General features: G+C 36.5%; 3 protein-coding genes across 3 annotated transcripts in view; all 3 read left to right on the plus strand.

The window, feature by feature from the left end:
• Positions 1–4,432: 4,432 nt before the first annotated feature.
• LOC122800401 (putative protocadherin beta-18) lies at positions 4,433–32,847 on the plus strand. The gene is made up of 2 exons (XM_044069849.1): positions 4,433–7,003; positions 32,800–32,847. The coding sequence occupies exons 1-2, from the start codon at positions 4,499–4,501 to the stop codon at positions 32,845–32,847; spliced, it is 2,553 nt and encodes an 850-aa protein (XP_043925784.1). The 5' UTR covers positions 4,433–4,498.
• Positions 32,848–33,318: 471 nt separating this feature from the next.
• Positions 33,319–42,441, plus strand: LOC122800402 (protocadherin beta-13-like). Its single transcript, XM_044069850.1, has 2 exons — positions 33,319–35,820; positions 42,193–42,441. The coding sequence occupies exons 1-2, from the start codon at positions 33,319–33,321 to the stop codon at positions 42,439–42,441; spliced, it is 2,751 nt and encodes a 916-aa protein (XP_043925785.1).
• A 22,258-nt stretch (positions 42,442–64,699) lies between these two features.
• Positions 64,700–72,089, plus strand: part of LOC122800403 — a 104,330-nt gene continuing 96,940 nt past the window's right edge. Inside the window, exon 1 of the mRNA XM_044069851.1 lies at positions 64,700–67,309. Within this exon, the coding sequence (XP_043925786.1) occupies positions 64,808–67,309 (2,502 nt within the window). The 5' untranslated portion in view covers positions 64,700–64,807. The remainder of the gene's footprint in view (positions 67,310–72,089) is intronic.

The following is a 72,089-nucleotide window of genomic DNA, read 5'->3' on the forward strand; positions in this document are numbered from 1 at the left end:
AGTAAGCTAATAATGGTTATTTTTCTGGATAGATTATTATAACCTGTCTGTAGCTGCTTCAACCTGTGTTTATTTGTTTTAAGTTTATTTATGTATTTATTTGGGTGTTTGAATTTGTTTTCTTTTCATCTTATTGTCCTGGCATGTACTCTGCTTCAAATGTTTGATGCTGATCTGTCTTTATCACCAGTACAGTATGACAAGTTTTGTCAAGTAAATAAATCAGCCTGACGTGACTGTAATTTGTCTTTCTGTGTAATTAGCCCCTGTCACAAAACACTATGTTCAACATAAATATATTTCATTTTAAAAAGCTGAGCATACAACTGCTGTACATGCCCAAGGAAGCAAGATTCATTATTAACATATTGTCATTTTAGAACTTCACATATATATGTATGAAAAAACATTTACAAAAAATGGCACCTTTGTCAGTTTATTTTTGTGGAGTATTTTAGTGTAAAATTCACTGTTTAGGATTTGTATTTTGTTCTTAATATTGAAGATGTGTAACCTTTTTTAGATCGTGACACTGGAATTTCCTGTTGCAAATTATGCCCTCTTTCCTTCACATCTCATTGCAAGTTGTGATGTTACATGGATGTGAAATCCACTCTAGTGGCACCAAATATTGTGTGATAAATAGGTGTAAAAATTCCCAGTACCACCAGTAATTAATATGGAATACTTGGGGATAAGCTTTCCTGATCCACACTGCTGCCCACTGAATACTATATGAAGGACAACTCTCTTTAAAAGCAGTGCACACTGCTGCATATGCAACTTTTGCTACAATCAAATAATAACTCACAGCTGCAGATAAGTGTTATAATCGCTGCCCTCCTAACACTGACTCCGTAGCCTTCTAATAGAGTCTGACTAGGAGAAACTGAAGCTTATTGAGTATCATTTTACATAGTCACTACCATTCTTTCTTTACTTTCCACAGACTGGATTATAGATGTACCCAAGGTAGTTCTCTTTTCATCCTTGGACATACCAGCAAATTAGATTATTTTCAATGTGCATTTATATCAGCTTTCAGAATCACAAATTTTCTTCTCCGTTTTTGCCTTTTTCCTAACGTCAATGCCAAGAGAGTAAAATTATTGCTGTACATAGTATGATGCTATATATTTTCTGGTGGCATTTTTCTGGCTATACAAGTTTAGTTCATAATACCCCACAACCAAAAAGCATTTTATATGCTGTGCAGTGATCTGTTTTTTTAAATACAAACTAATGCCACAAATTGTGATGTAAATCCATCTCATCACCATCTGTTAGTATGGGATGGTCAAGGAGCACAGTCTCATGATCTGTTCCACTGGCCATCAAATTAAGTGCTAGGAGAGAGACTATTTTTAAAAGTGTGCAGTAAATGTGTATTGCAGCCTCTTGTAATAGCTAACACATGCCACACTAACATCAGCCTTATACTGTAGACTACAGGTAAGAGTCAAAATCATCAGTTCATCAGAATGTCTGTCATCTCAGATTGCACTAGACACCATTAGGGCAATCTTACCAAGAGTAATTTAAATTTTGCCAAGATAAATTTGCACAGAAGCATCCACAATATTTTTTTCAGGAGAGGTTAATGATATCTCTCCAGTACCAACATTTCCTTCCTTGTCTTTCTTGTAAAACTGTCACCACCCTAATCGCTCTGCCTCTAAGAACCTAAATTACTGGTTACCCGTAAAGTAGGTCAGCTGTTTAATATTCACAAGGCTCTAATAACCTGATCAGTAATTTTTCAAAAGGCATGCTCCAATAATTAATCAAATCACTACACGTATCCTTTATTAAATAAACCACCATCTATGAGCATGTAAAACTGAATAACAAAAAAATATACATTTACGCAAGCAGATATAGGCTTGCATAAAGTGAATGTATTTAAACAGACAGATGACATAAAGAAGAATTCTAAAATTCTAACAACTTTTCTGGATCTAGAATTTATCATCTCTCTCTAGCACACACACACACACACACACACACACACACACACACACACACAAACACACACACTCTCACACACACACACACACACACACACACACACACACACACACTTACTGAATTTCTGTTGACATTTGACTAGTAAGTCCAAACAGTAGTTGTAAAATTTCAGGGGCACACAGTATTTGTCTTGAGCTCTATCTCAAGAGTGCAGTCACAGTTCAAGTCTAGAAGGAAGGCAGTAACTATACTTGTTTTTTTGTACTTAATAGAGTACAACAGGTCCTTTCTGTCTGTATTCAATATTGGGTTATGGTGTTTGCTGTTTTCAGAGTCCTTTAGCTCTGGGATGTCCAAATGAATTAGTGTATTGCATTCAGTGAGCTGAAAGCACTTGCAAATGTTTATATATTTGAGAATCAAGTTTAGCTTCTTTTCCAGTAAAAGCAGTTTAATTCTCAGTCAAGTGACATATATTTTCTATGTTTTAGATATTTAACTGCTGCAAGGTTTAAAATGCTCACAGTTTTCATGATTTTTTTTTATAAAACAATGTTATTAAACTTGCTGCAGCTCCTTCATAGAGACTATTAAAATGGAATTTTTAAAATGATACACCTTGACAAATTTCAGCTTGCCACTATTGACTTAATTTCCTTTCCGTAGAGGGGTTACTGTGGCTCACAAAAAAAGAACACTTAAATGGTATGAAAACTGCTAAATTGCTATTGGTTACATTTTCCATTGTAAATACATTTAGTACAGTGTAAATTGAAAACCTCCTGCAACTTTCCAAAGAAAATGAAAAACTGATAGCAGGCACATTTTTCGAACCCACTTCCATGGTATTTACAACTTTTGTCTACTTTATATGCGTGTGTGTGTGGGGGATGCTCCTGTTTTTTCTCATCACATTCCCAGGTGCCATGATCAGTAGTATTTTTTTTTTTTGGGGGGGGATATTGGCTGCATACTGTATATTTGCCACCTCTTACATGTTAGTGAGTTTAATGTGTGAGGTTAAGAAAACTTGCCAAACTGGCTTGGTGAAGAACCAGTATTATATACATTTTTGCGGATTTTCGAAGTATCACTTCCAGATTCATTTCAGTTGTTAAAGATATGTCCTTCTCCCGTATAATTAAAATGGATAATGGGTAATTCGTAAGGATTTGGAAGTGTGTAACTTCGCCCGGCGATCTGAAGTAGCGCTGTCCTCAGCTACTCGATGGAACTGGCTTTAAATATCCGAGGAAAATTTAAAGAACCCTAAGCAACTGGACCAGACTGGGACGGTATATGGATTCATTGAACATGTACCACATTATTTTGAGATGCGGGACCACACCAAGGCACCTAGTTAGTCATACAATCTTTGGTCAGGTTTTTATTTATAAGATTTTAAAGTATGCATCTACACCTTGCTGACTGGTAACAGCTTAGGGGTGCCACCATTTCAGATGCCCAAAGTGGGATATTTTTTGTAGAAACATGAGATTTTGCAGGACAAAACATATCCATGCCCAGTAAAAAGAACAGAACTTCACTTTTTTGCACAAATAAAAGCTCTTTCTTATAGCATTTGACTTGTTTATGCTGTGTTATATAGCATTTAGGTGTTTCAGACACAAAATAATTGTTGTATGCAACTATTAAAGAAAACTTGGGAGATATTTTTTGTCCTAAAATCTCAGGACATTTGCCATTTTGTAGTTTTTTTTTTTTTTTTTTTGCAGGACACAAGTGCCCAAAGAGGGACTGTTCCTCGCAAAGAGGGACAGGTGGTAACCCTATGCGTTTCTTATATGCCTAGGTTACGACCTGTCATTCTTTGGGCAGTTGCGTGGGGGGGGGGGGTCAAGAAATGACAAAAGTCCTGAGATTTTAGGAAAAAAAATATTTCATAAGTTTTCTTTAATAGTTGCATAAAACTGTTATTTAGTATCTGAAACTCCTAAATGTTATAGCACAATAAACTCAAATGCTACAAAAATGAGCTTTTATTTAGCAAAAGTGAAGCTCTGGCCTTTGCACTAGCCACAGGTGCATTTTGCCCTGAAAACTTGATATTTCTACATAAAATGCCCCACTTTAGACATTTGAAAATACGGCAACCCTAGCTCTGCCTTTCTTTTACGTCACGCTCAACCTACTCCCAATTTTTAGGTCGGCAGAGGTCGCATGGTGCACATTAGCATATTGCTCTGAATAAAGCTAAGAAGATAGATATTGATAGACAGATAGATAAATAGATAGGTAGATGGAAAAGCAGACATAACCACTTGACCGTGCTGTGTGTTGCTAACCAAAAATTGAGTGAGCACAACCTGCGCTATGAAATTGCATTGAAGAAAATATGCTTGCTAATCCTGCACTTGCCTGTAGATGTCACTGTTGACTAGATTATCATAAAAGTCCTATTCACGCAGCAATTTATGAGCTACAGTAAGGGTTACAGATTTAATTTCCTATTCCTTCTGTGTATTTGCACTAACAAAGGGAAGTACAGATTGACATATTCATTTTAACAATGGAACTGGGAGTGTCAGTGCGTGCGTCGTGGAAATTACTATATTTTATTATGCTGCAAAATGCAGTAGACTCCCAGGGAACACAGCTAAGGTTGGCCGTATTTGGCTTTTTCATGGTCTGGCCTCATTCTCGAGGAGATATTATTTTTACCCTTCCAGAGGAATTACCGAATGGTGCGTTGGTTGGAAATGTAAACAAGGATTTGGGGATCGGTAGTGGAAAATATGCCAGTCGGGAACTTAGTGTGGTCTTTGCTGACAGTAAGCAATATTTATTTATAAATCCAGAGAACGGAGATATGTTTATTAATGAAAGAATTGACAGAGAAATGATATGCGGTAGCAGTTCGCCATGTCATGTTAACCTAAGAGTGGTAATGAAGCATCCATTTCAATTATTCAGTGCTAAAATGGACATACTAGATATAAATGATAATGCGCCCACGTTTCCGGTTAATGATTTGCAGATCAGTATTATGGAGTACGTCCCCGTAGGGACCAGGTTCCCAATTCAAAGTGCCAGTGATCATGATGTGAGCTTCAACGGGATAAGGCTTTACAGGCTTAGCAATAACAATCATTTTTCCTTGAACATTTACAACTCCACCGATGGTGATCTGATGACACAACTTATCTTAGATAAAAGTCTGGATCGCGAACAAAAAGCTGTGCACCATCTAGTACTAACAGCAATTGATGGGGGTGAACCAGAAAGGAGTGGTACACTTCGGATTGTTATTAATGTCTTGGATGTCAATGACAATTCTCCAAACTTTGAAAAGCCTGTTTACAAAGCCAGTTTAAAGGAAGATGCCCCTATAGGGACACTAATAATTCAAGTGAAAGCTACAGATCTGGACGAAGGAACAAACGGTGAAATTATATATTCATTTAATAGCCACACACAAAAGAAACTGGGAGACAAATTTGATATAAATCCCTACTCTGGTGAAATTCGTCTGAAAAATGTAACAGGCATGGATGAAACCAAATCCTATGAATTGCACGTACAGGCTGCAGATAAAGGTCCGTCTGCACTTTCTGGGTATTGTAAAGTCCTGTTGGACATTACAGACGTCAACAATAACCTGCCTGAGATTGCAGTAACGCTGGTCTCTGATCAGATCATGGAGGACGCAGAGGTAGGAACAGTGGTGGCACTGATCACTATAACTGATAGAGATTTCGGGATAAACGCTTTGGTGAGCTGCCATATCACTGACAACATTCCTTTTAAACTTAGATCAGTTGCTGAATATTATACTTTGATAACCGATGGTCCTTTAGATCGAGAAACCGTTGGTTCCTATAATATCACTATCACTGCCATTGATTCCGGGTCACCCCCTCTTTCAAGTGAAACAAATATTATTGTCCACATCGCTGATGTAAATGACAATCCACCACGTTTTTCACAAAAATTATACAAAGTGTACATAAATGAAAATAATTCAATAGGGGATTTCATCTGTCAGGTTATTGCACTGGATCCAGATCTGGACCAAAACGGTAGAATTACGTATACTCTTTTAGAAAAGGATCTCAACAGTCTGTCATTCATGAACTTTGTATCCATAAGCAATGAAAATGGAAATGTATATGCTAGGTCAATTTTTGATTACGAGAAACAAAGGGATTTTGATATATTGATCAAAGCTAGAGATCACGGCAACCCACCCCTAAGTAGCACTGCCACAGTGCAGGTGTCCATTGTAGACCAGAATGACAATCCTCCCATGTTCTTGTATCCCCCCACAGCAGAGGGGTATGTAGCAGTAGAAATGGTCCCTCGTTCTGCAGAAGTAGGATTCTTGGTGACCAAGGTCATAACTGTGGATGCGGACTCTGGCCAAAATGCCTGGCTGTCGTACCAGTTATTACAAGCTAGTGACACCAGTCTTGTTAGTATACATGGACAGACGGGAGAAATCAAAACCTTACGCCACATCAGGGTCACTGACCCGAACAAGCATAGAATTGTTATTGAAGTAAAGGACAATGGTATACCAAAGAGGTCTGCTTCAGTAACCATTGGGCTTTGGCTGTACGACACATTTCCACAAGTGTTGCCTGATTTTGAAGATGCCAGCGAAAATAACAACCAGATTTCCAACTTAAACGTTTACTTAATGATAACGGTGGTGTCCGTTTCTTTTCTTTTCATTGGATTTTTAATTGTCTTTATATCTTTATTGTGTTACAAGCAGGAACATGCAAACAACTGTCCATGTTCTTCTGTTTGTTGTGAATTTGAAATGAGTAGCCAAAGACTGAAAGGAAACTGTCCACTTAATTATGCCGCGCCAGCTGACCTTTTGGATATCGCTGGGTCTGAAACACTTTCTCAGAGTTACCAGTATAAGGCATTTGTAGGATTTATTCCTCAAAATGACAATGTGTTACCAGTATATAGCTCGGGAGACAGTGGAAATCATGTCACATCAGAAGGGCGCTATATTCAGATAGTAAATACAGAAGAAAATACGGCAAAAGGAGAAAATGTGGTACGTGATATGCATACACTGCTCTTTTGTTTACCTATATTGACTTGCAATAAAATTAGAACGTATGTGAGTGAGTAGGTTTTATATTTTATATATATATATATACATAGATAGATAGATAGATATAGATAGATATATATCAAAGTATGTGAGTAGGTTATTTATATACATACATATATATATATATATATATATGTATATATATATATATATATATATATATATATATGTATATATATATATATATATATATATATATATATATATATATATATATATATGTATATATATATATATATATATATATATATATGTGTATATATATATATATATATATATATATATATATATAGTATGTGAGTGAGTAGGTAGTGTCGTAGTAGTCTTCTATAGTCTACCATAACCCTCAGAAAAATTGGTGGCTTCCAATTTCCTTAACACAACTGGTGACTCCCAAAGCTAAATGACTGTTGCAACTATTTAAGTCAAAGTACGCAGTGAAGTTCTTGAAAGATGTAAATGTGTGAACCGTGTACATTTAGCGCACTCAAGTCTAAAACGCCTTTTTTGTATAGTTCTAGTTCACACCCATACCGCCTTGAGGCGTCAAGAAATTGTTTGGGTCTGGCTTCTTTAACTTATTGACTTGCCAGATAATAATCGGCAATGTCAACATCACACACAGATTGTTAGTCTATGTAGTCATGCTGTGGATAAATTAATCTTTGGCTGCTTATTGTTGCTATTTTTTTATAAATGAGAGACCTACATTTTATTGAGATGTATGGTGTGAAACATCACGTGGGGGACATGATAATGCACTGCTAATGCTGGTTTATATCACATTTTGCCATTTATTAGTAATTATAAAAAAAATCCATATGTAGTTAGTACTTTAAAAACAAAGTGACTTACAAACTTTTGCATGACATCAGGTGAAACCTTAGATGTTGTTGAAGAAAACTGTCTTTGATTGTTGCACTGTTAAGTGGCAGATCTTGTGAGTTATCCAGTATTGTTTGTATTGCTAATTATGCAATTAAACACGTTTTCATATTTCTGTAAATACCTCAGTAAACATGCACTGGGTATCCTTAAAGCTTATGTCTGGTTAATAAAAAAAAAAAAAATTAACAATATGTGTCTAGGATACACAATTTTCATGATATGAAAATTTGTGTGTGAAACTTTAGAAAAATGCAATTTTGGGTTTGTGTGCATTGTAATGTACTACAGTATTTATGGAAAAGACTATGAATGCACTGATTATTATCACTGTAAAGAATACTTCTTACTGATAATGCTGTTTGTGCAGTTAGCTTTTATTGTTCACAAAGTATTTTGCATTTATTTATCTCATGCTTTTTAAGTTTATTTTTTACGAAAATGCTTTGGAATGCAAAATGTGTGTAGGCTGCTAGAGGTGTAACATTCCACATCCCATAGGTGTTTAACTGGTTTTATATTATACAGATAACTCCTTTGTTGATAGTTTGTTCTCTTAAGAAATTTAGCACTGAGATGATGAATAGTTTGTGCAAGAAGACCATTTAAAATGACCTCTTAAAAAGCAACCCTAGTTTACACATCAGACTTGGAAAAAGTGATTTGATGTCCTACCCACAGAATTTCAAATGATCCTATTTTGAAAGTGAAGCTCCCACTTTTTACAAATCTTGGGACCAGAGTGATGAACACTTTGCAGTCTATATATATATATATATATATATATATATATATATATATATACATACACATATATATGTATAATATGTATACATAAGCAACACTTTTCATTTTTTTTAAATATGCTAGTGAACTGATCAATTGTATACTGTTTACCATGCCCATCCACAAGGCTAAATGTATTAAGTCAATTATTTTTATTATTATTATTATTGGGACATTTTAAGGTAGTCAGTCAAGTAGGGCAGTTTTTTTCTGATGTGATAGAAAAGCACATTACCTGGAAAATGGGATTTTGTTGTTTCATTGCAGTTTGATATCTCAGTGATGACTTGCCTGGCTAACTTGACCAAGCTGTGCTGAAAGGCTTTGTTTTTTTGTCTTTCTTCAAGGTTTGGAAAAGTAATCAAAGTTTAATATAATAAGCAGAGGGGCAGGCCAGCGTGTAAGGCTTTGACCCCCACATAAAGAAGCAATAGCATTTTTTTATTAAACATCAGTCATGTACCCTGTCTTAAGCAAAACACATTTAATTTATTCAGTCAATGATGAAATTGCCAATATTTGGAAAAAAAAAAACAGATGTGCTTGTATGAGGTTAAGATGCAGGATCCACACATGCAGTAATAAAAAGTCAGGAATTAACCTCATACAGTGGATCTATGAGACAGAGACCTTATAATCTGATCAACTGTTGTACCTTTTCATTACTTATGGTTTGCGTCATAAGAAAACTGCAGACATTTGTGGCAAATACCTTCTAACCATCTATATGGCTAGCCTGTCTCAGAACTGCAAAAAATGAGTATGTATTTGATGCCATATCCACTTGGAGAACAGTCAGAAGAATACCTGTGTCTTTTCTTATTGCAGTTTGCTTCATTTTTTTCATTCTATAAACGTGTGCTAATTTTTAGCTACCAATTCCAAGAATCGAACCCAGCCAGGAAACTGGACCCAATAAAGGCAAACACCTCTTACAAAATTAACTAATGACAAACTGTAAAAAATAAATTGAAATAAATTCAGGAACGATACAATAAAACACTTTAATAAACAGATTTAGTGCTTTCGTTCCTCCTTAGGGAACTTCATCAGAATGAACAACCATCTCTAACGCTTTGTTAAAATAACAGCAATCCAGCTATCATTGGTCATGACACAATTAAATAAAAAAATTTCATTGGTCCTGAAAAAAAAGTAATAATAAAATCAAACAACAAGAATTGGTACCACAGTTAACACGTATTAACAAAGTCAGTGTATCTCTTTCTTTGTACTAAAACACTTAGCATGCTCTACATTATATAATACTTGTGTTAAAAATACATATTTGTGCATATAGTCTATCTAACGTATGCTGAAAAAAACATAGCTGTAAAAATAGGGGTAAAAAAATTTCATTTTATAAATATATACATATATATATATATATATATATATATATATATATATATATACACACACACACACACACACACACACACACACACACACACACACACATACATACATATATATAGTTTGTAACCCTCTATTTCACAAGCACTCAATACTTCAAAGCCCTCCTTTTTAGGGCTGAGACAAGAGAACAATGATCATTTAACCAGGGGGGTACATAAGCTTCCGGGCGTGTTTGCCAAATTAACTTGCTGTACTCCAATCTGGTTTCCCAGCCACCTCCCCTCTCAAAAGGTTTAACTTGTTCAAAAACCCAGAACTTAAAATTGGCTTCAACACAATAACTGATATGCCTAAACAAGGCATTAGTGTCCTTCCTTTTATTATTTCATATAAGTGCTCATATATACCCTCTGTTTCAATCTTATCTCTGTCTTCCCAACATAATATGAAAAACAGAGTGTACAACAGACCAGGTACACCAGCTCCTGAGTGTAACAACTAAAATACCCATTTGACAGTAATTTGTTCCGTATTCCCTGTACTTGCAATTCAGAGGTATTTGCAATGAAGGGACATTGGGGGCACATTCCACACTTAAACATGCCTCTTCTACTTTTACCATTAAGGGAGGTTCCACATGATGTCCCAAATGAACCAAGGCCATTTTCCAGGATGTTTTTCAAATTAGGACCCTTTCATTGGTCTCAAAAAAACTTTTAAACTATTCAGCATATTAGAAAAAAGCTCTGAATACTTGATAATAATTTTCTGCACCATCTTGGTGTCCCTATTAAAATTTAATACAAAAAATAATTCATTATTATTACATAAACCAATGCCTTTCAGACATTCTTGTACTTTCATAAAAGGGGAATCCATTCCTTCTTCATTATCCTTTGGACTAATTAAAAAAAGTATTTTTTACCCAGCCCTGTAAAATATCTTCTTTGGTGGACTCCGTAAATGCTTTAAGACATCCTCTAGTAATAAATAACCCTTTGGTGAACTTTAACTCCTTGACTAAATGTTCCCTCAGGGTGGTTGTGAAGATAGTTAAAGGCTGCCAGCCTAGCCAGATAGAATTATGAAGATAATTCTGTCATTTGTAAATAATGTAAGCCATAGGCTTGTTCTCTTAAATGTGAAAAGACTGCATTGGATATTGAACTGCAAGAATGTAACAGCAGTGCTCTCTGCTGTAAGAAAGCTAAGTCAAGCATTTCATGACTGTCTTTGATGTTAAAATTTGGAGCCGATATGTCTAGAGGGAGGCATCCTGCCTATTGTTTTAAGGCCAGAGTTAATGGCTAGAATTTACATGTATAAATGTCCTTTATTGCTCTGGTCTCTGACCATATGTATAGAATGTAAATGTAGTTTCTGTTAGCCTGGGAATACCAGAGAAGTGTGAAGAATTATGTCATGTGAAGCAGCTCTGTGTTATCAATTTAAAGAGAGAAAATCAGAGAGCTCTGAGCATTTTGTGTTGAGGATATCAACATCACCAGCACTGCCTGTTTCTATATGTAAGTTATTTAGAACTGTGCTTTCTCTTAGAAATAGCTTTAGGAAGGTTAGACTAAGTGTTTTTCTGTGATGTCAGAACTTTTCTACGATATTATTTTAAGTATTTCTCTGTGATCTCTGAACTCTTGACTGGCACGGTATAGTAAGAAGTATTATCTTGTGTTTTTATTATTTATTATTCAATATTTTTAAACATTCAACTGTGGCTGTTTTGTGTACAGATAATGTAAGCTCTAAGAGTGCATTGCATATATATAGTGATGCTGTACCAAGTCACTCAAAATAAGTCTTGACTGTTAGGTCATACTTACTATTTGGATAATAATATTGCACATTAATAATTAGACCTCCTTTTAATGGCCTATGAGTAGCTGATAAATATTAGCTGGGTGGTGGCAGTGATTTCTACCATATAGTCTGGGTAAAAGGGGCACAGCTGGAGAACCTGTCCCAGCCTTCTCCAGGAGTGTCTGTGAGGTTGTATAAACTCTTATCTCAAAGTGTGTCTGTGTCAGCTACTTGGGCAGGGACACAAATCACTGGTTGGAAAGAGAGGGTGCTGGAGGTTTTAGCTTGCCCACTAGGCTGAGATCTGGACCCTATAGCTGTGCCAGTGGGGAGTCTTATTGGAGACCTGGAGAGAAAGGGAGCAACCAGCCCCAGACTGACTGCGATCTCTGTGTGCTCTTAAGGGAAATTGTTCTTTACTGTGTGTGTATTTATTATCCTTTCCCCTATATGGACGCCCCTCACTGGTGTTGGTGGTGAGGATTGAGGCTCTTTGATTGCTGGGCCAGTGCACAGGCATCACATATTAATTGTTTGGCAGTGGTGGGATATCCACACCACATATTAATTGGTTGCAAATACTAATTGGCTTGTAGTGGTGTGGGTAGAGTGAATTCCTGTAGCTTGTGTGTACAGTGATCACTGAAGGTGTTTTGTACTCTAAATCAGCCATGCAGTGAATACTCAGAGTTCAGATCACAATTGTTTTATTTCTTTTGTTAGCTTAGTTAGTCAGGGAGAGCAGGCAGCATGTCAGCAGAGGAGTGCAAAAAGCTGACAAGGAGCCAGCTGTCTGAGATGCGCCAGACTAGGGGACTGGTGCATGGAAACCTGACTAAGGCAGACATGATTGCAGCTTTGGTCACAGCTGCATATGAAAACAGCAACCAGGAGGATGATCAGACTGGCAGTGGAGATGTACCACCCTCAGAGAATGGACAGCTCAGCCTTTCTGTAGAGGACTTAAAAATCCACCTGGAGCTAAAGAGACTTCAGTTGGAAGCCAGGCATATGGAAATAGAAGCAGCCGAGAGACTGAGATGTCTGCAGGCTGAGGAGAATGAGAAACTGCTATGCCTGGAAGCTGAGGAAAAGGAGAGGCAGCATGAGAAGGAGATGCTGAATTTTCACCAGAGTCATGGAGGTAATGGGAACAGGAGTAACTGGACCCCAGAAGCACAAAAGATCAGTAAATTTCTTCCACAGTTTAAAGAGGGGGATAATTTTGATAGTTTCATTCATATGTTTGAGAGGGTATGTAAACAGTATGATGTTGACCAAAGGCTCTGGGTACAGTTCCTGACCCCCTTACGCCATGGTAAAGCTGTAACTGTGTTGTCTAAACTTGCTGATTGTGAATAGTTTGCTTATACTGCTGTTAAAAATCACTTGTTAGAATGTTTTAAGCTAACACCTGAAATGTATAGGAAAAAGTTTTGTGAGCATAGACACAAGGCAGATAAAAGTTTGTGTGAATATGTTGCTGAACTGACCACTTATTTTCATAGGTGAGGAAACAAGCCCTTAGCAGTTTGCCTGAGGACATGAGGATCTGGTTAGCTGGTAGACATTGTGCTGCTTCAGACGAGTTGGGGAAGAAGGGAGACCTATACCTAGCAAGTAGGGCATCCCTGCACATGAAAGGAACCCCCAGTACTGCTCATGGTCTAAAGGAACCCATGGTGGGCAGCACAGACTGCTCCAACAGAATCTGCCAGTAGCAGGGGAAGCCACTAGTCCAAGTATGCATCCAGGACCTAAGGTTAAATGCTTTGAATTAAACCAGTGCGGCCATGTGCCATACAGATGTCCATGGAGCAAGGTGGGGAACAAATGGTGAGAGAGCCAGTAAGTGGGAAAGACACAATGCCAATAGTAGGTTGTCTGGAGACAACAAGGGTACTAAACTACCATTCTCCAGATGTCCTGATAGGGAAGAATTTGGATGAGGCAGTACTATGTGCTTATGCAGTTACACGCAGTCAGGCTAGGAGATAAGCATGTGGGTCTGGTAGCCTGGGGGAGACCCAAACAGACTGCATACTTGCAGCCAGGAAGGGTGAGGTGGTTACTTCAGGGAGGGAGCTACTCTGTAGCAATGAAACTGAAGGTGAGCCACAGCTGCTTAAGGGTACTGATGTTTCCTTGGACAGAGGGACTGCAAAGGTAGAGGCGAGTAGTAGTACCCAGGCTGACAGTGAGGCACCACTGTCAGAGGATGCCAGACTTCCTGTGGAGGGGGAGCTGGGAAGGGTTACAAAGAGAGAGTTGAGACAGGCTCAGCTCTCAGACCCTACATTGCAAGGCCTGAGGCAGGTAGCTAGGGAGGCACCTGATTCTCAAGGGAAGGGAGAATCTGTATACTGGGACAAAGGGTTACTGTATAGAGAGTGGACTCCTGAGGGAGGGCAAGAAGGTGAGAGGGTACAGCAGTTGGTAGTGCCTAGAGCTTACCATCTGGTGCTTCTAGCCATAGCCCATGATATTCCCTTTGCAGGTCATATGGGCATAAAATGTACAAAGAGACATATTATGCAGAACTGCTACTGGCCTGGAATTTCCAGAGATGTAACAGGGTACTGCAGGACCTGTGAGCAGTGCCATAAGGTAGGCAAGGCAAGAGACAAGGTGAGAGCTCCTCTAATGCCTTTGCCTGTGACTGAGGAGCCATTTCAGAGGGTAGCTATGGATATTGTGGGGCCTCTGAGTACCCCAAATTCCACAGGGGAAAAAGTATATCCTAGTGGTAGTGGATTATGCTATGCGATACCCTGGGGCAGTGGCTCTGTACTCCATTGAGGCAGAAAAGGTGGCAAATGCTTTGTTAGATATTTTCAGCTGGGTAGGTTTCCTAAAAGAAATACTGACTGACAGAGGTTCCAATTTCATGTCAGACCTGCTGGCTTGTCTGTGGAAGTACTGCGGGGTGAAGCACATGAAGACCACACCCTACCATCCCCTGACTAATGGTCTTGTTGAGAGGTTAAACTCTACAATGAAGTCCATGCTACGGGCATTTGCAGGCCAGTTTAATTGAGAGTGGGACAAATATTTGCCCCATCTGTTGTTTGCTTACAGAGAGGTTCCCCAGGAAGCCAAGGGTTTTTCACCCTTTGAGTTGCTGTATGGACACAGAGTGAGGGGACCTCTAGATTTAATTTGAGATGAGTGGGAAGGTGAGTGTGAATCTCACAAGGAGTCTGTTGTGGCATATGTTGTGGCATATGTTTTAAACCTCAGGACTAGGCTCAGGGAACTCATGAGCTTGGCCCAGGAGAACCTGGCAGAAGCCCAACAACAGACAAAGGTGTGCTATGACAGGAATGCTCAAGCTAGAGAGTATGCTATAGGGCAGCATGCAATGGTTCTCATTCCTGTCAGACACAACAAGCTGGAAGCAGCTTAGGAGGGACCCTACAAGGTGGTAAGAAAGATTAGTGATGTTAACTACATGGTAGAACTGCTAGGCAGGAGGCAGGGGCACAAATTGTACCATGTTAATATGATGAAACCTTACCATGATAGGGAGGTCCTTGTGCTGAGCATTTGCAGTGGATTGCAAGAGGCGTCAGAGGGAGATCGGGTGACTAATCTCCTCAGTGAGGCTCGGACTGACACCTCAGTGGAAGGGGTAGTAATGTCCCAGCAGCTATCTCCTATCCAAGTTCAAGAAATCTGAGCAGTGTTACAGGAGTTTGGGGGCATGTTCAATGGGAAACCTGGGTGCACCCACCTGGTGCAGCACCAGGTGGATACAGGACCCCAAAGGCCTATTAGGCAGGCCCCTTATAGGATGCCTGAGGGAGTCAAACAGACTCTGAAGGAGGAGATACAGGAGATGTTAGATCTAGGGGTAATTCAAGAGTTCAACAGTCCCTAGGCCTCCCCAGTGGTGCTGATGCCAAAGAAGGATGGCAGCACCAGGTTTTGTGTGGACTACAGGAAATTAAATAGTCACACAGAGACAGGGGCTTACCCCATGCCTAGGACAGATGAGGCCCTAGAGCAGCTGGGTGGGGCTATGTATCTTACAACCATTGATCTTACCAAGGGTTACTGGCAAGTGCCCTTGACTCCCAGTGCTAAAGAGAAGTCAGCCTTTATGACTCCTTTTGGTTTGTATGAGTTCACAAAGATGCCCTTTGGGATGAAGAATGCCCCATCAACTTTCCAGAGGCTGGTAGATCATACCCTAGCAGGAGCAGGAAGGTTTGCCCTTGCTTACCTAGATGATATTGCCATCTACAGACATTCCTTGCAAGAGCACCTTCAGCATGCCAGAGAGGTGCTGGCCAGACTACAGAGGGCAGAGTTGACCATTAAGCCCAGCAAATGTCAGGTGGGTATGGCAGAGGTCTCCTATCTGGGACATAAAGTGGGGAGTGATAGGATCAGGCCAGAGCCTGCCAAAGTAGAAGCCATTCAGGCATGGCCTGCATCTGTTACCAAAAAGCAGGTGAAGGCATTCTTAGGGACAGCAGGGTACTACAGAAATTTTGCCCCCAGTTATAGTACCATAGCTGCTCCCCTAACAGACCTGACAAGGAAGAACAGGCCAGATAAGGTAGTGTGGACCACAGCATGTGAGCAGGCATTCCAGAAGCTTAAATAAGCTTTGGGAGGACCCCCTGTGTTAGCCAGTCCAGATTACAACAAAGGATTTGTTGTGCAGGTGGATGCTTCAAACCATGGGGTGGGGTGTACTTAGCCAGATTTCTTCAGAGGGAGAAGAGCACCCAGTGGTTTATCTCAGTCATAGGTTCCAACCCAGGGAGGAATGCTATGCAGCTGTAGAAAAGGGATGTCTAGCCATGGTGTGGGCACTGCAGAAACTTCAGCCTTATCTGTGTGGAAGAAAATCCACTGTAGTGACAGATCACAACCCCCTAACATGGTTAAACAGAGCCAGCCAGCAAAATGCCAAGCTACTAAGATGGAGCCTAGGGTTGCAAGCATATGATATGTCAGTGCAGCACAGCTGTGGGATTAGCAATGCCAATTCAGATGGGTTCTCAAGACAATGAATGGGGTGAGGTACACTCAGATCAATCTAACCCTCTCAAGCAGCATTTCTCAAGGGTCACTTGAAAAACTAGCTTGAGTTCTCCGGAGGGGGGGGGGGGTTGTGAAGATAGGTAAAGACTGCCAGCCTAGCCAGACAGAATTTTGTAGATAATTCTATCATTTGTAAATATTAATATAAGCCACAGGCTTGTTCTCTTAAATGTGAAAAGACTGCATTGGATATTGAACTGCAAAAATGTAACAAAGGTGCACACTGCTGTAAGAAAGCTAAGTCAAGCAATTCATGACTGTCTTTGATGTTAAAATTTGGAGCCGATATGACTAGAGGGAGGCATCCTGCCTATTGTTTTAAGACCAGAGTTAATGGCTAGAATTTGCATGTATAAATGTCCTTTATTGCTCTGGTTTCTGACCAGGTGTAAAGAATGTAAATGTAATTTATGTTAGCCCGGGAACACCAGAGAAGTGTGAAGAATGGTGTCATGTGAAGCAGCTCTGTGCTATCAATTTAAAGATAGAGAATCAGAGAGCTCTGAGCATTTTGTCTTGAGGACATCCAACATCACCAGCACTGCCTGTTTCTATATGTAAATTATTTACAACTGTGTTTTCTCTTAGAAATAGCTAGGAATTAGGAAGGTTAGACTAAGTGTTCTTCTGTTATGTCAGAACTTTTCTACAGTATTATTTTAAGTATTTCTCTGTGATCTCTGAACTCTTGACTGGCACAGTGTAGTAAGAAGTATTGTCTTGTGTTTTTATTATTTATTATTACATATTTTTAAACCTTTCAACTGTGGCAGTTTTGTGTACAGATAATTTAAGCTCTAAGAGTGCATTGCATGTATATACTGATGCTGTACCAAGTCACTCCAAATAAGTCTTGACTGTTAGGTCACACTTACCATTTGGATAATAATATTGCACAGTAATAATTGGATACCCTTTTAAGGGCTCTTGAGTAGCTGATAAATATTAGCTGGGTAGTGGCAGTGATTTCTACCGTATAGTCTGGGTAAAAGGGGTACAGCTGGAGAACCTGTGCCAGCCTTCTCCAGTAGTGTCTTTGTGGCAGTATAAAGTCATATCTCAAAGTGTGTGTGTGTCAGCTACATGGGCAGGGACATAAGCACTGGTTGGACAGAGAGGGTGCTAGAGGTTTTAGCTTGCCACTAGGCTGAGATCTGGACTGTATAGCTGTGCCAGTGGGCAGTCCTATTGGGGACTTGGAGAGAAATGGAAAAACCAGCCCCATACTCACAGTGATGTCTGTGTGCTCTTAAGGGAAATTGTACTTTACTGTGTGTGTATTTATTATCCTTTCCCTATATGGACACTCCTCACTGGTGTTGGTGGTGAGGATTGAGGTTCCTTGATTGCTGGGCCAGTGCACGGGCATCACAGTGGTCATGTGAGCTGCTCACACCATCTGGCCCTTCACAATATATATTTTTTGAAAATAAAGGTGATTACTGTTATAATGTAAATATGAATTTGAAAATTGTTCTTTCCTGTACAATCTAGACACACATATTCTATTGGCAATATCCTTGAGAATGTTTACACCCAAGAAATGCATTTCCAACAACATTGAAGAAGAACACCCAAAAACTGTAAGTAAGGACAGGAAGAGCAAATTGGTTTATAGCTTGGACTTTGTTCCTGGTGTCAGGGCTGTTTTCAGTATTAATTTTAGTCTTCTGAAATATTTGCTATGGTGCTTTGTTCGCATTTGTTCATGTTTTATTGTTGACCCTTCATGATTTCCCAAATATTTATACACTAACGCCTGCTCAAGTTCCTTTATATCACATTTCTGTCCCAGGCTGATATTTTCTTGGTACTGCTGCTTTCTTACTTTAAATGTTGCTTTTGCACATTTATCAAGACCAATGACATTCTTAATATAATTTGAGAAAGATTTAACCACTTGCGGTTGTGCTTTCAGCTCCTCAGCTGATGAACTATGTAGTTTTATATCATCCACAAAAGGAAGATGAGAAGTCTTTACACGTGATTGTTTTTTGGGAGCCAAATTGAAACCATGACCAAATCTGTTAAGTAGAGAACTTAATGTGTTATGGGCAAGACAAAAGAACTGCAGTGACAAAGAGTCACCCTGGAATATCCTCCTTTGAACTTTTATCCCTGGGATAATAATTTGCCCTTTATTATGGCTTAGCTGCAAAGTGTTTTACCACTGTTTCATGATCAGTGTAATGTAATTGATCAATGTAGGGTGTATCTTATATATCTGTAAGCATTCCTTTATCCACGAATGTGGAATGCTGTCAAATGCTTTTTTATAATCTATCCATGCAATGCTTAGATTCTTCCCCTTTTTACAATTCTCCATTATGACTATTTAAACAAACTGAGTCTTTGTTCCATATAACTTTCTCTTGTTACCATTTTGTTTCATTGCCATGACTGAGTCTTCTCCTAAATGACTATAAACTTTGTTGGCCTCAACTCCAGTATTCAGTTTATACATCTTCAGAAGGCAAGTTATTGGTCTATAGTTTTAAAGAGGAGTATTGTTTTTCCTGTTGTTGACCAGGTTGGTGTTTGTTCAGGATGCACATGTATGTAGTTCTTACTCAGAGGTAAATCTTCATGTAAAGATGTTAATATTTTAGAAAGAAGTAAGGCATTGCATCTGTGCCTGGAGTTTTCCATTTGGGAGTTTTCTTAATTTTGTTTCATTTTCTTTGATCATTACTTCATCTCATTTCATATCCTGTACATTTGGATTTCTTACTTTTTCTTTTAATTCTTCTATCCATTTAGCATCTTTGTTATGTTCCACAGGGTCTTCATAGGTATTTCTTCTTTTTTTGGTGGTGTTTCTATTTCTTTTTTTGTTTCCCAATTCTCTATCACACTTTTTTGGGTCATCAATGCATTGCTTATTTTGTACTTTTCTTTATATTTATCTGCATATCTTCTAAGTTTTTCTGCCTGTGCTGACATCTTTAATTTATTATTTGCAATACAGTTCAATAGATCCTGGTCTGTTCTGATATTGCATGTTGCCTTTATCATGTCTATCTTTCTAAGTATTTTTGTTGATCTGTTCTCCCTTCTATACTCTACAAACATCAATGCTTCTTGTCTCAACTGCATTATAGTTTTCTCTATTCAATGCTTTCCATGATAGTATTTGATTTCTTCCCTTCCTTTACCTTATTGCTCTGTGTTTTTGTTGTAAGAATTTCTGTGTTATTAAACAATGACTGCAGTATGACCATCTTCATTAAAAAAGGCCAAACCTTTTTCCAGAGCTTACAGACTTCATAGAGAAAGCATTTTTATTAGTCAATACACTTATCACACCAGAGACCTTGGTGCAACGCACTAGAACGTCTCGTCCTGCAGTACTGTTACTCTCTAACCTATCAAAGAGACCATGCTGCTCAGTTATAACAGGGTATATAGAAGTGGAAAGAGTGAGAGAGAAAGACAGACAGATATTCAGAAATAAGCAATTGAACTGGTGATATTTTTGCAGCTGCAAAAATACATGGAGTAAGCACGATGTCCTTCGCTGATTGCCTCAAAGCCCTGTCCCTTTACTCAGTGTCATGCAGACTTCTGAAAGGTGATCTTTGCCTGGCATGCAAGGCATCCCTTGACTCTGTTTTGATGAACCTTCTGCACATATGGAAAACAAGCAGCATCAGAACTAATAGATTAAAAGACCAAAATGTTGCTTGTGACATAAATAGTAGATGTAGGAGAGACAGATGTGCTTCTCAGAAAATTCCCATTCTCTGGAACAGGCTCCCCATGCATGTGAAGCACAGTTCCTCCCTATCCCTATTTAAGTGCAACTTTGACCAATGGATGAATAATACAGAATTCACCCTTGGTACTGTACCTTTGTCTCTGATGGACAGAGGCAGTCAGTAAATCACCCCTATAAATCAAATTTGTGGATCACGTATGGGTTGCATGGCTAGGCTTATAGGGGCCCTTGTGATTGTTTGTCTAGTATACACCTATGAACCTGTAAACCTATCTGAGAAGGAAGAGTAATTGGAGGCAAACATGAAAGTAATTCGATATCACTGCTGGCTATTTTATTATAATAATATCCCTGGATGTTGTTTGAGTAGTTCCCCTTCTGTCCATATTTCAAAACAGCACAGGGTTTTTGAACACATTGAGTGAAAGAGTCTAAAAGAAACATTTGTAGGATTTAATCTTTTATGTTTAAGTTGGTACATATATGTGTATAATTGTATGATTAATTTTGAACATTGTGTATTCTTGTCATTTCTAGCATTTATCCTACTGACATCAGAGGAATGCATTTCATTTATACTGCACATATGTCAGCCTTTTGTCTTAAGTCTGCCAGGAACATAATGAGATGTCTAGAGGTTGATTAACTCTTTTCTTCAAGATCACAATCCTTGTTAGACAGTGAACTAGTAAGGCTATGCTCTATTACCAAGCAGCAGAACTATATATATTTTATCAATGTTAGCATCTTCTGAATCAAATGATTGAACCCTGGTGAATACAGAGTTTATTGTACAATGAAAATGAATGTTAAGGGTAATGTGGCTGTTACATCCTCATTTATGACTACTGTGCAAATCAGGTAATTAAGTCCAAGTATAGCTTACTAACGTCAGATAATTCATTTCAATAGAACACAGAAAAAGAAGAAACAGTTCTACAACATGTTACCCTCACACTGAAAAATTAAATTTTATGGCAAATGGATTCAAAAAATATTACTATTTTGTTAGTATTTGTTTAGAAAACAATAGCAAAGACAGATTCAGTAAATGTTGTAATACTAATTGCTCTCTTAATTCCAAAGGAAAATGTATGAATTCTTTTTTCCTTCAAGCTTCCTGGTCATCTTTAGAGAATGTCATTGTGACAGCAAATCATAACGTTTGGGATTATCCACTTTCCGCATCCCATTTCCCATATTGTTTAATGTAATGGCTAGCACCTCTACAAAAAATGATGCAGGTCTCATATAAAATCAAATATAGAACTGACAAATTATATGTCCAACACTGTTTTCTCATTACTTCTGAGTGTCAGTTATCCCTCAGTCATGCTGGAGAACTTCAACTTTGCAGTGTTTTTTTTTTTTTTTTATAAAAGTTTAAAGGTTTGTCTGCTACTAATTACACTTGAAGAAATCTTCAAGAAATCTCTGAAATACCAGATTATGGCTTCAGAATCAGTATGCAGTTGTGCTTTGGTAGGCAGGTAACATCAAAAGGCAGCCACATACAGTATTTGTTTGTTTCTTTGCTTGTTTAGGCTCAGTCAGCAATGTTAAAGATCATGATGATTGTTTACATTTTATAGGGCTAATGCAATGAGATGTCAAAAAATCTTAAACTTGTGCTTAACAGAAGATAATATATATTTTTTATTTATTTTTTTGTTAAACTGGATAAAGTTTTGATCCAGGTGGAACATTTCAGGCTGTATCTGGATGTACATTATCTGTAAATAAAGGCATTAGATGTACACATTAGAAGCATTACAATCCAATTTAAATATTACATAAAGCAGAATACTGTACCATAAGTTTTCTTTTATAAAAAAGAAAGACGGACAGATAAATGGAGAAGATTACTAAGGATAAAACTTTCATAGAAGGAAAGATTTTGGGTTAGACCCTGGTGATCAGCAACTACCTACATTTTCCTCTGAGGCAAGCATATATTTGACTACTCCCCAAAACAGAGATTTAAAACTAGCTACAGGGCAGCAAAGAGCCTTTGCTTACCCTGATGCCACAAAAATGTATAGTAAAACAGCACAGAGACAAGATATCTGACTCTGCCTCAAGTTACCAGAGATCAGGAATGGATTCAAGATAAGGTCAGACAGGAGAGATAAGACAAAGGAGCTGATTGCCTGCTTTCTAATCACAATGGGAGGAAGTGGAAGGGTTCACTGCCTGTGTGATCTCTGTTGGAGGCTAGGAGTGTCGCAGGAGAGCAATAGTATTAGGGACAGTGATGCACTCATTTAGCAGCCTTGACATTAAAGATAGGGAAACATGTAAATGTTCTTCTTGACTCTGGGTTATTCATACTTACAATGTAAGACCAAAAACATTCATGGGAATGTATTTCTAGCCTTCTAATGATCCTCATTGATAATTAACAAACTCTCCTCTAGAATGTGTAAAATCTGTTAAGCAGCTTACTGTGTAATTTAATCCAGACTTTCACTCGGGATTAACTTTAACCTGTAGAATTTGTTTATCTTGTTTGCTTATGTAATCACTGTAAATATTCTATTTGTAATATGTTATGTTGGATCTGTTTACCTTGGAGCTTTTCTCCCCGGGCCTCCGCTGAAAATGGACATGCATCCAGTCGGACTATCCTGGTCAACAAATGTAAAGTAAATAAAAATAAAAAATAAATAAAAAATTAGCCTGAAGCTATGACCAGTGTCCCTAATGTCATTGCATGTCGCTCAACCTAGAAGATAGGGATACTGACTGAATTCTTCTTTGTTATGACACCTGCCTCCTCTCCTCTGCTCCTCAATGAGTATTCAATTCACACAACTCATGATTATACCATTAAGTTGACTTTTTGACTAGATGGGGGGGTTGCATGGCTAAGGAATATGACTTGATTGTAAGACTCCAACAGAAACTGGTAGGACAAACAGCACCAATGGGTGTATGAACATTTAAGGCATGAAAAAGATTAAGCACTTTCGGACGTTTATACATCAGACTTCAGCAAAATCTAGTTAAAAAACATATAAGCCATTGTTTAAATGTCAGTCTCAAAAATCACATGTTCAAGAGAAACCAATCAAAAACACATAACAGTAAGTTCAAATTATTTAAAGCCACACTAAATAAATCCTTTTATAAAAGGAAAAATCCTAAAGCCATACCATGATGGGTCTAGGACTATTCACTGAAAGCACATTTCACTGAAACACATTTGACTGTGCACAATTCACTGAAAGCTCAATTCACTGAAAACACAATTCACTGAAACACATTTCACTGAAAGTTATATATGGCCTTTTCCCCACTGTTGTGCGACCCTGGAGTTAGTATATATAGTAAGGGGGGTGTGGGGGCATAGCCCCCCACCTATTTTAAATATTTTGAACTATATACATGGATACTTGCAATTCCAATAAATTACTCTTTTCTGAACTTAATATATATCCAAAATATGTGGGGGCTACTCCCCCACACACCCCCTTACTTTATATACTAACTCCAGGGTCGCACAACAGTGGGGAAAAGGCCATATATAACTTTCAGTGAAATGTGTTTCAGTGAATTGAGTTTTCAGTGAATTGAGCTTTCAGTGATTTGTGCACAGTCATTTGACTTTCAGTGAAATGTTCTTTTAGTGAATAGTCCGAGGCCCACCATGATATATATGTAAATAAAAACAACAAACATATTTAAAATGCAAAAATACAAAACATATCTATGTTACACATTATATTACATATGAAAGAAGTTTTAAAATACTCAATATAGATGTGTTTTCATTTAATTCTGGAGGCATAAGTGCATTCAGCCTAATATGCCATATAAGTTCCTTAACTTCAAGAGATAGTGAAAAGAAATTTTACAAACAAAAAGTTAGGTGCAGGCAAATGTGGCTTTTGTCCTCAGTGTAAATTTCTTTTGGATAAAGATGAGTTATTTGTTAAAACAACCCATATTAGGACTATATTTCACTGTACATGTAACTCTACAGAAGTGATTTACCTTGCAGTTTGCCAGCAGTGCAGTGGGTTTTATGTGGGCAAAACACAAAATCGTTTAAGAGATTGTATTTATGAAAATGGCTTGGATATAAAAACTAAAAGAGAACATAATGCTTTATTTAAATAAGTATTACATTTTCAAAACCATCAGTTTCATTTTTTTTGGACTGGATATTGTGTATAAGGATTGGGGGGAGTCATGGGAAGATCAAACTGAAGTTAAGGAACGTATGTCTCGCTAAATGTGTCTCTTTAGCTACAACATATTCAGGAGAATCCAGGACATAGTTTCCACTTTAGGGTAATAGAAGTTGTGGAAATTAACACTAGATGTGGAGATATTGATAATGTTACAAAATTAATAGAAATTAAATGGACTGGGAAGCTGCAAGCATATAGGTTCCCAGAACTTAATAGGAAATATACACTGAAAACAACCTTAAAAAGGCAGAGGCTAAAGAGACATTTTGATTGGTTAACATCACACCTGAAGTGACATTTACATAAAGGAAGGAGTTGGCCCTTTTACCCATGTTGATTGTCTGAAGGTGTTGTGTATATATACTGCTTTGCATTTTGTTTTTTACATGGATGGGAAGAAAGATCACTGCAATTTGCAAGCGCTTATCTGGTTTTATTTATTTTATTAAACTTAAAGTTTTATTGTTAAGTTCAGTGTTTTACTGTTTCTGCTGTTTTGCTACTACTTAGTTGTTTCTGTATATATCCTGGCTGTGTTGCCTGTATATCTTATTTGTTTTTCTCTATAACACAGTACTTTAGTGGGAGTTCTATTTTTTTGTTTGTGTGTGTGTGTGTATATATATATATATATATGTGTGTGAATAAAACCTGAAACTGCACCATTAGACCACTGAAAGATTTATTATAAAACACTAAAAACAAAGGAAAGTGCTTTTGTCCCAAGCATTCACTGGACTTCATCAGATAAAAAAACTTCTAAAAACAGCATCTATAGATAGTAAAAGGATTCAATAATTCACAGAAATGGACACACACTGATAAAAATAAAAAACAGAAAGGAGCCCAACCGGTAAGGCACACTATTTATTGATAATATGAAGTGCTTTTGTCCACTTTATACCAGGACTTGTTCAGAATAACCAAGTCAACCTCCACAACCATTAAATATGCATATTAAAAGTCACATGCCTAATTAAAAATCACCTGCCATAGAAACAAATGAATCAATTAAATTGTTAATAAACCCAAACCTTAGCAGCCAAATAAAATTAACTAAACTACATTACTTCCCACAAACCCCATTGTAACAATGGAGACAGAAAAGCACAACCTATATCTCTTAACATAAAATGAAACCATCAAGTTTAACGGTTGTATAGAAACCCAAACAGATATGCAACTCTCTCTCTCTCTCTCTAGATATATATATAATATATATATATATATATATATATATATATATATATATATATGAAAAAATGCATATTAAATATTAAATAATGCTCACAATATAATGTTAAATGTGTATTTGTATATATAAATTAAAACATGCTTATAATTCTTATAATACATATTGTTTTCTTTCAGATACAAAACTGAGCCTTCAATTTAAGAACACTAATAATGGAAATTGTCTAATTCAGGCCAGGGGGAGTGGTGATATCTAACCTCAATTGCCACTTCAATTCCTTAAATTCCAAGTACAAATCAAAATGTCCTCCCCTATGCTTCAAAGCCACCTGCTCTATTGCTATGAATTTAAAACAATGTAGTGAGTTCTTAATATGTTTAGCAAAGGCATTAGTTTTGGCCCCCCTCTGTGTATCATATGAATGCTGGTAAATCCTTACCTTAAAGGCCCTTTTGGTTTTACCTACATAAAAACAATCACAACATTGGCACTTGGCAATATAAATGATTCTTTTACTGTAACAATAGAACCTTTTACTCAATTTGATGACACCATAATTTCTGATGGACACATTCGCTGTTTCAAAAATGTGCTGGCACTGATAACAATGTCCACATTTAACTATCCCTAATGCTGTAATAACAGACAAAGGTCTCTCCAAAAGGACCTTAAAGCTGACATCTTTCTTATAAACTATGGTAGGCTTGTCACCAACCTTCAAAAGATGGTCCTTGTTGGCCCCAAAAACACTCCAATTCATAAAAGATGCCATTAAAATCCATGTTGTATGTAAGTATTATGGCTTTGTTAAAGTTCCTGTTATTGTCATGGGGAGCCAACTCATTGTTGTTGATATTAGAACTACCACTGGTGTAACCATTTGTACCTAAAAGGGGAAAAATATCCTGATTGTCTTTTCCTAATAACTTCATCAAAAATGCTGTTCAAAAATTGTTCTGGGTATCCCGTTTTACTAAACATGCTCTTCAAAACAGAAAATTAAACAAGCAAGTTTCCAGAATTACTTATCATTCTCACTAACCTTACGCACTGACCCTTTACCAAACATTTCTTTTGGTGAAGAAGGTGCCAATTATCAAAATGCAAGAATGAATTAGAAAATGTTGGTGTGCGAAATAATGTAGATTCAGACTTGTTATACATTTAATTCTGTCTTTAATAAGTGCCACATCAAGGTAGTTTGCCTTTTCCTCATATACATCCATGGTAAACCAAAAAAAAAATCAGTGCTGTCATTCAAGAACTCTAACAATTGGTCGAGCTTATCTCGTGTCTGCACACAGAAAATAATGATATCATCAAGGTATCGCCCATACAAGGGCCAGCATTAAAATATTATGATGTGAACACTTTATCCTGTTCCCACTGTGCCAGAACACTGTTTTCAAAAATAGGGGCACAGGCTGAGCCCATAGCCATCCCCTCCTTTTGCCTGAAAATCTGATTTTCAAAACCAATAAAATTGTTCTCCAACACAATTTCCATTAGAGTTCTGAAAGTCAAAATCTTAGAATGTTCAAAATCAGTATATAAAACAGCTCTAAATCCACTCCATGTGGAATGACAGAAAACAAATCCTGGACATTAATTGTAATAAATAGTAAACTATCACTAAATAAACTGTTGGTAACTCTTGACAAAAATCCCATCGGTCTCAGCATAAATATTTAACTTGTGTTAAGACACTCTTTAAATGATAATCAATGTATCTGGCGATGGGGAATATTTTGGAGGCCTTAGCATCCACAATATGTCTTAATGGAGGGTCAGTTACATCCTTGTGGATTTTAGGAATCCCAAAAATAGTAGCGGTCCTGAGAAATTTAACATTGAGGTAGTCAAAGTCTTTAGAATAAATCTGATTATTTAAAAATAAATCTTTCAACATTAATTCAATTCTCCGGTAAGCAACATTCATCTCACATAAAGCTACTTCCTCATATGTGTCAGTGTAAAGTAAAACCAGTATTTTGTTAATATAATCATCCGCACTCATTATAATCAGGTCCCCATCCCTGTCAGGTTTCATGACCCTGATCCTTTTATCACTGCTGATCTTTTTCAACAAAACCTGCTCATCAACACTAAGGTTAGGAGACCGGAAACTGGTGTGGGACACTAATTTACGTATATCATACTTGCACATTTTATCAAATAATTCAATGACTGGATAAAACAGTGGGTTAAACTCACTGGTTCTAATACAACCATTCCTCAAACCCCCACCTGAAATGCTGTGGTTGAAAAAAAACTTTAAATTCAATTTTCTGCTGTACAATTTCTGTTATAACAAAATGTCATCAATTCTGGCTGATCTAGCAGGCACGAAAGTAGGGCCTTTTTCAAATAAATCACCCCACTGTGATGTTACATTTGCAATACTATAATTAAACATTTAATTCTATCATTCTATGTTAAGAGATATAGGTTGTGGTTTTCTGTGTCCATTGTAACAACTGGGTTTGGTGGAAGTAATGTAGTTTAGTTCGTTTCATTTGGTTGCTAAGGTTAGGGTTTATTAACAATTTAATTGATTCATTTATTTCTATGGCGAGTGATTTTTAATTAGAGCATGTGACTTTAATATGCATATTTAATGGTTGTGGAGGTTGACTTGGTTATTCTGAAGAAGTCCTGGTACAAAACCGATGAGTGCTTAATATCAATAAGTACTGCGCCTTACCAGTTGATCTTCTTTCTGTTTTTTATTTTTAATAGTAAAAGGATTGATTGGTCAAATAATTAATTAATTATTCAAACTTCAATCATATCTTTTAAAGAAAATATAGCGGGTGGGAGGTTGGAATAATGGTTAAGGTGTTTACCTGACAGACACAAAGTGCAGGGTTTGATTCTCACATTGAGTAATTGGATAGGCTTAAAATGGCCTACAAGGGCAGTTAGCCTGATATTAACCTATGAACCTAACCTACATGCAAGATTCCTCATTCTTGGTTATATTAAATGATTAATTTCATTTAATCCTTTATTATGACTGGCTTCTAATTCAAGCTGCCAGTTTACTTATTTAACATATAATAGTAATTCATTATACCATTTTCTAAAATACTTCTTAACTTGCTCTAAAGCTAATAAACAAGAACTTCTTAAATCTCACACATACCTCACTATGCCTATATAAGGCATTATATTCTTAACTTCTTTTTGTAGAATATGAATGATCTTTTATTCTGTGCTGTAATTTCTTTCCAGTTTTATACATGTCACTACATAAACTACATCATTTGTTATGCTTGTGTGCCTTTCCTTGGTACCATATGTTTTACCTATAACTGGGTGCATAAAATATGGACTGTTCTTAATGTACTTATAGCACTTATGTATTCCACAACTATATGTCCCCTAGCATTTACTAGTCTTATTTATCAAAGTACTCAGCAAATTATCCCTACCTTTCTCCAAAAACCTTTTAAAGCCATCTCCCCTCAAACTAAAAAATGTTCAACTGTAAAACAAGGAGGATGCTACCAAATCATTACTTAATAAAATGTTCTTGTTCTTGGATATATTTTTTTTATAGTCCAGTCTTCATCTTTCATTTTTAATACTGGTTTAGCATCACCATTCCTTCCTTCCAAAACATAACCAAACATCTTTTCAGCTTGGGCTAAGGGGTAACCTCTCTTCACAAACATTTGCTTTAAACCCATTACACTTTCTATAAATTCCCTATCATCGCTTGCCAAAATACTTAATGTAATACGTTGACTTTTAACCATATTAAATTCCATATTATTGGGATGAGCACTTGAGTAGTATAAAAACATATTGCTGTAACATCCTTTTCTATATAAAGGAGAAACAGATGTCTTATCGCTCATATCCTTTGCATACATACATCAAGATATTGAATCAATTGTTCAAGATGTTTTAACTTAAACTGTAGATATGGAGTACTACAATTAATATGTCATAAATGCCTTCAATATACATTCATCTCCATCCCATAAAATAAGCATATTGTCATTAAAATGTAAATGCATAACTACGTTATGCATAACATTTCCTTCATGTAATGTATGTGGTTACATTAGAACTGACAGTTGTTTTATACAGCCCCTGAATTGGCGCTTATTTGTATTTGAATTGTATGCAGATTGTAACACAAAACATTTGGTTTATTTGGCTATTTGTGAGATCTGTGGTTCATAGTATGTTGGTAAGACCAACATATGCCTCATAGAGCCTATAAAGGAACATGTTTATGCAATTAATAAGGGTAACCATAGGAATGCATTAGCCAAGCATATTATTAAAGAAGGGGCTAAACATAAATTTAAATTTATGATGAATGAGAACTACCAGGCTTCTGTTAGATGAGATGATGTTAAGACTGATAAAGAGTGTTTAGAAGTTAAATGGATTTTTATGTTAGCTGCTAAAAAGGGTATTGGACTGGATGGTAATGTTCCTTTAAAACCAGCTCTTAAATCTAGAGGTTTGAGAGGATGGTTGGCTCTTGTATAATTGATTGTATTATGTAAGTTAAGTGTTTTAGCTATTATGTTAGATCTGAAGAAGCAACTGTGTTACGAAAGCGCTCATCTCTTTGTATTATTTTTGTGTTTTATTAAAGTGTTTTCCACCTATGCTGACTTTTAGGCTTATTTATGTTTGCAAAACACACCCTTTTTCTTCCGATAAAAGTTTTCATAAAAAGGTAGTAAGTTTAAGTTCTTCTACCTGTACTGTATCTTCTTTTGACGAATTGGATGAGTTCCTTCTCCCCAGTCTCACCTCCATTGCTTGTTGTACTAAGTTCTCCGATTGCCATCTTAGTTGATATGGATGTTGCCTGTGACGTTTCTTGGAAAAATGCTTCCCCTTGAAAAATTCTTCTTCCTCCCTGAGACAACATCTGCATACAATCCCATTTGCCCTTCATATTCATATGCATTTATGTCAACTTTAACTGTTTTCTAATGTAGCCCTCACTGTTGGAAATTCCTCCTTTGTGGACTTTTCACAAGCACTTCTTCTTCATAGACTCTAGAAACTGTTTATATCTTTTTCCTTCCCTTTTTTGCCAACACCATCCTTTCTTTGTTAATTGAAGGCACATCACATGCTTTCCCGTCTAAATATTTGCATCCACTTCCCAACCTTTTTTTATGTATCTTACGTTTAGTCTCTAAGGTGTTGGCATCCACAAATAATGTAGTTAATGTAGCCACATGTGACACGTGCAAGTTTCTATGTGGGAGGAAATTGCAGTTTTATTAAATTTTATATATTTTGGCACACTATTACAGACAAGGAAAAACTGCTTTCTGATAAGCCAGTGTTTTTTTAGCAGAAATGTATATATGCATTGCTTTGTGAGATTTAATAGACTTTAAAGTGCATAAACACGCCTGTTTGCCCATCATAGACATTAATTCCTAAGGGAATGCTGATCCAACTAGCTGAAGACATAATGGACTAATGTAGATTCTGTATGACAGTTTCTTGCTAATCACTTTCAGCACATAAAAAGTGTTAGATTTGTTTTTGGTTTCTAGTTGGGACTGTACCACAACATGCATAAGCTCTGGCTGAGAAAAAACAGTTAAGGTAGAAAAACTGGTGATTCATTCATTGTGCAATGAATTCATGATTCATTCATTCATTTGTGATTTCAAAGATTTTCTTTTACAGATACAGACTATTTTAGTGGTATAGGGAACCATACCAAAGCGATTAGGTGGTCATGTGACTGGGGCTTCTCTTCCCTTCATTTTCCAGGTTATCCATTCTTCAGTCTTCATTGTGTGATGTGGTAAGCTATTAGTTGCTTCTTTCAACTAATATTGGTTGCATACCTGTCATGTCTTGATTTTTGCAGAATGTCCTGATTTTTGCCTCATTTTTGGTCTTTTTTTGCAAAAAATCTGTGGTTTTCTGGCAAATCACTGGGAATCTGGGATGATCTGAGGATTGAACTCATTAAATAACGACTTGAGTGTCAGAATTTATATTCTACATAAAAATGCATGCTAATACAAATCATGGTATTCAGTCAACTTTTTAAGTTTATAAGAGCAATATTTTAAATCCGACCCTATTTTGGGGCCTTTTACCACCACCACTCCTTATGTCAGGCTTTGTCCAGATATTTTGAGCTAAGAGATTGAGAGGTATGATTGTGCTAAGTAAATCAAGAGGAAGATGTGTGTAGAATATCACGGATTTACGAGAAAAGTTCTAAGCTAACTAGTATAGTCCCCTGATCGGTTCTGGATTACTGCCTGGAAATGTTTATGGACTGACTGCATAACTTTGGCTTCTTTGGGTGAAAACGTAGAGACAGTAGTCCCCCCGCCTGTCCTTGAGGTTTTTGGAGGTATCATTTCCAAACTGTTCCTTTCCTCGCAACACAACACGGATGCTCACTAGTATTTTGCTAGATTAAGTATGTGTATTCCCCAGTGATTCTGGTTGCCAATCTATAGGGAAGTGGCTGTCACGAACCGCGAAAGTTTCGCAGAAAAGTGAAGATATGTACTACAGTGGCTGGGACGTAATCCCTCCAGTCTTCTCTACTCAATGACAAAGCCAAAAACGATAGTGAGTTAAAAAGGCTCATAATCAGGGACGTTAAAAAAGTTAACATAGCATCAGGTTTCGCATCAGCATTCATGTTCTGAAAATCTGAACAATACGAAGTATGGAACTCTTTTTTATAAGATTTTTAATTAATTTACAGAAGTATGAAACTCCAACGACTACAATCATTGGTTGTACTCGACGGTGAGTTACCAGAAAAAAATATGAGGCAAAATCGGGGGATGTTCTGCAAAATGAAGGCCAGCTGAGGTGAATGCTGGCCCCTGCTGCCTGGAGCTGGTGGGGTGACCACTGCAGTGCCAGACTCTGACCGATTAGGCAGTCGTGTAAATGGGGCTTCTCTTCCCTTCTTTCTGAGGTTACCCCTCGAGTTTTCAGTCTGTATCTTCATTGTATGCTGTTCTTAATGAAGTCGAGAAAAAGGTGATGTTTCGTTGAATATTGTGTGTGGTTAAAAGCATGCTGGAGAAAATTGATAGCAAATTCAGCAAATATCTGTAGGTGCCGCTGTTTACTACAATATCATTATAAAATATTTTTTGTGCAACTGTCTTCGAGAGAGACGGGAACGCCTAGTGTGGCCACAGATGCATTTACACATTTCCTATTTCTTACTCATGTCAAAAGGAAATTATAGATTGTACAGTCTGTATAAGAAATGGAACCGGGACTTCTAGCGTGGAAATTAGTATCTAGTATTATGCTAGAAAATGCTGCACAATACTCGCCCAGAATACTGCTCTGGTTAGTTATTTTCCTTTTCCTCACACCGTGGCGTTGTTGTTTTGGAGATATCATTTTTACTATTCAAGAGGAATTACCCAACGGTGAGTTGATTGGAAATCTAAATAAATATTTGGGGATCGGCGATGGAAAATATACCAATCGGGAACTCAGTGTGGTCTTTGCTGACAGTAAGCAATATTTATTTATAAATCCGGAGAGTGGCAATATGTTTGTTAATGAAAGAATTGACAGAGAAATGCTATGCGGTGCCAAGTCGTTGTGTTATATTATTCTACGGGTGGTTATGAAATATCCTTTTCAGTTATTCAACGTAAAAATGGAAATATCAGACATCAATGATAATGCGCCCGTATTTCCAGTTAATGATCTGCATATTAGTATAATGGAGTATGTCCCCGTAGGGACGATATTCCCAATTCAGAGCGCCAGTGATCAGGATGTGGGGTCTAATGGGATACAAATTTACAGGCTTAGCAGCGATGATTATTTTTCTTTGAATATGTACAATTCGACTAATGGTGGCCTAATGGCACAGCTAGTCTTGAATAAAAGTCTGGACAGAGAACATAAGTCATTGCACCATCTTTTAGTGATAGCAGTTGATGGAGGTGAACCACAAAGGACCGGGACACTTCAAATCGTCATTAACGTCATAGATGCCAATGACAATTCTCCAACCTTTGAGAAACCTTTGTACACCGTCAGTTTGGCAGAAGACGCCACTATAGGGACATTAATAATTCAATTGAAAGCTACAGATCTGGACGTAGGAATGAATGGGGAAATCTTGTATTCATTCAGTAGTCACACACCAAAGAAACTGCGAGATAAATTTGATTTAAATTCTTCCTCCGGTGAAATTCGCCTTAAAAATAAAATAGACTTGGAGGAAACTGGGCCATATGAACTGCATGTACAAGCTGCAGATAAAGGTCCTTCCGCAATGACTGGATATTGTAAAGTCCTGCTGGAAATAATAGATGTAAATAATAACCTGCCTGAGATTGCAATAACTCCTGTTTCCAATCAAATCCTAGAAGACGCAGATGCAGGAACTGTAGTGGCGCTGGTCAGTATAACTGACAGAGACTTTGGAGTAAACGCTTTGGTAAATTGCCAAATAACTGATAACATTCCTTTTAAACTTAGATCTGTTTCTGACTATTATACTTTGATAACCGATGGTCCTTTAGATCGAGAAACCGTTGGTTCCTATAATATCACTGTCACTGCCACTGATGCCGGATCACCCCCTCTTTCAACCGAAACAAATATTGTTGTCCAAATCGCTGATGTAAATGACAATTCACCACGTTTTTCACAAGGATTATACAAAGTGTACATAAATGAAAATAATTCAGTAGGGGATTTCATCTGTCAGGTCACCGCTTTGGATCCAGATCTGGACCAGAACAGTATAATTACTTATATCCTTTTAGAGACGGACATCAACAGCTTGCCCATTATGAACTATGTATCAATAAGCAACGACAATGGAAATGTATATGCTAGGTCTGTTTTTGATTACGAGACACAGAAGAATTTCGAGATACTGATTGAGGCTCGGGATCAAGGCAAACCACCCCTAAGGAGCACTGCCACTGTGGAGGTGTCCATTGTAGACCAGAATGACAATCCTCCCATGTTCTTGTATCCCCCCACAACAGAGGGGTATATACCAGTGGAAATGGTTCCTCGTTCTGCAGAGGTAGGATTCTTGGTGACCAAGGTCATAACTGTGGATGCGGACTCTGGCCAAAATGCTTGGCTCTCATATCACTTACTCCACGCGAGTGATACCAGTCTTGTTAGTGTAGACGGGCAGACTGGAGAAATCAAAATCTTACGCAACATCAGGGTCACAGACCCCAACAAGCACAGACTTATTATTGAAGTAAGAGACAATGGTGCACCCAAACGATCTGCTTCTGTAACAATTGGACTGTGGTTATATGACACTTTTCCACAAGTGTTGCCCGACTTTCAAGATGCCGAGATCTCTGACAACCCTATTTCCAGCTTGAATATTTATTTAATAATAACTGTAGTGTCTGTCTCCTTTCTTTTCGTTGGGTTTTTAATGATCATTATCTCCGTGATGTGTTACAAACAGGACTATGCCAACTACTGTCCGTGTTTCTCCATTTGCTGTGATTTACAAATTGAACGCTATAGAGTGAAGTCAGCTGCTCCACTGAATTCTGCCTTACCAACTGACCTTCTGGATATTGCTGGTTCTGAAACACTTTCTCACAGTTATCAATATAAGGCATTTGTAGGATTTGTTCCTCACGCAGGCACTATGATACCAGTAAATTATAGCACTGGAGACAGTGGAAATAATATCGTATCAGAAGGGCACTGTGTTCAGATCACATCTATGGAAGGAAATCCAACACAAGGGGGCACCGCGGTGAGTAATATAATACCCGGTCTTTATTTCCATATATTAATAAATTACAGCATTCCTCTCAACTGTCCAGATTTTTGAAGAATGTTCAGATTTTTGTCTCATATTTGTCGTCTGTTCCTTATAAAATATTTGGTTTTCTGGCAAATCACTGAGGCTTGAAAAATCGGAAAATAATAGTAGGCATTTGAGTTTCAGATTTCGTACCCTTCAGAAAATTCATGCTAATGCAAAGCTTGGATAGTCTATCAACTTTTTTTAATTTAGAAGACCAATATTTGAAATGTGTCCCAATTTATTGGGCTTTTGTTCCCCCACATCGTTTATTGCTTTGTCCAGATTTTGTGGGCTAAGATATTATTGAGAGGTATACATGACAGCAAAACTGAAAAATAATTTGGATTATTCGTATCAAAATATTCCAAGCAGTATATCCCTGTTACTGTAGCAGCAATTAATGTAAATGTATGGCATTTCTCTCTTTTAAAGTAAACTGAAAGTGGTATTACTATTTCTTCTGAACATACTGCTTGTTTTTATAGTGCGTTTTGAGCGGATGGTTTTCTGTGCTAGCAAAGCTTGTCTTGAACTGATATTTTTATGACCAGTCTATATAAAGTATCACCATTAACAACGTAATGATGGTTTACAAATCAGAATTAGCAAAAAGTGATCCATTGATCTAAGTTTGCAGAATATTATTTTGGAAAATCTTGTGATAACAATGATGAGCAGATGCCAGTCCTTATCTGGTGATGATTATAGCCACAGCCACATCAGTATTTACATTTAATTTATTTCTCATCTAATCATCTAGGCTAGTGAATTGGACTATTTGGATAATTTTTTTTAGTTCTAACCCAGGGTATCAGCAGAAGACTAAATGCAATTTATCTGAACATTTCAAAGTAGAAAGTAAGTCAGCATATTTTCTAGAAAAGTGAATGAACTACATTAAGTAGAACAGTGAATTTGATCATTTAATTGCAGTCTGATATGCCTGTGGTGGTTCAGCTGAGACCAAGCTGAGACCAGTTGACAAAACTGTAATTTAACAAAAATGTATTGAGTTTGGAGATTTATATCTTTCTACAAGATCTGGCAACCTCACAGATAAAATACATAGTGGGTGCAGTTGTGGTGTGGATACTTTGCCTTCCCCCACACACACATACGCTCTTTAGCTTATTAGTCAGTGATGATATTATCAAAGTTTGGTAAAAGACACAATGTAATGACAATAAAATACAAAATTCACACTAGCAGTAATGACAAGAATGAAATATAATACATGAGGTTATGTGTTAGAAACGTGATGCTTTTAACAACTGTATTGCCATTGTTTTTGATTTAAAACTAAGAAGACTGCTATAATTGTCTGAAAAATACCTTCTGTCCCTCTATATAGACAGTTTTTGTCTTTGAAGTATAATAAGTATTAACTTGGAGGACAGTCATTAAAAGATCTGCTTACTTCATTGCAAAGATAGGGTGGGAGCTTGGCATAATGGTTAAGGTGTTGACAAACGCAAAGTGCAGGGTTTGATTCTCACATTGGGTAATTGGATAGGCTTAAAATGACCTACAAGGGCAGTTAGCCTGATACTAACCTATGAAGATTTTAAATTATTAATTTCATAAATTTGCATTCATTTCTACTAATGGTATATCAAAAAGCTTGAATAATTATCAGTCAGTTCTAATTCTATTAAGCAAGGGTTTCATTTCACTGATATGGAAAATAACCTCCAAATTTCTCTGTTTTGAATGCAGTATAATTTTTTAACCTAACTGATTTTTACAATGTCTATTTGCCCTCATGGTTTTTCCATTGCTTATGAGTCTGCTCTGGCTTAAGCCTTGCTTCTTTAAGCTGCACTTTTTTCCTCTGGTCACTTGTCGCATGCTTGTTCAGCACATTAAGGTGAGGAATGATGACTAGTGTTGCTAGAAACACTGGTTGATAGAGAAGTGGGATGGAGAAGTGGTAAGATCAAATGAGAGAATGAGAAAGCTTATGATTGCCCATGATGAGGCCTAAACGATAAAAGAGAGAACTATGACTTATGATAGGTTTAGAATTCATCCTTATCACCAGTCTGTTCAAGTGGGGTAAGATGTCTGTCTCTGCATTTGAAATGCATGATCATATAGCAGTTTGTGTACAGTTATTCGTCAAATGGGAGAGCACAGAGCAGCTCAGGACTGTCCCTACTAATTATGAGATCATGAGTGATATGATGTGGGGTTGAGCCACAGTACTTGGTACAGAATTGATATAATTTAGATTTATTACTAATAGTTTGAGATGTGATGATAGATGTACCTTTATATATGGGAAGTATGTATATGGCACTATAATGACATTTCTTGCCCCTTTATTTAACAAGGTTGCTAAATCTAAGGATTAAAAAGCTCACCTGTAGATATGATTGTACCAGACATCACAATCCTAAAGATTATTGTTAGTTTACATTAAATGTCATATTAGTTTAATTATAGGAGTAACATAAATTTGTCACTTTCAAATGGATTTTGTATGATTTCCTAACTGCAATAAGTCAGGCTGACACAGATTGCTTAAAACATCTTTGAATATTTGTGATACTTAAGGGACATTAAAACAGAGCCACCCACCAGCAGACATAATGTCTGTACAGAGTGCTGCTACCATAAGCTCAAACGATGAAACACATGGAATGGACATGTTGTTTATTTTCTTAAAAAGAACTATAATGTCATGATTTCATCTAGACTGGTAACAAGAACACACCAAACACTCTTTTGTTGCTATAGCTAGTCATCTCTAATTTGTCTTATAATTTAAATATTTGGAAACACATCACAGTGTAGGTTGAGCTTACTAATGAGAAAAAAGGCACTTGATATTGTTTCTAGTATGGGAGACTATACTGTCAGGTCTTCTAGTACAACATATTAAAAATCTTAGGTAAGGTAAACTGGAAATGCATCTGAAACTTCAGAACGCTGTTCTCAGTTGTGTGTCAGTAAAGTCTTATAATGTATTACTTATCTCAACTGGCACAGCCATCAGAGATCAAAAACTTAATTTATATGGTAAGTCAGGGATCATAAAATTAGTTTGTTTGCTAAAAGTGTTATTCCCTAGAAACAGGAAGAGACAGCAAGAGTAGAAATAAATAGGTTCTGTCTTCAAGATAAAACATTTGAATGGACTTAATCAATGTCAAGGTTGATGTGAAACTGTTAGCACAAAATAAAAAGAGATGGAATCAGCTTCAGTAAATGTCTTGATTAACTGATGGACACAAACACGTAAAATGAACTGTCTGGTGATAGTTTTATTTTTCTGTCATCATGGATTTAGTGTGTAACAAAGTGAGTGCTAGATATTTTAAATAGAGTACATGATGAAAACTGCTGAATTCCTGAGGTGATTTATTCTTTGAGAAATTAAAGGTGAGTCAAGTCCAGGAGTCACGATGTTGATAACTGTGCCTTAGATCATGAGTGAAGCACCATCTGCAGTAATGTTTAAATGGGGACATCTCATTCAGTAGAGACCTAAAGAATGGTACAGGCAGGATCATTTATTAGCTAAAAATATAGAAAATTTACAGCCCAATTCTCCTGAAAGCTGTCAGAGGTTGAACATCGCCTAGCAAAAAATAGAGAAATGATAGTGAGTATTCATATTTAGGCAGAAGACACCATTCATGTTGCTGTTGAACACAAAGACAAAACATACCAAAGTATTTGATTTCATCTGCTGTTGGTTATGACTTTTACCTGAAATGAGATTCAAGGGAGTACATTTATGTCTGTAGTAATAGTAAGAGGAGGAGCATTTGGAGGTATGTATGCTATTTTATTCTTTTAGTCTGATAAGTAATTATATGAAAAATATTTTTTTCTGGAAAGGAAGATAAATAACAACTGATGACAGCACTGAAAACATCAGAGAATATATCAGAGAAGTCCAGCACAAATGAACAGCATCATATTGTGAAAGTACATAATAGTTCATTAGTAAAAGCTATAGAGTACCATGAATGGAAAGCTTTGGTATTCAAGAGACGCACAACTACCACATATTGCCCACACTGGCTTTAAACAGGTAAACTAAAAACAAAGTATCTAGATTTTTATTTTCATTTTTAATTATTAAAGTGATTATTTTATGCATCTTGGTACTTGCTTTACTGACTTGGATACTTTGTTTTTAATTAACCTTTTGGTATTCCATATGAAAGGATATTTTAGAGATAAATTGCATAACCTCATTAAAATGTGATATTCATGGACTATGGCATTTGTTGATATGTTTGAGAGCAACCAGATTTAAACTACATCTCTAAATTTATTTAAGCAAACATTGTGGTTTAAATAGTGAAGTATTTTTGAGACATAAAAATCCATTACGCTTGCCTAGAGCTTCTGAAGCATGTGGTTTACTTTACTAAATGAGATTTTGTGTGGAAGTCTTTTATTTCTGAAACCATTTAAGAACTATGCTATGAGATCATCAGAGAAGAACATACTGATGATGATTTAAAAACAACAATTTCATGAAATCTGTATGTAGGATTAGCTATTGACGCATATTTTTTGCAAATAGCAGAAGAACTATTTTCATTTATTGGTGAGTAAATTCCGTCCTCTGGACCATATGGACATTCCAGAGAAAACATGTTTATTAATGCATACACTAGTTAGACCAGAAACTTAGATGCCAGTGACCAGGGTTTTTGAACAAATACAACAATTAGGTAAACAATCATGCCAAACAACCACTTGATAAAGTGAATATTCAAGAGACAGCGTGTACATGAATTTTTCTGTTGCATGCTTTCCTCTAACTTGGGCACATCCATATATGTGTTTAACAGAGACTTGGTATCATAGTAAAGATAACACTCCCTCCTTACCTGGTGTAAGATCAGGTTTAATTTAAATGTATTGTGATTATATATGTCTAGAAATGCAGCCATATTACAGAAGACCTTCACAGTGTGCATAGAATTTCACTAAATGAAACTACAAATAAATACTAAATGAACTACAATAACTCTGCTGGTGAAGCACTATTCTCTTGCACTATAACCAAATTATGGAACTCCCACCCACAATTACCTCCATACCATCATGCACCCACTTCAAAACTTTACTAAAAGCGCACCTAAAAACATGCTGGCTATGCCCTTGCAACTCCCACTCTAATATCACCCACCCCATCCAACCACTACCTTTCTTTCCACTCCACTAACTACCTTGATTATAGCAAGCTCAGATGCTCATAAGCCTAGTACTTATTATACAGCAGGAACTTCTTATTGTAACATTTGTTAATGTCTGTTATGTACTTTACAGATAAAGATTCTAGGTGTCTACTGATGTACTATGTTCTTCATCTGTAAATATGTTGTAAGTAATTGCTATGTTAAATTGTTAATCACTATGTAATCCAATGTAACTACTGTCTGTTTATTTTAACTGTGGGGCTTTTCTCCCCGGGCCTCCGCTGAAAATGTACCTACGTCCAGTTGGACACTCCCGGTCAACAAATGTAAATAAATAAAATAAATAAATGAAAATGTACTTTCAATCAGTGAAAATAATCTTCAGCCAAAAATACTGATAAGAACAGAATGTGCAGTGTTTTTGAGTACAAACACATTTTGTTTGTATGATACAAGGCTAAGGAACTAAGGTTAAGGAGGCGTGTAGACATTTGCAGGGTTTTGTTAATATTAGGGTATACTTCAGATATAGTCAGTTAAGCTAATTCATTTGGACTGATATGCAGAAAGTCATTGCAGTGCAGTCCTCAGACGTTTTATACAGGCATTCAACTATGAGTGCAGAAATCAAGTAAAATATCCAGCATTCCAGAATATTACTGATATTATTCAGGAGGATCAGAATATGAGTGCTAAAGCTATGGACATAATTATCAGAATGAGTGCAGAACAGTGCCGTTTTGGATACAGTACATTTCTGAGTACATAATTTATGGACAGTATAATGAATACAGAAGCTAAGGACATTAAGATTTGATTTGGATTTTCTTGACCTCCACTGTATTAAACAAAGCATTCTTAACCAAACTACAGTGTATGCAGACTTTATTCTGAAAGGCACAAGAAGATTTGGCCAATAAAGGAGGGATTGGCACCTGTTCAGCACAAGTTTGGGTAATTAACAGAAAAAGACATTCATTCCAGTCTCATTCCAGTTTCTTCCAGTTATTTCCAGTTGATTCCAGTATTCTACATTCATAGCAGTTCTTACAATGGCAAGCTACCATCAATGGAGGGACAATATTTGCAGTTAAAGTAAGTTCCAAAATTACTTAGCAACCTTATCAGCAGTCAGACTATGTTTATTTTACAGAGCAGCAGTATTCCTTCAGAATGCAAAAGTCTCAAAGAACTTCAACAAAGCAGCAGTGTACATTACTTCCAAAAATCTACAGTAAGGTCTCAAAGAACTTCAGACTCTGCAAGACACCAGTGTGAAAACATTATCCAGTTAACAGCAATGTATCAGAAAACTTCACCATCTCCAAAACAGATGACAGACTTTCATGTTTCCAGTGTGACATCACAGATCCAAGAAAATCATTACAAGACAGAGTTTTAAAAAATTACTAGATGTCAGGCCACCTTCTTAAAGCAATTTCAACTTTCCATATGTGAGCATTCATTTTTATTACAATACATTTTCTAGCTAAGTTAGACAGTAAATCTCAGATAATTTTAAATACATCAGTAAGTGTAAATTGCATAAATATGTTAAACAGTACTTCTACAGTAAAGGCACCAGTAAATCTGTAGTTTAAAGCTAAAAACTGGGTAAAGAAGTCTAAAAAAATGTCCCAGAAATGTTCATTTAAATTTCAGTGTTATTAGTTCAGGAATGTTAAATCTTTATAGACTCAAAAAGGCTTAAATCACAGAAGCAGACTGCAACAGCACACTTTCTCATGATTCTCAGAATGAGTCAGTTTCTATCAGTATGGTTTTGTACTTACATAATGCAAATTATTGTTTACAGTCTTAAGAAATCATGTAAATGCTGCAACACATGCAATTCAAAATGCAGAGTTAATTTGCTTTATTGCAAATACAGACATAAACACAGTGTATGTATGCTATATGCAGATTTACATACACAACCCAAAACAAATATTTGCAATGTCTCAAGTTCACACTATTTCAAATACAGATGTTCAGAATGTAATAAATTCTAGTTTATTATTTTCAAAGGCCAGTGCAAATATTGCACTGAGGGGGGATACGAGGGATCAGAGTGCAGATTTTGATCAGTCTGATAAAGTAAACACCAGCAGAAATGATATACAGACTTCAGGGCAAAGTAAAGAAGAAATACATACCATAGCTCAAGTCAGTGTTGTTGCTAGTTCTATAGAAAAGGATCTTCAGCTTATCTATAAAGGGTGTGGCAGTCCAACACCAAACCAGATTATTTATGTCATTGTTTAAGGTTGATAGAAATGACAATACTTCATTGTTTACAGAAAAGAAATTATGGAGTTATGTACTAGTTAATACAGGCACATCAGTTTCAGTTACAAATAGAATTCTACTAGTGGACATGAGTGCAGCTATGTCAGAATTTGGAATGTCAAAGGTTACAGCAGTGAGCAGTTCTGAGTGCAATAGTACATGTCATCAGAGTTACATGTTGTTTTATACTTCAATAGCAAGATTTTTTTGAAAAATAAAAATACTACAGAATGTACAGTACTGCACACAGGTGACACTTTGTAAGAATGTGTATGTCGTATATTGTGCAAATGTACAGAATTTGAAAAACTGGTTCTGAGAAGAATGCACATATTTAATGGGTTAAAATTAAAACAAATTCCAGTTCAGCTGCAACACATTACCACATTTTCAGAAACAGGATCATATTCTCAGAAAAGCTAAGACAGACTGGGAATGGCCAGTAAGAAAAAAAGGTAAAAGTTTCAGGATAGTATCATTTGCCATTCTGAAAGCACATGTTGTGTATGGTATATCAGAAATGACAGTCAAGTTAGTTTGCAGAATAAAGGATTTACAGATATATAGATCTTGCAAATTCATTTTTTGTGTTATTGTTTTGTTTAGCAGCCATTAAGACATTTGAGTTATGGTAGTAAAGTGTTGCAATGCATAAATTATATCTTGATACAGACAGAGACAAAACATTCACAGATATTAAATTATGTTTTGTTAGTTTACCGAGTGTAATATTTAAAGCCGGTGCCACATTTTAAAAGTGACAGTGCAGTCAAATGTTCAGATCCCATGCAAGAAAAGAGTGCAGCATAAATATTATGTATCATTAAAGTCACAGGTTCAAATCTCTTGTTAAACTTCACATACTTGAATAAAGGCAGACAAGTAAAGTTCCAGAATCAGATCAGATAAACTCTAGTAATAAATGTGTATATATAAATGGTTCTATATATACATATATATATATATATATATATATATATATATATATATATATATATATATCTGGGTCTACCTGAATTAACCAAAACTGCAAATGACTGACAGTGAGATAACTGACAGCGGAAGATCGACAACAGAGAAGACTGACAGTTGAGAATCCTGACACTGAGAACACCGACATGTTAAGGTAAGTGTGCGATAGGGACAGACGTTAGGGTCAGGGTGTGGGTAAGTGTGTGATAGTAACAGACTTAAGGGCTAGGGGTGGTTTAAGTGAGGGTTAGGGTGTGGGTAAGGTAAGTGTGCGATAGTGATGGACCTTAGGGTTTGGGTTAAGATTAGTGCATATATAGTTGTGTATTTAAGGTTTAGTGTAGGTTTGTAAGGTTTTTGGTGTGCTTGGGTTGTGTGTGTGTTTTTTGGGAAAGATATTTGTTTTGTTGATTGTCGGGATTGTGGTTTGTCAGGCATGTGAAGTTTCATGTTTTTGAACTTTCAGTTTCTTTCATTTTTTTCGTGTTGATTATTTCATTGTCAGTGTTTTGGCATGTCGGTGTTATCAGGTAGACCCATATATATATATATATATATATATATATATATATATATATATATATATATATGTATGTATATATATATATATATATATATATATATATATATATATAGATCATGCAGAAATTGTAGTTTATGAAGTACACCAGAGTCATGGACTTACGTAACTGAGTTATCAGATTACAGGTCAGCTCAGCACCTGAATTAAAGACAGTACTTTATGCCATAAAACAGTACAGTAAATATCAGTTTATTATTATTATTGGCAGTTTTATGCAGTAACAGTTCTTACTATTTACCCAAGAAAATTCTAGACAGTAATGAGAAATCCTTGCAGCATTCAGTAGTACTGAAAAACTTAAATTACATTGTCTAAAATAACAGCTACATGTTAGGAAGTTGGCAGAGAACTGCACACTGAAGAAATTATTTTATAAATTATGATATGAGCGTCTCCGAGTAAACACAGAACATTCAACAGTTAAGATTAATTTTAGAAAAGTGCAGAAATGCAAATATTAATACAGTTTCAAATTACTACTTTAGTTTCATTTGAGGTTATGACAGGGAAAAACAATGCAACTGAGGTTTCTATTTGATTTAATAATGACGTTACAGCCTTTCCATTTCACTGTAGTAAGTTATCATTTCCGTTACAGACTTGCAAGAATTTATTTATTAGTAGCAGGTCTATTTCACTGTAGTATATTATCAGTTTGATTACAGACTTCCAAGAGATTATTAGCAGGATGTGTTTGTTTCATGCAGAAAATGTAAATAAAGTCAGAGCAACAAGCAATGTTATAATTTTATAATTGTTAAAGATATTGCTACAAAAGATACAATGTCAGTTTTGGATATTTAAATAATTTCCAGTTTGATTTTCAAGAATACATGTTTAAATACAGTCAAAAAAAGTATTGCATCAGCTACCCATCCTTACACAGGAGATGGGGGGGGGGTGTTGTAAGGCCTAAGTTTAAAATAAAAGACAACTTGCTACTTTAAGTCAGCAATTCCAATACCTCAGTAGTGACTGGGACAATGCAGAGTAAGGCCTACACTTGGCAAGAGCTGTGGTGCATAACTGAAGTATCTACAGAAAGGCAAGACCACCCAGAACTAAAAATTATTAAATATGTTTCCTTTAAACAAAATTATTCTTTAAAGTTAAAATTTTTATACAACAGATGTGCATTTATGTGGATTACAGATAAAGCAAATGTATAAAGGTTTTCAGACAACTGTATAATGGTACTAGTTTTAAATTTGTTTTATGTTTTTATGTTTAAATCCTACATAAATACAGTTAGTAAAACAGACCTTTCATAGACCTGAAAATGTAAAGTTAGGCCTGTGCCTTCATTTCATATTTCATATTTTTAAAGTAACTACAGAAAGGTGTGCCTCTGTGTGTTCGGGTATCTTGAGGAGGAGTTCTAAGATCAGGTTTCATTTAAATGTGTTCTCTTTGCATAAGTCTAGAAATACATCCATATTAAAACATGCATTCATAGTGTGCATACTGTTTCTGTAAATGCATTTTCAATCAGTGAAAATAACATTCAATCAAGAATACTGATAAGATCAGAATGTGCAGTACATTTGAGTACAAACACATTTTGTTTGTATGGTACAAGGCTTAAGAATCAAGGTTAGGGAGGCATATAGACATTTACAGGGTTTAGGTATTATGAGGAGATATTTCAGACATAGTCAGTTAGGTTACTTTATTTGGACTGATATGCAGAAAATCAATGCAATGCAGTCATTAAAAGTTTTATGCAGACACTCAAGTATGAGCGCAGAAGTCAGGAAAATATCCAGCATTCCAGAATATTAATGACATTATTCAGGAGGATCAGAATATGAATGCTAAAGCTATGGACATAATTATCAGAATATGAGTGCAGATCAGCACTGTTTTGGAGACAGTACATTTCTCAGTACAGAATTTATGGACAGTATAATGAGTACAGAAGCTAAGGACATTAAGATTTGATTCAGATATTGTTGACATGCACTGTACATAATAAAGCATTCTTAACTAATCTACAGTGTATGTGCAGACTTTATTTTGACAGGTACAAGAAGATTTGGCCCATAAAGGAGAGACTGCACCTGTTCAGCACAAGTTTGGATAATTAACATAAAACATTTTAATTCCAGTCTCATTTCAGTTTCTTCCAGTTATTTTCAGTTTATTCCAGTATTCTACAGTCATATCAGTTCTTACACCTGGGTTTAGCACTTACCATGTATTCGGATATGAGATAAACTGTGGTGATGTCTCCATATGTGTCAGAAGCCAAATCATAGCTAGACAAACAACATACTAAGCTTATTATACTATTGCTTACCCCTAAATAAAATTAATAACAATTTATAGCCTGTTATAGGACACCTTCCCTGCCCTCACATGACCTTGAAGCATTTCTAAATGTACTTACAGAAATACTTATAATAGACATTTATTTTAGGATTGGTGATTTCAGTTATTCTTCAATAAACTGGTGCACTTATACATCAACAATTGGGTATGTCAAAGGAATCCTTGACTTAATAAATGTTATTTCTTAAAACAAATACTAAACTACTCCCCTAGGGATCAGCACATTCTAGACTTTATCCTTATCATCATAATCCCCACCGGAATCAGTCTGATAATATCAGCAACTCTGGATAAATCCAACCACAGCTCAGGGATTTTCTCCTATAAAGGCTCTAACACCTCTTTAGTGAATACTTCTGACTTTAAGGGCAAATAAACATATATATTTAAACTCTTTGATGAGCTCTGAAAATTTACTAGCAAGCTTCATCTGCTATATATATATATATATATATATATATGCAGCTAATTTCTATACCCATCTAAAACAATGCATTGGTCTAGCTGCCTCCACTAGAGCCAGATACAATAAAAACTTCAAAAATAATCCATCTGGGTGGTCCACCAGTGTAAATAAGTCTTATTACATAAAAAGGCAAAACACAAACTGAAATGCACATCAGAAGTAAATTATAATTACAGGTCCTTCTTTTAATTACATTTGGGAATTAAGAAATAACACCTAGCAATGCTCTGATCTAATCTAAAAATGACATCACACACTCTGACTGCAAGAACATAGCTAATACCATGTCAGATAAATTTACTGTGAGTTTTATCCCAGAAACAATCATCATACTTGCACAGATTCCTGGGCCACATACATTCCTCATTACCAATGTGGGAACGTAATCTGATTAAATGTATATTCTTTCTTTATAGGCATAAATATACATCCTCAGTGGTCTAGTAGTCCTTGCAGATCTCTAACATCAATTAAGGCATTGTATTTAATTAATTCTGCAATAGTACAACAACAGAAAGCTGATTCAATTACTCTGGCAAACAGTTTATCACATTACAGATTTCACAGGTAGAAGGGTATTAATAATAATACGAAAATTTCTTTATGTGACTTTTTTCCTCCTTTAAAACAGAATATGCTTATAGTTGATATTTTCTGTTTGCTAACAGAATTTGACAAAAGCTTTATCACAGGTTTAGATTGTTCAGTACAACAATATTTTCAGTATCCTTAGGGTGCATTTGGGATGCCCACTTTCTTTAAGTAGCAGACCAAACCCTAGTGGCTAACATTTCTATTTTTTTTTTATTTTAGTATGTTGTCAGGTTCTAACAATTAAGTGCATGCTTAAAATCACATGATTGATATGTCACTGTTTTGATAGGTGGAAAATGTCCAGTTATGAAATTTTTCAGCCTTTTTCTGATATAACACAATTTTGAGCTAACAGCTTTTTTAACTTTATCACTGTCCTGATATTCAGTCCTTTCCATTCCCATAAAGTTCTTTTATAGCTTACCAGTTATCTGGGTTGAGAGGTTTCTAACCCTCTTACTGAGGTCCTGTCCCTCCTGGTAGGTATAACATTCCAAGGCCATGATGCCTTGAGGTCTTCCTCCATGGTTAGTTTTTTTTTTAGGAGGTGGAACTGTCTTTGGCATGGCTATGGACTTGGAGGAATTGCTCTTCTTCTGCCATCTTGGACTAACAATGTCTCTTAAGTTGAGGAAAGAAATTGCTCAACTCTCAGGCAGCAAGAGGTAAACTCTGAATCCTTCTTGGCATATAAAGCTTTGTGCCAGTTTTGATTACCACACTCACCAGTGTGGTACCAAAACAAGGAACATTGTATGCAAAAAATGTCAAAATGATCATTCAGTAGTGTAAACACTTCTTCAGGTTACAAAACACTGTAGTCTCATATTATTTTAGGCTTAGTTCCACAATAACAGAAAATAATGCAGTCAGCTTCATTTTAGCTGAATTCTCTGCAAAATGTCTTGAGTTTGTTTCAGGCTACTCCGTACTTTAAAATAAGGCACTGACTTGCAATATAAAAACTAAAACTACAAAACTAGAATAAAAAGTCGGGGAGCAGCTGGATAATCTTTAGAATGCATAAGTTTAATCCTTTGCTTTCATCACAAGAACTTCATCAGAAACATTGCATCTTTACAAAACCCCGCTATTTAAATACATTCCAATCAATCAAAACACTTGAACAATTTAAAAATTAATAGTACAAAAGAGAAGACTTGAGAGGTGGTGACTTTAAAAAACAGATTAAATAAAAAAAAAACAGAATAGCATGTTAAACTCAGAGCTGATGAGCCACCTGGTTTGAACAATAGTGCTAATATTAAATGCTTTTTAAGTGACAGGACATTAAGAAGTTGAATATATTATGAAGTGTATTCACTCACAAACTGAAATTTTAGCTGTGTTTTTAAAATATTTTTGTACTCATTTTTGTACTAATTAATTGTTTAATTGTTCAAGTGTTTTGATTGGTTGGGATGTATTTAAATAGTGGGGTCTGGTAAAGACAAAATGTTTCTGATGTCCTTGTGACAAAAGTGGAAGATTAAACTTATGTATGCTAAAAATTATCCAGCTGCACTCCAGCATTTTATGGTAGTTTTGTAATTCTACTTCAGGTTTTCTCTTCTCTTTCACAGCATACTTCCCAAAATCACTCTTGCAGGAACAGAACTTCCCTACAACGAGTGTGCAACTTCTATGCTCTGCAGGGCTGTAACCTTTCTTTTTATAAATTAGCCTAATGAAGTATTCGCATGTTAACAGTACTTTTTAAAGGAACCTCTCTATATAATGCAGGCATATGTTTGCCTTTTCATAAAGACCATTTTTCTGGATTTTCTGTACAGTAATGTTTATATTAGTAACAAGTCATTATTTTAACACATCATATCACATTGCAATTAAATGTACTATATAATGAAATCAGTTTTGTTACATTCTAAGGTAAGATGAGGACCCCACTATGCTTATATATATATATATATATATATATATATATATATATATATATATATATATAGGGGAGTACTTCAAATTCAGTGAAACTATGTTGCAAATGACATGTAAAGATCGACACTCATAACAGACAGATCACGGCACATGCACCAAGCATAACCTCAGAGTATGCAAAGTCTAAAACAGTGTTTTTTTTTTTCAGGGGGCAAGCCCCCATGTACCCCACACCACCTACTAGGTATACCTACTAACTCTAAAATCTCATATTCCCCAAATGGGGAATTGTTGATCGCACACATCTGTTGACCATCTATTTTATCGAGCAAAATGTGTCATCTTAAATAAAAAGTCGTAGGAAGAAACTAAAGAATACACACTTGCGCTATCTTCTCTTACAACAAACAGAGGAAACGCAGTGTGTACTAGGCAAAAGAATTATTTAATCGTAAACTGCTCATGATGACACACTCCACAATGACAGTACACTCAAACAATGATAATTAAAATAGATGAACAAATGTAAGTTTGTTTTCTTTTGCCTAGTACACACTGCGTTTCCTCTGTTTGTTGTAAGAGAAGATAGCGCAAGTGTGTCATCTTAAATAAAGTCAATAATGCTGAGTGCTTCCACAAATATATGTGTGTGTGTGTGTGTGTGTGTGTGTGTGTGTGTGTGTGTGTGTGTGTGTGTGTGTGTGTGTGTATATCTGTATATATATATATATATATATATATATATATATATATATATATTGTATGACAGTACATTAAAAATATATATATATTAAAATATCAAATGGCAACTGATCAAATACAATGAATTGCTCACCAGACAATCAAAAAACAAAGTTTAAGCATGTTTGTTTGTTGTAAGGGGACAAGTTCCCTGCACCCCTACACCACCCCAATTATATATATCAAATCCAAGATTGCAATACAGTGGGGAAAGCATAAATTTTTCAATGCCCACTGTACCACTGACTTGCAGTGAAAAGAGTCAGTACATGTAATCAACTGTACCAACATTTTTTTTTCAGTTCAACAAGTTGGCTTGTCAGTAAGCTGAGTGTAACCCCCAAAACATACACACACACATCTCTTTCTCTATCTCTCTCTCAAAAATCTATCTATCTATCTATCTATCTATCTATCTATCTATCTATCTATCTATCATGTATATATAGAGAGACAGTGAGATATACACTCTCTCACACACACACACACACACACACACACACACATGATTATGTAAGAAAACATTGAGATGAGGAAATAGCAAGCTGCACATAATTGAATAAATAACGGTGAATATGCACATTCCTGTCTGTACAAAAACATGATAAATATTAAAATAAGTGTTTTTTACAGATGACAAGCCCCACCTGCAACCCCTATGCAGGTGGCAAGTCCCAAGCATCCTAGACTTAAATGTACCAACTTCATGGTTGCTTCAACTTAAGGAAAGAAGTAATCTCACTATAGAAATAAATCAATTGCTAGTGAGCAATAATTTAACCAGCTGCAATCACTGCATCAGACTCATTCTACCAATACTGCACACCCCCAAAACACACTCACAGACACAAACACACACACACACACACACACACACACACCTACCTGCAAGGAGCCAAATACAATATTATGACCACACAAACATATTCAACATTAATATATTGATCATGTGTGATTTGAACATTATGTACACTGTAATAAACAAACTACACAATCATTGATAGTGCCTCTGTTTGATACTTTGCAGTATAGACATATATAGATATAGATGTAGATATAGATATAGATATTGATAAATGTATATCTACAGTCAGATCAACATAGCTATCGACATTCTGTGACGATTAGAGCTATCAGTCATTTAGCTCATATCGTAGCTCATCAAAGTTTATTTTCTGCACATTGAAGGCACATTAAGAAAAGTGCCAGATTATAAATTGAAAGAAGAGTGATACCACCTAACAAAAACTGTCTTTACGGTTAAAGTACATAAACTGAAATGCTGTTGTTATTCAAGAGCTGTTTCCCTAGAGTTGCAGTGTTAGATAAAGTCATTCGAAAACATTCCTTGCATAAGTCTTTAAACTAGAAAGGGATGCAAAAGCTCAAATTTTGAATTTATCAGAGAGAGTGTATTTTTGGATAAGCCAACTATTAATATGTTGAAACCTTTATACAATCAAACTAATTAACTAAAAATATGCCGTGGTGGTACGGCGGTAGCATTGTTACCTCACAGCAAGAGGTTCTCCCGTTCGATTCTCGGCTGGGCTTGGGAGTGCCTTCTGTGTGGAGTCTGCATGTCCTCCCCATGGTTGAGTAGCATTTGAAAGACATGCGTGCGTAAATGGGCATGCCTTCATTGAAGGTTGGGCATCGAGCTGGCACCTCGGCGTTTCATAAAAATCTACTGCCAGTCATTAGTGGACCAGAGTTCCACTGTGGTGACCCCTTACAGGGAAAAGTCGAAAGACAAACAAACATTACAAATCAAAACATTTATTAAAACTAACCAAAGTCAAATTATCCTATATAATTCCACACTTACCCATTTTGAAATAAGTAAAGGAAGCAAATACCTGTCCAAAAAGTTTCATCCAGTAAACATTAGGAGAGACAAAATGTCTTCTGCTCCTCATTCTAAAGAGGGAGATAAAGCCTAAGTTAAAGATGCTAATGGTTTGCTGACCTACACCCTTTACTTCCACTTTTTTATAGCCGCTGGAGTACTGGAGAGTATTTTTGTGTTTAAATTTCATTGCATTTCAGCAAGCAACATTTCTGTGAAGAGACAAAAAAATGGACTAAAGACAATCACCTAGTGCTTATCTTAAATCATGATTACTTATCTGAAGATGATTATTCTCAACCATCAAGTTAGCGACAATTATTCTTCCAGTGCAAGGAGTCAGGGGAAGGGAGTAGTGTCATAATGTATTTGAAATCAGTATTTATTTCACTTAGTCACACTTGTTTCCCATGTGGACCTCTACTGCAGAATCAAGTGGTAGTATGCAATGGGCATTAATGAATGTGTGTCTCATGTTTCCATAAATGAAATTGCTTCAGTAACCCTGCCTTCTTGCAAGCATCTTTACTGAGCAGAAGATTCCCACAGAGAGTGTGAAAGGAGTTCTGAGTCCAGACAAGTGGTTTACCTAGCCTGCCACACCCCATCCTATCCCAAGAGAGAGAAGAATATACCACTCCTCTTTCTGTCTAACCAGCTTGTTCCAACAGATGCTGAGCCACTAATCAAACCCAGGATGCCAGGGTTATAGTCAGGGATTTCTCTCTCTCTCTCTCTCTCTCTCTCTCTCTCTCTCTCACTTTCTCTTCCTCCCTGCAAAATTTGCATCTGTAACTCTTCATTATCAGATGTACTTATGATGGTATGTCATTGTAAAGATGGTTTATGCAAGCTAACTTGCATTAATCAATGTCTTAATTCATTTTCACATTTACATGATAGAGGCCTCACAAGAGAATTAAAAAAAGAAAAAAGAAGCATGTTTCTGTGCTTGTTTATGAATCCACATCAATACACTGCATATTAAATGAAGAAATTGTACCATCAAAGTATTTTATCACCTTATGTCACATTATTTCAAGTATGGGATTCAGAAAAGCCTACACTAATTGTACACTCTGTGTACATTTTTCTAAGTGAACAGAGAACACAAGCATAATTCACATCCTTTTTCTCCTAATTTTAGTTTGCCTACTGATTTTCTTGTAGCCTTAAATATTGAAGGGGATTCATAAAGGTTACCAAAAAGTATAGACTACATGTACACTTACTCCAATATTTCTGAGTGACTAGAAAGCACAAAAAATGTGGTACAGATGTTTTTGAATACAGATTTGTGTATATTTATTGTAGGTATTAATGAATCTGGCCTCTTGTTTTGATTATAAGATGTCATATTGACTAGTCCAGAAACCATTTTAAATGACTCCACTGCCCTTTCAGTTTTTGCTACTATGGCTTTAGTAGTTGTATCCTAGTTTTGAGTTATGTATTTAATCAGTGTGGTGATTGCTAACCCTCAATGGTTTGTGATATAACATTTTCTCAGTTATGGAGCTCTAGGTTGTATCTAAGAATTGGTGACCTTTGTTTTCATAAGCATATAGATAGTTTAGATGTAGCTATCCCTCTATTACTTTTTGACTTACGTCAAATAAAGGGTGTTTGTATGGTGTAACATGTGACCAGCGGGAAATTATGTCAAGTTTCACATTCAAGCAAATTGTTATACAGAGAGATTGCAGACTTGGGTACAGAATGAAAAGGAGGAAGCAGAATTTAAATGCTCTTTAGCACTTTTGTGGTTACATTAAAATGAAAACGTTGGACTTTGTGTTGACACACACTTGAAATTTGTGCAATCCCTTTAATAAATGTTTGTATCGTTAAATGTATAAATTAATTATAAAAACATTAAATATGGATGCTATATAACTGGACAGTGAATATCTGATTAAGCAAGAAGCATGCTGAGAGCAGTAAAATATCACAAATTAAAATTCCCATGTGATTTCTAACAGGAGACACGAGTCATTAAGTCATTAGAAGCTGAATTATGGACATGATTGTATTGAAATGATAATTCCTGAAGGGGCTGCCTTACTGAAAATTGTTTTAGTATGTCTTTTCTGCATATTACATTATTCTTTTCTGCCCAAAAGTATTTTATTTTGGAAAGTGATTATAATTGATTTGGTGGTATAAAACTATAGGATTCACATTTATAATGAAATTGGAAGGGTGCAGAAGTCTGTAAAATGTTGCTATTTCCACTAATAGCAATTTCAGTTGTTATAATGCTGGCATTAATAAAGTGACTTAATTGGTTATTTATCAGAACTACAGTTTGGCAAATTGTCCTGCATATTTTTCTGAATTAGCACAGTCATGTTGAGTAATATAGTATGTTGCCCTGCTGCATATCTTTTAAGGTAGATTTTCACCACAGCTCATTTGGCAGGAGGATGTGGAGGTGAGAATAGGGCTGCATCATTTGCTTATACCATTAATCAAGGTAGACCCTTTCATATTCCACTGAATAAAAATTCCTTTGGGAAGTCATCCATCCCTGGAAACTATCAAACTGACAACACACCCCTTAGAGTTGACTCAGTAGTCGGGGACTTAGGGACACACATAATCCAGCCTTTGATCATCACATGTTTATAGTGGGGAAGAAATCATTCTATGTTGCGCAACTTGTAAACAAAGGTATGGCATCTAAGTCCAAGGAAGTCATTGTTCCACTGTATTCGGCATTCATCAGACCTATTATTGAATGTAATGCCCCCTTTGGTATGTACCTAACCAGGCATATCCAACAACTGGAATGCCCACAAAGGTTCCTCACTAAACGAATACAGGGCATAAGTAATATGTCCTATGCAGACTGCCTCAAGGACCTGTCCCTGTATTCAGTCTCCTACAGGCTTTTGAGGGGAGATATATGCCTGGCAAACAGAGCATTTTCAGACCCCAGTCTGATGGACCTCCTGCATATCCACAAAACAGACAGTACCAGAATTACCCATTCTAAAGACTTAAACCTTGCCTGTGATATAAATAGGACCTGTTGGAGAAATAAGTATGTATCCCAGAGACTACCCAGTCTGTGGAATAGGCTCCCCATCCATGGGAAGTAGAGTTCCTCCCTAATCCAATTCAAGTGTAACTTGGACAATTGGATGGGAAACTGGAAATTCATCCCTGGTTTGGCACCTATGTCTCTGATGCAAACAGGTAACCTGTAAATGGTTCATCTCCCAGGCTCATGCTTACACTTATCAAGGGTATCAGAACTCGTCAGAGATTTGGGATGCATTGCTAGGCTTAAAAAGGCCCTTGTGGTCATTAGCCTAGTAAACACCTATGAACCTATAAGAAAGAAGAAGATCGGTGCCATATTTAGTTGGGATGAAGATGGATTGGTGATACTATATGCTTTTAGCTTGTTATGATCATTTTAGTGCTGGTTTTGGTAATAGGGGAATGGCAGGCTATCCTTTATATTGTGCATGTGACTTGAGTTATAGTTGGTTAATTGCTGGACATTAGGAGGATGAATGGTATTATATGTTTAGTTTAGTGCCCCTGGGACTATTGTTACATGTTACTGAGAAATGTTCATTTAATATCTATTTTGCACTGAGGTATAGGCACAATATAAATCACCTTATTGATTAAGTAAGTGCAGAAATCATTGTTATATAAGGAATGCATATTTATCATATAGAACACCTTATATGTTACCACTGCAAACTCTATAAAATTATTTTCATAATCAACTTATTACTTTTGCAGTTGTTAAAAGTCCTCAAGAAGTTGTTTACATATATATTGCAAGTCCACATTTTTATCTACTGTCCAAAATCAGTAAATGTACATTTATATTTGTTACCAAATGTTTTAGCATGACTAGTATACATCATCAGGCAGAGACTAAAATTTGAAAATATATTTATCAATATCATTTCATAAAACTTTTTTGAAAGTAATTCATTGAATTGTATTTTACATCTTTTTAGTTTGGACATGCCTTTCTTTTTCTGTGAAGGTGCATACAATATCTCATGATCATAAGATTAGTAATACAACACAAAATAATTAGACTGTAAACATAGACAAATTAAAGCAAAATTAAATATAAAACAAGGAAGTAAAACTACAAGTAAATTAGGGGTCTGTTAATCTCCACTTCAAGATTATATAGTTGAAAAGCTTTCAATGTTATATATTTCATTGCCTTTTGCAATTTGTCCCATATCATAAAAATTGCTTTCTTTTGATAAAAAAAACCTCCAAAAGACAGATATACATCATTTACTTTATCTTTCAAGTTAAAGGCTGATCTTCTACATGAAATTTGTATTCTTAGTATTACTAATCTATAGCTCCATGAGTTGGTTATAGTAATTGGATTATAAATAATTACATAATGATCAGCTAAACATTTAGATTTAAAGCATTTTTTTCAAGAGTGGTTTCATTATAATGTATACCAGCCTTCCTTCTGTCTAAGACAAACTACACTTTTGCACAACAGGAACAATATACTTCACTGATAGTTGGAGATCCATCAACTGGTTACCATCTTGTCCAGTAATAACGCATCACCTGCTTTCATGTATGTATTCACTAATGTGGTAACTCTGAAAGTGCCATAAGTATATTGGCACATTTTTGTTTCATTTTTCTCTCTCTTTAGTGCTTTGGTAAATTTGGTCTAGATGTCTGGCTAGATTCTTTCACTCACAAGTAAAGGGGTTGGGCCTTTTGGATGGACAGGTCCTCTGCACTGCAAAGGATAAGTCTATCATTTGAAATGCTCACATTATAAACTGTAGAAACTGGATAATAAATCTTTAATCCATGCTTTTAAGAGAACTTTTTTTAAAAAATTGTCAAATAGCAAGAATTAAGAAAAACAAAATTGGGTTGGGGAGTGTCAAAACTGTTACAGTATTTACCTCACAGACACAAGGTATAGGGTTTGAGTCTTGCTTTTGTAAGAGAAATTGGCTAGGCTTAAAATGACCTACTAGAACAGCTAGGCTATACTTATGTATGAACAAAGACCTGCTGTCTAAGCAAAATAAAGGAAAGGCTAAAGGATAACCGGTGCTTAGGTGGCCTTTAAACAATGCATTGCAGACCAAATTGTAGAATGCCAGAGGGGTATTGTAGAGAAGGAAGCTGGGGGATTCACAGAGTGAGAATGTGTTGTAGCGCAAAAATGAAAAAAGTCTAAAATTGGATGGATCTAGGCTGTAGTGCTGGGAAAGGCCTTGAGGTCATCCTGCTGGCTGCAGCCCCTGGCCATTAACTGGTGCTATAACTTGAGTTGAAAGGCTACAGTGGATTTGGAGATGAGACGGGCAAAAATGATAAGTGACAGAAGAAAAATGTTTTAAAGGTAAATGCTTATTTTTAAATGTGGTCAACTTACAGCTGCATGACCACCTTATATAAGGAATAAATAGACATGTTTAAATTAATTATATCTATTATTCATGTGCCAACATATGCCTTCCCAAGATTTATCAGAGCCAGAAAAGTCCCTTACACTATACATCTTAAGGCAGAAGAAGAAATAAACTGATTGTTAAGGAAAACAAATAATTACTTCTGCTACTCATGTAGTAGTTCCAATGAAACCTGATAAGACTGTGAAGATTATAAGTTGACTGTTACCCAAGTAGCTGTTTTGAAACTATACCCCCAACCTTACTGGGAGGCATTTTTGTTTTGCTGACAAGGTTAAAAATGTCTCTAAACTGGATATGTGACATGCTTAATAGTGTAGGATTTTTGTTTAAGTGCAAGAAATAGTATTACTGTGCCATGGAAAAAGCTTCCCAAGTCTGTTCACAATTATAAGCGTATGGATATTTTTAAAATAAGGCTAGATGACTGGGTTGGGAACTGAGCATTTGACTCTAGTTTAAAAGATTCAGTGTTTATTTGTGGCTTTCAGATATGAATGCTGGTTAGCTGAATTTCTGAACTTATAAAAATGCTTAAGTATGCACACTTGTTAAACAATGTGTACAGACAACTTTTTACCATTTGAAGTATCATTTGCAGCTTTTATATTCTTGAGACTTATACAACGTTTATTACACAGTGTGTCATGTGTTGTCATTTTTAATAATGAGATCCTCATTACCAGAGCTACACTAGAAGAACATTTGTAGAACTTAATCAGTGTTCAAAAGACTGAAGGCATCAAGGCTCAATCTTAAAAAAAGCAAGTTAAGTGTTTTTGAAATTACTTACAATTTGTAAGGGATGCATATAGTTTACATTTTGGTTTAAACTATATAAAAATCATTGTTGGGGCTTTGCCTCTTAAAATGCTACTGAACTGAAAGAATGAATTATTTCTGAATTACTTTAACAGGTTCATAGTAACTCTTGCAAATAGTTAAACCTGTTGGCTCATTTGTTCCACATCAGTATGCTAAGGACATAGGAAAAGAATATAAACAGCTACTTCAAAACACAAAGCTTTGCTTTAGTCTGTTAAATCATTTGCTCGTTATTCAACTGACAGAGTATTGGGAATTTTCTGTAATGCTTCACTGTACAGCACAGGAGTAGAGTGTTCATACAGAATACTCCATAATACTATGAAACTCCAATGTTTTGCCTCATTCATTGATTCTGTTGAGCAGATGTATTTGCAACTTGGCAAGGAGTATTTAGAAATAGCTTTAAAAATCCAAATATCCCATGAATATTTATACCGTGGGGTTCTTTCTTTAAATACAGCTACAAACTACTAATTTTCTGGTTCATTGACTGAATATCTGCTCACAATGGGCTCACTTTAAGTAAAATACTATGCAATGCTGTTGAGAACTTGTGTAAAATTATATACTAATCAAGAAGCTGCCTTGTTAACATCGATGCATTTAGTAGGATGCATGTTCTAGAAAAGCCTACATCAAGTTGCCCACATCAGGGTGTATAAGTGTGAAGCCAGTCACATCTGAAGCATGTTTTCTGCTTTACTTGAGGTGTGTGTGTGTGTGTGTGCATATGTGTGCGTGCGTGCGTATGTATGTGTTTGATTTTAGTGGATAATTTTCAGAAGCTATGTCTTCTGATTGTTTTGCATATTTAGCACCTTCCTAAACATGAAATAGTTAGGTTTATATTTGTACATGTATATGTGCTTATTTTGAGAGTTACAGTGTGTGGCAGTTTTTGTATGGTTTATGTGTAGTGTGTATTGTACCAGTAGAGCCTGTAAATATAAATTATATGCTACTACTGACAAAGATAATTTTATCATAGTTCTAACAACCCTGAGAAAACAAATGCACTACTACTTGTGAATCTAGCCAGATGTTACGATTTACTGTTACAGTGTCACTTAAAAATGATTGTGCAGTTGTGTGTACGACACCTACCAAAATAAATAGATCTTTGAAGAAAAGTTATTGTAAGTGTAAAGCTTCCATCTGTCTTCTCCCAGTACCAGTAGGTGGTTTATGTACATGCTGATGAAAAGTACCTCAGTGATCATTAACCTGCTGAGTTATAACCCAGTAACATGACTTTCTGACAGTGTTCTAAGTCTTTCGATGGAACAGTGAGAATGCTGTTTATCCTGCCCTGCAATACTTACTAGCTGCTTCTGTTTCCCAACAGTTGTGTGACAGTTGAGCTAGTATACGTAAACAAGGGGATTGGGAGAAAAGACCTTCCCCACCCCACCCGAGGACTACAAAAGGACTTAACACCTGCAAAACACATTTCATTTAGTGAATTGTGAGGAAGTGTCTTTTCATTCAGTTGTGACAGACTAGTGAGTTTCTCAGGGAGTTGGGAATTGTACCTTTGTTGGGAACCTTATGCATTTATTACTTCCTATACTTACCCATAACAATTTTTAGGAAAGTATTTACTTAATAGTTACTGCAAGAATATTTTCGTGGAGCACTTAATATCCACAGATTGTTATTTTGGACTTTAAAAATTGCTTTTTTTTCTTACGAATGAACTCTTGTAGTCTTGCATATTACTTGTCTAGTAACCAATAATCCTTATTAGTCATGGGAAAGGAAACTAATTTTTAATATTTGCTGCAAGTGCGCAACAGTCTGCCCCAATAGCTTACAGGGATGCAAGGATTTTTATTTATTAAATATCATGGAACCTGTTACTTGCAGAAGATTACTTACTCTTTTGCTAACTACTAACATTTCTTAAATTGTAGGCACAAGAATATTTTCACTATTGTATGGTAGATTAACAACTGTCTTGTTAATAAAGAAAAATAAATGACTTTGCACTGCTCACTGCTATCTTTCTACAGTGCCTGTGCTTATCTTACTGTGGTAAATTATCCTAAAATTGTATTACATTTTATATGCTTGTGTATGTTATTGGAAGTAAGAAACTGCTGTCTTTCTAATAAGCTTGTTGTTTTAGGCAGAAATGTTTTTATATGCACTGTTTTGTGAAAATACGTACAGCTGAACTTTGCAATGACCGAACACACTACACTTACCCATAACAACCTCTTATTCTTAGACGGCACAAAGAATTGAAAATATATGTAACAATTAGCCATGGATGTAAGTACCTAGGTAAGTGAAAGTTTGTGTTGGATCCTTGTAGGAAATGTATTAATATTTGGAGAAGTTATTATGTATTATTATGCTATTATTAGCTATTATGTATTAAAATCAATTGTATGTTCTATATTTTGTTCTCTCATGTACTACATTCTATTGTACCGTGGATTTTTCTCCCCAGGCCTCCGCTGAAAATGGACCTGTGTCCAGTCGGACTTTCCCGTTAAACAAATGTAAATAAATAAATAAATAAATAAGTTATGGGTAGGCAGAAGGGCACATAATGTGGTGAAACACATTCATTACTGTTACAGGAATCTGTTCTGAAAGATTTACTTATGATAAGTACACTAAATTGCACTTTCAGGAGGAAGAAGTATGTAGAATATTATGACCTTATGAGTGAAATTAAAAGGATCATAATTAGTTTTACACACTTCCAAAAGCATGAATTTGAATTTCATCCTGAAACTAGCAAACTGTATTCTTTGTAAGTCCTTGAAAGTTTAAATGTTTGAAAAAAAAATATTGCGCATTATTTATTAACTGGTTGATTGAATGAAGTTTAGAATGTCCTTTTTACTTGTTTCTTTGTTTCTGTGACCGAATGTGGGATGCGGTTACTTGTTTTTTTCTGGCCAGTTGCAATGAGCTTAGCTGTATCTCATTCACTGATCTGAGTTAATTTGTTTGAAGTTTAACAGCTTATGTTTTTTATTCATTTTTTATTTTCTCTATGTGTTTATTGCCTTTGATGACTTAACATGCTTGTACATGATCATTTTTCTTACTTATTAAGGCTGTTTTTTGCTGTGTGGTTAATAATATGTTTGTTTGTTTATTTATTATTATCTAGCTGTGTGTATTTAGAATTCATACAATTTATTTTAAATAGCTGTATGTAAAACTCCTTTTCAAGGTGGAGGAGCAACTTTCATGCTTATGTGCTTGGATTTATATTGAAACTTATTTCTGAAAATCTGGTGGCTTTCTGTTTTTTTTTTTTTTTTTTTTTTGAGGCACTGAAGTTTAAAATGTTCTTATACTTCTTGATGCTAAGGCTGTACCATCATTTTAGATCACATCACAATTTTTCCTGCTGTAAAATTATATGTGCCATAATTCACTAAGAAAACTGTGGTTTTAGGAAAGACAACTAAAACAATCCCCAGAATAATTTCAAGTTAACACCATTGACTTAATTTGTTTGAAGAAGATGGGCTATGACTCACGAAAACATCGGATGCTACAATAAAACTTGCTAATGGTTACTTTTTATGAAACTTAAAAAGTACAATATAATCTGGGAACATCTTGTCATTATCCAGCAGAAATGAAAGACTGACAATAAAAAAGGCATTTTATTGCCCACTGTAGTCATATATAACTACTAGTTTTTGTACCTATATTTGCATGGGGTGAGGCCCATGTCTCCTTTTCAGGTCACAAGGAGTAGCCACCTGTAAATTTTAGGCTACTGTGATCGACGTTAAAGATGTCCCAACATTTTGGTGGAATGGCTGCATATATTTGCCACATATCTCAAGTCTGCAGCTTTTTGGTGTTGTAGGAAAGAGAAACTGCCAAAAGATCTGGAGGAAGAGACAGTCTTGCTTACATCCCTTAGGCATTTTTGGGTACAACCTCAAGATTTAATCTCCCTTTCACAAGGTAAGTTCATACAGTATGGTTCCCTTTCAACAATGATTCTGGTCACTTTCTGGTAAAGGAGTACTGTATGAGGGAAGTGGGTATCACCAGCCAAGGAAACTTAAATAGTCCAGTGGGGTATCATGACCAGACAGGGATATACCTCTCAAATGTACCTCATTAGGAGAAATATTTCCACATTTTAAGTCTTAAAAATGCCATCTTCCACACTTTTCCACCTTGAAAGTGTCAAGAATTCATTGTTAATAATTTGTTTAATAAATATCCATGCTAAATAATAACATCTCACCTTTTATCTTTAGAAGCTAGACAGACGGTTTCAACAAGTGTAGGGCTATCAAGACATGAATATTCTTAGGCTATTATAGCACTCCATTCTTCACACACTACAGCTATGCTACAATCCACTGAGAATGCTAACATTTCTTGACTTAGATCATTATTGTCAGCATCTCTAGGTCCGCTTGCAGAAAACTAAGTATGTGCCAGTAGAGGCCAGGGCTGATTTCCCACACGTCATCTTCAATCTAATGAATGACATGCATTTAAATAAGCTCTTCGTTAGAAATCTTTGTAGCATGGGAAACCAATAGCGCTTCCAGTTACAATGCCACCGCTTTTAACAAAACTGCCGGTAGCCTCTGAATACTTTGTCAAAAGATGTGCAAACCAGCTACAGATTTCCAGTATTTTTCAAATTGCTAAAATCTCAACTTGAGATAGAGAAAGGTGTAGTTGCGACCTTATTTAAACCACATCTGCAAATAATCCACTCCCTGTGTATACTCTTATAGGACTAGGAATAGCTTTGTTATTTGTTTGTGACTCAGGACATCAGTCCATAGCAGCTGATACAGTGTTGGAAATCAGTAAAATGTGTTTTATTATGGGATATATATTGGGATATTATTGCCATCATCATTAGTTTTCTTTTTTCTTTCTTTGTGAATGCATTTTTATTGTTTTACCTTATTCGTCAGTTTATTCTGATTTGGCTTAAATGAAACGATGACCTAATAACTATTGTGTATCTAGTTGTTCACAAATGTGTATTTGTACAATTTGTTCTTGTTAATATGTGCACTATTGTTTGTTGATGCCATTTTGCCATGGTCGTGACTGAAAATGTTCCACTGGTTAGGACCAGTTCATTTACCAGGTTAACAAAGGACATAAAAATAAAAAAAAAATAAAAAAGTCAAATAACTAAATAAAATACTAACTCATTAACTGAACGGCATGCAGATATGAATTAACAGTTTTAGCCACTCGATGGGCTTGTCAGTTAAAGTTTTTAGTACATTTTCCACCTTTTGCCCGATTGCTCCATGATATGAGCGGAGGTCGTGTTTCACATTTTCAAGCCAGAAGGTGGCAAGCTATCGGCTGGAATCCTACTTCAACTTCTTGGTCTAGAGATGGAAGATTTTTAGTGAGGTAGGAAACCACGGAAGTATCACCCTCACTACACCAATCAGACAGGACGTTTCTCTCCCCTCTATTTAATAGGACAATACCCTATTTTAGTCCCTTTCTTTATTTCTTATTAGTCTAAATCAAGATGTCAAAAAAGGATTATAAAGAAAACTGGATTTGTTTTGTCAAATAAAGATGGCTGCCACGTTGTGTGATTAAAAGCTGGTTAGAGAAATGTGTTGCTATTTCAGTGCATATCTGTAGGTGTCGCTGTTAACCAGGCTATCGTTATAAAAACCGTTTCTTGAAATATTCTAGTAGAGAGATAACAGGAAAGCCTACAGCTGCAGCTTTTTACATTTCCTATTTATTTATACCTGGCGAATGGAAAATAAGACGTATTCTGTGTAAGAGATGGAACCCGGACTGTCATCATGGAAATTTAAATCAAATACTATACTAGTAAAGGCTGCAAATGACTCGCTGATAATACAGTTTTGGTTACCTGTTTTCCTTTTCTTAACGCAATGGCTTCATTGTTTTGGAGATATTATGTTTACTGTTCAAGAGGAATTACCAAACGGTGTTTTGGTTGGTAATCTAAATGAAGATTTAGGGCTCGGCAATGGAAAATATACCAGCCGTGAACTCAGTATGGACTTTGCTGACGGTAAGCAATATTTATTTATAAATCCAGAGGATGGAAATGTGTTTATTAATGAAAGAATTGACAGAGAAATTATATGCGGCACCACTTCGCCATGTCATATTAACCTACGGGTAGTAATGAAGCATCCATTTCAATTATTCAGTGCTAAAATGGACATACTAGATATAAATGATAATGCGCCTACCTTTCCGGTTAATAACCTGCACATCAGTATTAAGGAATATGTTCCCGTAGGGACCAGGTTCGCGATTCAGAGCGCCAGTGATGAAGATGTGGGCTCCAATGGGATAACAAATTACAAGCTAAGCGTTAATGATCATTTTTCTTTGGACATTGGCAGTTCGACTGATGGTGGTCTGACAGCTCACCTTGTCTTAGATAAAAGCCTGGACAGAGAACATAAGTCATTGCACGAACTCTTAGTGATAGCAATTGATGGGGGTGAACCGCAAAGGACTGGGACACTCCAAATCGTCATTAACGTCTTGGATGCCAATGACAATTCTCCAGTCTTTGAGAAACCTGTTTACAAAGTCAGTTTAGCTGAAGACACACCAGCAGGGACATTAGTAATTCAAGTGAAAGCTACGGATCGGGACGAAGGAACAAATGGGGAACTCGTGTATTCATTTAGTAGGCACACACCAAAGAAACTGCGCGATAAATTTGATATAAATTCCTACTCTGGTGAAATTCGTCTGAAAAATATAACAGGCATGGATGAAACCAAATCCTATGAACTGCACGTACAGGCTGCAGATAAAGGTCCGTCTGCACTTTCTGGGTATTGTAAAGTCCTGTTGGACATTACAGACGTCAACAATAACCTGCCTGAGATTGCAGTAACGCTGGTCTCTGATCAGATCATGGAGGACGCAGAGGTAGGAACAGTGGTGGCACTGGTCACTATAACTGATAGAGATTTCGGGATAAACGCTGTGGTGAGCTGCCATATCACCGACAACATTCCTTTTAAACTTAGATCAGTTGCTGAATATTATACTTTGATAACCGATGGTCCTTTAGATCGAGAAACCGTTGGTTCCTATAATATCACTATCACTGCCATTGATTCCGGGTCACCCCCTCTTTCAAGTGAAACAAATATTATTGTCCACATCGCTGATGTAAATGACAATCCACCACGTTTTTCACAAGAATTATACAAAGTGTACATAAATGAAAATAATTCAGTAGGGGATTTCATCTGTCAGGTCTCTGCTTTGGATCCAGATCTGGATCGGAACAGTAGACTTACGTATACACTTTTAGAAACGGATCGCGACAGCTTGCCCGTAATGAAGTACGTGTCAATAAGCAATGAAAATGGAAATGTATATGCTAGGTCAATTTTTGATTTCGAGAAGGAAAGGAAATTTGAGGTACTAATTCAAGCCAAGGATCAAGGCAACCCACCCCTAAGTAGCACAGCCACAGTGCAGGTGTCCATTGTAGACCAGAATGACAATCCTCCCATGTTCTTGTATCCCCCCACAACAGATGGGTATGTAGCAGTAGAAATGGTCCCTCGTTCTGCTGAAGTAGGATTCTTGGTGACTAAGGTCATAACTGTGGATGCGGACTCTGGCCAAAATGCATGGCTGTCGTACCAGTTATTACAAGCTAGTGACACCAGTCTTGTCAACGTTGATGGACAAACGGGAGAAATCAAAATCTTACGCAACATCAGGGTCACCGACTCCAACAAGCACAGACTTATTATTGAAGTAAAAGACAATGGGATACCCAAACGATCTGCTTCTGTAACTATCGGGTTATGGTTATATGATACTTTTCCACAAGTGTTGCCCGATTTTGAAGACGTTGAGATCTCGGACAACCCGATTTCCAACTTGAATATTTATTTAATAATAACCGTAGTGTCTATCGCCTTTCTTTTCTTTGGGTTTTTAATTATTCTGATATCTGTGTTATGTTACAGACAGGAGTATGTAACCAGCTGTCCTTGTTTGTCCATTTGTTGTGACTTTGAGATTGCGAGCCACAAGATGAAAACACCTGGTCCACTCATTTCTGCCTTACCAACCGACCTTCTGGATGTTGCTGGTTCGGAAACACTTTCTCACAATTATCAGTATAAGGCATTTCTTGGGTTTGTTCCTCAGACTGGCACTGCGCTTCCAGTAAATTCTAGCATGATGGACAGTGAGAATAACATCACATCAGAAGGGCTCTGTGTTCAATTCGCAGATATGGAAGGAAATGTAACGCAAGGAGACGCTGTGGTAGGTTAAACCATGTGTGTGTATACGCTGCTCTTTCGTTTACAAATAATAAACTGCATGAAAATTAAAAGGTATCTAGCTGACATAATAGCTGATATCAGACTTTCTAAATAGAAATGATGACTTCAAACAGGCCAATTACTGTCGCAACAATTTATGTAAATATATCACAATTTTTCTTTTTTAAAATCCAATGGAAACAGCATCAGTATTTGTGGTCATTCGGGTTGCTTTTATAATAGATGGTGAACTCCTTCGTTAGCTGGTCTACCGTCTCATGATAGATGATTATGAGCTGATAAAGGATTTTATGACCAACATTCCTGAGTTAATAGTCTGATACTTGTTTGCAGATAAAAACTGGCAAAAATGTCCCACGGATCCATGATTTTTTCAGAATGCAATATTTCCGCATTTTAAATGTGTGGCTCTCCATTTGGCAAATCTTGTGAGTGCGGTGTAAATAACCCCCAGTCCTTATTTAAATTAACATAGTAGCCACATTACACTACACTGTCGTTTTCAGTAAATGTATTTGTCAGCCAGGTTAGTGAACTGCACCGCTGCAGACCATTTATAGATGTGACCTAATTCACAAGCAAGACACTAAATGCAATTTTATGTGAACATTTCAAAGAAGCCAATCAACCAACTTATTTTCTAGAGGAAGGAGCAAACTCCATCATGTCTAAAAGCGGACCTTGTCATTTCATTAGGGACTGATTCTGCTGAGGCTAACTAACCAAACTATGATATGATAAAAATATAACAGATTGTTATATATATTTCACCATAGTCGGACAACCTCATTGTTAGATATAACAAATAGTGGTCACTGTGAGTAGTGTGAGACCTTTGCCTCCTTCCTCCAGTTAAGGTCATCATTTTATTAGTCAGTGGTGAAATGGAAAGCCCATTTGCTCATGAGGATTAGAAGGAAGATCCAATAAGTAACTGGAAGCCTATTTGTTCATGAGGATTAGAAGCAAGATCCACCTAATAAGTAACTAGAAGCCATGAATGAAGCCAAAACAAAGGAGCTGTGAAGCAGGGCCCTAATAATTTCAGTGACCACTATGCCTCATCATTGTTTCTTATTTAGTCTGTAATAAGACTGCTATAATTGTATGCCACATCTCATTGATCCATCTAAATGGCCAACTTGTTTTTCTGATGTGAATTATAAATGCATAATTGATTCTGGATCCATTTGGAGAGCAGTCACTAAAGGACCTGTTTACTGCTTTACCACAGAGCTCAGTGTTTTCCTTTCATAAGTGTTTACTAACTTCTTGGAACATCATATCTTTAAGCTTGCCACCATACAAACTGATAAAATAGCAATCTGTTAGTCTTACTTCGGTTCTACAAAGTGTCCTCATCACTGATATGGAATCCAGCCTCTATATTCTCTGTTCTTTATGCATTATCATATTTGATTTGTGTTTAGTCCTGTTTTACCATTCCCTCCCTCCCTCTCTGTCTATATGGGGCTTTTCCATAGGCCAAAATCTTGTGTCTTAAAGTTGCACCTCCTCTCTCCCCCTCAGGTAACTCATGAAATGCTTGTTTAGCAATTAAGGAGAGGGATGATGTGTAGCACAGATAGAGACACTGGATGACATAGCAGTGGGATGGGGAACTAGTAAGAACAAATGGAATTATGATGGAGTTTGGGATTTCCCTGAATGAGAATTGAAGGATGAAAGATAGTTTATTCTATCATATCTAAGGAAGGCTTACATACTGTACATCTCTAATTCATTCTTATCATTGACATTTGGTGTTTTAGATTGTTTTTTCTTACTATTCTGCCTCTGTTCATTATGGCTAGCCCCACTTCATTTACCCTCGCTAATGCTCAGGCTCACTCCACTCTCCTACCCTACCCCCATTCCCACACACCCCCATTACAATTACCTTTATACCAACCACTCCCTCCCCTTCCTCTCTCATTATCCATTCACTACAAATTTCCTGTAATAACCACTCCTACTATCAAATCTAGCATACTTAGCAGTCAAGATCTCCTATCTCTCACTATTACACCCACCCTTTAATCTCTCTACCTATATTGTAATATGTTTCACCTACTTATTTCTACTACATTTCTTGTGTTTCTATCTATCCTTACCTCCTACCACTCCTACCTTCCCTACCCACATCTATACTCTGCTACATCCTATACCTATGATACTCATCCAACAACTTCCTTATTTTCTATCTCTCCAACTCTGTTTAACCTCTCCGCCACATGTCGTCATAAACTACCTCAAATCCAAATCCCCCACCTGCCAACAAACTTAAACTAAAGCTGTACAAACTGCATTTACCTTCTAGTATAGTCTCTCGTCAAACAAAAAAAACTCTTCACCTCTGGGGACATCCGCCCCAGCCCTGGCCCCCCTCCAACTCCTATCAACCACATACCCCCCACACCTACCTCCCCCTCTACAATCACCTCACCACCCCATACACCAAATTAATTCTTATCCAAACACCTGTCTATAGTCTCACTTAATATACAAAGCCTAATTAAGAAAAATCACAGAACCACACACTTGGATAGCTCACATAAATCCCCACATCCTCTCCTTATCTGAAACATGGCTCAAGCCACATATCTCAAACAACAAAATTATCCCTCCAGGCTACAACATCTTCTGCTCAGATAGACTCTCAAAAAAAGATGGGGGTGTCGCCACCCTCTACTCCAGTACTCTCAATCTCTCACCTTATACCTCTCCTGTCCCTGACTTCCACTCAGCAGAACTTATCATCCTAAATTGCCACCTCAATCCACACAAGAAATTTGCTATTGCCTCCATTTACATCCCCCCTGGGAATAATTTGTCCATCCTAGAAAATATCTTATCCTGGTTTTCCCTTAATATACCCTATGAAACAATCATCTTAAGAGATGTAAACTTAGACTGCTCCAAACTTTCAACTGACTCTCCACAACTAAGTATTAATTTACGTGGCTTCCATCAGCTGATACCCTCCCCCACCCACCTTCATAAAAACACATCATCCAGCTCCATTATAGACTGGATCCTCACTAACTCCCCCCACCACTATCATAACCCCACTATCCTACCTGACTCTGTTAGTGATCACCTCTCCACTTCTGTACTTAGACACTCCACCCATCCTCCTAAACCCCACCTTTACAGAGATTGTCATAAACTGTCTAACTTTAACATTTCCCAGTTCAACTCCATCCTTGCTAGCATAAAGTGGTCTATCCTTAAACAAACCCCTCTCAGTGACGCAGTTACCTTGTTAGTAGCATTTTCCTAAGTACATTAAACTCCATTGCTCCCTCTAGAAGGATAAGGTTAAAATCAAATTATGCTCCCTGGCTTTCCAAGGAAACTAGGTACCTTATGCACAGAAGAGAGAGTGCCTGGAAATCTTGGACAAAAACAAAAGAACTTCCCCTTCTTCATAAATATAGAAACCTAAGGAATCTTACTAAGAAAAAAACTATTAAAGGCAAAAAGTCCTACTATAACTCTGCTCAACTAAATTGTAAATCCAACCCACAGAAATTTTGGTCTACTCTCAACAAGATTCTTTCTCCTGGCTGTCCCTCTAACCCCTGCCTATACCCCAACACATCTCCCAAAGAAACTGATACCCTCCTTAATAAACACTTTATTGATACCATCCAAACACTCTTAACTTCCACCTGCAACACAACCCCTCTGCATACCCCCAATCCTCCAAACACTAATCTTTTCTCCTTCCACCCTGTCCCTACTTCCTACATTAGATCTCTTCTTCTAAAGCTCAAAACTTGTTCTCCCTCCACTGACAATCTTCCCCCTATCTTCCTCAAACTTGCTGCTGAATCTGTTGCCTATTCTATATCTATTCTAATCAACAGATCTATTCAAGAATCTACTGTTCCTACCCTCTGGAAACCATTCTTCACCATTCTCCTACATAAAGGAGGTAACTCTACACACCCAACGAACTACCGACCCATAGCCATTCTATCCCCCCTCTCTAAAATACTTGAAAAATGCATTCACTCCCAACTTCTCAACTACCTACTACAGCATAACCTCCTGACCCCCACTCAACATGGCTTTCGTCCTAACCACAGTACAACTACTGCCCTCCTATCCTTCACACACACCATTGCTGAGGCCCTGGATAACAATAAACTCATATCCTGTCTTTTCCTAGACCTCTCCAAAGCTTTTGATACAGTCTCCCACCCTCTACTGCTTTCCAAACTCACTAATCCAACCTGTCTTCCAACACACTTGCCTGGTTCTCCAGTTACCTTTCCTGCAGACAGCAATCTGTTAAATGGTGCTAATCATTCTTCTCTTTCATTTCTGTTCCAACTGGAGTTCCACAATGTTCCATCTTAGGTCCCCTTCTATTAAATGTCTTCACCAATGATCTCTATACATCTTGTAAACAGTCCTCCTCATCCAATATGCAGACAACTCTACCTTAATCTCCATTTCTAACAATATCTCTGACCTCTATAACCTAACCCAACAGGCTATTTCATCCACTGAAGAATGTCTAGCTGATAATCTACTAATCTTTAACCCTAAAAAGACTAAACTCCTGCTCTTCCTCCCCTGTTCTCTATCTGACCATAAATCCACCTTCACTATTATATCCTCTAACCATACCAATATCCAACCTGAAACTCAGACACAACTCTTGGGAGTCATCATTGATGTTGAACACAAATTTTACTTGCACATACGCCAATGTATAAAAAGACTCACCAAAAACTTGGTTTATTATA

Source organism: Protopterus annectens, chromosome 4.part0 (assembly GCF_019279795.1).
Source record: "Protopterus annectens isolate FY-2018-M chromosome 4.part0, PAN1.0, whole genome shotgun sequence".
Taxonomy (NCBI): Eukaryota; Metazoa; Chordata; order Ceratodontiformes; family Protopteridae; genus Protopterus; species Protopterus annectens.

What these genes read in the sequence shown, in the direction of transcription:
- LOC122800401 (XM_044069849.1), top strand. Translation starts at nt 4,499, where the DNA reads ATGGAACTGGGAGTGTCAGTGCGTGCGTCGTGGAAATTACTATATTTT. An exon ending in CGGCAAAAGGAGAAAATGTG is followed by an intron (nt 7,004 to 32,799) that starts GTACGTGATATG and finishes ATTAATTTACAG; the next exon opens with AAGTATGAAACTCCAACGAC.
- LOC122800402 (XM_044069850.1), top strand. Translation starts at nt 33,319, where the DNA reads ATGGAACCGGGACTTCTAGCGTGGAAATTAGTATCTAGTATTATGCTA. An exon ending in CAACACAAGGGGGCACCGCG is followed by an intron (nt 35,821 to 42,192) that starts GTGAGTAATATA and finishes TTTATTTTACAG; the next exon opens with AGCAGCAGTATTCCTTCAGA.